Consider the following 59,173-nt stretch of genomic DNA (forward strand, 5'->3'; position numbering starts at 1 on the left):
TTTAACTTCAAGAGAATTATTCTTTATTCATTAAAAGCTGTATCTTTTTTTTTTTTTGATGTAAGATAAAAATGTCTAAAAAAGGTATTTGATAAACTTTATTATTTTTTAAGTTGATAAATCATCTTGATAAAGATATGCTTTAATATATTTAGTAATAATTTAAAATACATACCAACATGAAATACTTGATGTTTTTGTGATCCATGTATATGGTGATTGAATTAAAAGGACTTTATAGATAATGATGCTATTCTTTAAATAAATCCATGATTATAAAATAAATTTATTCATAGATTTTATAATTAATCTTGGCTATTAAAAAAAATTAGGAATAAAAAGCTATTGAATGGAACTTATCATCTATTCTAATTTGTGATAAAATGATATCCATAGTAAAATGTGATGCATCTATTTTCATAAAAAAATACCTTAAAAAAATTGATACAATACAAGATTGGTATAAAAATAAATGTTGTCTTCAAGGCTTCAAAAGATGCTTCAGTTTCTTTGTTCAATTGAAGTTTGTCTTTACGTGTCAAGCATATAAGAGGAGCTACAACTTTAAAAAAGTTCTTAATAAAGATTTGGTAATAGTTGCCAATTTTCAAAACAAATTGCACATCTTTGATTGTTTTTGAGATCTTGCAATCTATGATAGTATGGACCTTCTTAAGATCCATTATAAAGCCATCATTTGAAATGATGTATCCTATGAAATCAACTTGAGTAGTGTAAAATACACATTTTTTCATCTTAGCATATAATCTTACATCTCTTAGATTTCATACTTGAAAGATTATACTTTTTTAACCACAATAACTCTTAAATAATTAGGTTGGAGGAGGATCTAATCACTTAAAATATTACTAAGCTATTATGACCATTAATTGCTATATCTAAAGGAATAATTTGATAGGCAACATCTTTAGAAGAAAATAAACAATCATTTATTAATTTTACATGTAAAGACTTGGTTTTCTTAATTAAAGATGTTTCTTGTTTAATTAAAGAATAGTTTTGAATCTTTTTCTATCAAAAGTGTAATCCAAGATAGCATACTCTCAAAGAAAAGTGCTTTTAAAATCTGACTTAAAAAAATCTATCAAGATATTAAAAAAGATGCAACCTTAGATAGAATTTTACTTGTTGTAGAAATCCTCAATACTTTGATCTTATTCCATCAAACTTCCTAGACATACTTATCCTTGCTTTTCATATACTTCTAATAGTATGATTTCTCACATTTAGTTGTGAATTTGATCTACTTATTTTTCTTCATTGCACAACTTCTTAGAATAGAGTCTGAACTTTATTGTTGACTACTTCCATAGGCATAGGAATAATATCTCCATGATTCACTTTAGATATATCTAAGATATTTACTCTAAATTTAATGACAAGCTTGTGAAAATCTACAATAGTTACAAATCTATTCTTACTTTTGCTACGAGTAGCATCTATAATTTTATCTTCCATAGATAATTCAAAAAAATTCAAAAAATTAAATTAGATGAAGATAATCCATAATCTCTAATATTAAATGGAAATTTCTACAAAAAAAAATAATCTTCTCTTTTTAAAAAAAATCATATTTAGGAAACTAAAATATTAGATTTAAGGTGGATGGTCTATAACCTTCAAAAACACAATAATAAAAGTGAAATAATCTACTCACATTTAAGACAAAACAAAAACAATGAATTAAGATCTTTAATAAACTATCAAAGACATAAATCTTGAAGAACTAAAAGATCAAGACACTCTTGAATCTCTCTAAAAGATCAAGACACTCTTGACTCTCTCAAAAAGATCAAATAATCACTTAAAGCTAATATAATATTAAACTAGAATTGCTATTGTCAAGACAAAAAAAATAAAAAGACTTGAAACAAAACTAAGGACTAAAAATCCATAATTGAAATTCTAATGAACTTTAATCAAAGCTTAGGTCAAATTCTAATTAAAACTCTTATTAAAATCTTAATGCATCTTAATAAAATCTTAAGTTAAATCTTAATAAAATCCATGAAATCTTAAATCTTATACCAATCTTAAGTAAATCTTAGTAAAATTATAATAAAATCTTTGTGAAATTCTAATAAAATCTTAGAAAAATTATAATAAAATTCTAATGAAATCTTAGAAAAATCCTAAAATTTAATTAAATCTTAAAATAATCCTAATCAAATATTATAAAAAAATTATAAAATCCTAAAATCCATAAACTTTTTTTTGTTTCTCAAAATCCAAACCCATCAAATACATTACTAACTTTGAAAATCCCTCAAAATCTTAATATTATTCCAAATGATATAAAACAAACATTCAAAATTTTCACCTTAAAACTAATTTCAAATTTTATTCTTTTATTGATAAAATAATCTTAAAAGTGCCACAGGTGCATGATTTTATACCTCAATGTTTGATTTCAATCCAAATTCACAACTGATCTTCTTCAGGTATCATTTTTTGGTAATTTAAAGTGAGTTTTTTTAAACCTTATATTAGTTATTTTTTAAAGATGATTACAGTATATATTTATCATATTTACTTTAATTTGAGGCTTTTTTGTGCCTATATAAGTAAATAAAAGTTACTTTTATAAAAAATAATATTAAGACTAAAATTTTAATATCTTTTTATCATTTATTCTTGTTTTTCTACTACATCTTTATATTAGGCTCTTCTATAATAACATCCATATTTTTATTCTTTACTATATAGTTGTATTACCACACAACAATATAGTGACATTCTATAGGATCTCAGACACGTGGCCATATTATAAGATACATGTCTTAACTTGCAACGTAAGTTATCTATATGTATGCCATATATCAAGCTTGTTCCACAAGCTATCAACATGTATAATACGTGGTTAAATTATTGATCAAGTGTCTAACCTATCAATCAACTATAAATACGTGTGAAATTAAAGCCACATCTATGAAGCTTTTAGAATGCTTTTCTACCAGATATTATCTTATTATTTTATTTTATCTACTTCTATCTAATCATATAGATAATTATTGGAGTAAATATGTATGTCCATGACACAATGTTACTTTGACAAAAACTCTTTCTAAGAAATAATGGACTTGCAAAAATATTAATTTGATGAATCATTTTATAGTATATTATATAATATTGATTTAATAATGCACCTTAGAAAATTATCAACTTTAATATTGAGGTTATTGTAATTTTTACTTTTAATTAAGTTTCTATTGGATAGAATTCTAGAGTGTTGATTCAAAGTTAGATCAAAGTGATAATGGAAGATTTTAAAGAATTGAATTTGGTTGGAATGGTTTTAGATTTTCATAGGCTTGAAGATTATGAAAAAATAGAATTAATACTAGAATTGATGTTTTTTTATTTTTAACTATTTTTTTTATTACTAATTTATAAAAAGCCATTATTATTTGGCATAACTAACAAAGAAAAAAAAGTTATATGTTGAAAAAGACTTGTTTCTATTGTTGGAGCAATAAAGTCAATAAGTTGTTGGAAGGATCTTTGTCTATTGTTAAAAAAAAAAAAAAATTAATCTAATTTGAGTCTTTTCTAGATCTCGTCAATTCTTTAAAGAATAATTAATTTTTAGGAAAAATAAGATTAAATATATTAGTTCAAAAAATCAATAAATTTAGAATTTTTGTATTAATTTCTAGATTGTAAATCTTAAGTTCAACCTCTTAGCAAGCATTAGAATCCAAAAAAATGCAAAAACATAGTCCTTATGAATTTTTGTTTTTCGGCTCATAATCTAAAATATATCTTAATTTAATTGCAACATGTGAAGCAATTAGAAGGAACTCTTTAAATAAGTCTTTGAGAAGAATTCATATCAATATCTTAAATGATTTTGAATAAGTATAATTATGTAGGTTCTAAAAGGCCTGCAAATTAAAATTTGATTATTTAGATTGGTACTTGCAAAAACTAGTATTAGTTCTGTAAAATAATAAAATTAAAACTTGCTAAATGACTTTATTAAAAGATATTTTTAATCATTATTTTTTCTAAAATAATAATATTCTATATTAGTCATTTAAGGTTTTTTTTTTCTTTAATTTTAATATTTTATATAATAAAATATTTAAATTTGCAACCATAGTAATGCAACATAGTGTATCCACTTTTTTATAAAAAGGTCTAGATCCATGGCAATTTCTTGTGGTTTTCTATGTTTAAACAACTCCATACAACTTGTTAAGAATTTTAATGTTATTTTATATATCTTTATAATTTTGATAAATAATAATAATAATAATAATAATAATCTATATTAAATATAATTTTAAAAAATTAATTATATATATATATTAATATTTTTTGAAGAAATATTTAAAATAATTATATATTTTAGAATTGATGATTTATTTAATTTTATCTCAAAAATATCAAAATAATAATTAATTATTCTATATAAAAATATTTTTATTATATATATATATATATATATATATATATATATATTTGTTATTTATCTTTTGTTGTGTTTTATATCCATCTTCTTCTAAATTTTTGATGTAAAATTACAATAATTAATTAAATAATAATAGATTACACATTTTTCTAATATTTATATTCTTTAATTATATCCTTACCAATTTATTCTTTTAATTTTTTTTAAAAAAAATCATCAAATAAAATACATCTTCATTACATATTTTGTTATAAAGTATACTCTAAAACTAAGTAATTGTAAATCATTTATAATAAAGACATTAAAACTTATAAATAATGTTATAATGATTAAATTCAAATTTAATTTTGATAAGTATATAAATTTATATAAAATATTATCATACATTTTTTATAATGTACTACATACATCTATGGTTTCAAAATAAAGACTTGTAATAAAAAAGATTGTATTTATATTTTATAATCTTAATTTATTAGCTTTAATAAATTATATTTTAGTTCCTATGCTTAAGTAGAAATTTGACTTAAAGAAAAAATATATATACTACTAGAATGTTTTAAAATTAGAAATTTAATTTTTTATTTAATATCATTGTGATAAAAAATAACATATTTAAGTGATATTAAAATCGTATGAATAGTAATGGCAATAATAATTCCATTTATAGATTTTTAATTTTTTAATTATTTAAGTTTCTCTAATCTAATTAAATTTCAATAAAACTAACTTCTATTTTTATTAATAAACTATTAAGTTTGAAATATTTTATAATAAATAAATATATTAAAATTTTATTAATTCTTAAAATAATTTTTACAATAAAATTATTGAGAAATTTTTGGTATTTACATATTTTTCTGAAAATCTAAAAATCTATTTTAAACTATCAAATATAAGATAGAAATGTCCTTCATAATAAAAAAGATTGATCTTATATTCTAAATTGTAAAATTTATAATGAAGATTATTTCCAATTTTAAGAATAAAGAGATTTGTTAATGTATTTCAACAAATTATATCTAGAAAATTAAAACAAATTAGGATTATTCATTTAATACCTTAGAGATGTACCTCTTCTTATTTTTGTAAGAATAGTCATATGTTAATCATACATAATATCTTTTTTTTGTAAGATAAGAATATCTAAATTAGGCATTAGATAAGCATTATTGGTTTTTAAGCCATTATGTAATATTAAACATAAATTATGAAAAATACATGCTTAAGTCAACTAAGTAAAAATTTAAGACATGTATTGACATGAAATATTCAATATTCTTTTGAACAATTTGAATTGAGATTAAATAATAAGTGCCTTCTAAATAGTGACATCAATCTTAAAATAAATCTTCAATAGCAAGACATTATTTATTACAAATCTCAAAATTAATCTTGAATATTGAGATTTTTTTTTTAACAATAGGCAATAAGATAGAGTTTATCATTTACATATATTTGTAATAAAACTACACCTAATGCAAAATCTGGTGTATTTGCTTTTATGAAAAGTGCTTTAGAAAAATCAAGTCAATAAAAAATGAAAATTAAGATAAAAGATACTTTTAAATCTTAAAATATTGCTATTACAACTTGATTTTATTTTAATTTATCTTTTTGCATTAATTTTGTAAATAGAATAAAAACTATAGATAAGCCTTAGATAAATATTCAATGATAGTTTACAAATTTCAAAAAGTATTGAACATCACATATTATTTCTAAAAAATTCCAATTTATGATATTATATAAATTTTTATAATCTATTTATAAACCAAAAAATGAGATAATATATTCCAAATACATTACTTGAGTTGTGTAAAATATATTTTTTTCTATATTTGCATAGAGTCATATACATCTATATTTTTTTATTATAAAAATAGTATTTTTTATCTTTTCAAAATCTTCAAATAAATAAGAATATTTTTTAAATAAAATAAAAAAAATTAACTAAAATTTTAAAAAGGTTATTGGTTATTAAATTTATGTCTAATAGATATAATATTACATTCAAATTTTTCATATGTAATTTAAAATGCAATCTTTCATTCATCATCTTTTATGATACATATAAATTTTAGACTCATTCTAGATAAATTATCCTATAGATATTAGCTTTATCCAAATGATAAAAAATTCTTGATTTTAAAAACAAAGAATGAAAATTCTTGATGGTCAATTTATTGAATCTATAAAAATCCACAAATTTTTTCAAGATTTCATCTCTTTTTTGAACAAAAAGGATTGGAGCACTTGTAGAGAATTCGAATGTTAAATAAATTTCTTTATAAGATTTTTTCAATGTTATATTTCAAAATAAGAAATTTATTTTGCTATAGGTAGTAAATTGGTCTAAAAGTAGATTGAGTTCTTTTTTACAAGTCAATGGCGCAATAATAAGATTGAAGTTTTGATAAGATATCAAGTATAGGTTTTTTTAAATACATCTTCATAATCCTTATAGTGATCTAAGATTCTATTACAACCTCTACTTGAATAGTCTTTAATGTTGCATAAATAAAAAATATTTTTTTTCTTTTATATGTGCATAAATGTTTTGGATTATACAAATAAAGATTTGACATTTGTAGACAAAAACTATAATTTTTTATTTTATTTTTTCTTAAATAAATTAAAAAATAATTTAAGACTACAACATATATATTCTATGTGAGTATTATATTTTTCTTACCCCGATAATGCTAATTTAATAAGTTTAGTTGGATACTTCATAGTATTAAATATAAATAAACACTTATAATCTTACATAGTTACTTCTACTTGTATGGTTTTATAAGTGATATCTTTTAAAGATGAAAGTTATCCATTTGTAATTTCTACAAGTATATGTTTGACTTTTTGTATTGTATTCTATATTCTATATATTTTTTTTAAATTACAATTTTTATTTAAAAAACTCAATTTATTATCACCACAATAATTTAAATATAAAAATAAAGAATATTTTTTATATATTTTTGGTGGATTCAGATATTAATTACAAAAATCTTATATAATCAAAATTTGAACAAAAATTCTACATCTTCAATCATATAAACTTCTTCTATTATTACATCTTTTAAATCAAAATTGGTTACCTAATTTAACAAAAATTATTACAAACCTTTTAAATTTAATTATTATATATTTTTATTAATATTTTATAAATTTAAAAATTGAATTAGATTGATTTGATGAAAATATGAAATTGGTCATCTCTATTAAAATTATAAAAACTAGCATTTATTTTGTATTTTTATAATAAATCAATTTTTTTTTATAAATAGTCTTAGAGTTCTATTTGTAAAATTTATTTTACGCTTTAATTTTTATTAGATAAAAACTTTACTATAATACTTTATGAAATTTTGTCAAAAATAATATCCAATAAATATAAAACAATATAAAGTAGAATTTTATTTTTAATTAAGATAATTATATACTTGTAATGAAGTTTAGAATTATAATTTTTTCCTTTTCTATTAAAAATATAAATAAAAAATATATATATATATATGTTTATTTATTTTATAAATTTTATTGCAAAATTCTTTAGAAATTTACTTGAATCTAAATTAGGTCTTATTGCTCCTATTTTTAAAAGTGTTTTTTTCAAGAAAATTTGAATGGAAAAATTTATTCATGTTCCTTCAGCAAAGATTCTAATTATTTTAATATGTGTTAGAAGGTTATCAAATAATCAAATTTCTAAAGATATGAAAGATTATTTTTTCATGGATTTTAATAAAATACTCAAAAGATCTCATGAGTTGTATATATATATATAATTTTTTTTGAGTAATTGGAATTTAATTATTAATAAACATTCTTAATAACCTCAAGTCATTCTTAACCTCCAAAGAAAAAAGAGGAAAAATAAATAAATGAATAAATAAAAGCTTGTATTGAATGAATTTGTTAAGAGAAGAATGCACACGACCAAACACCAAAAGAGGTCTCGAATGTTTTATTTTATATTATTTTATTTTTTAATTCCATCCACAACCACACCCTTCCCCTTAACCTTGGACCAATGCACAACATGAGAACCAATGTAAGCACGTGAAGACATTAATCATTCATCCATGTATGATAAAGGGCCAAGACTCCCATCAGAGACATAGTGTTCATTCGGTTTTTGAAAACCTCATCCCCCCGCGGAAGTGCCGGGACGTCGAGGTGGGTTGGACAGAGCCCACTATAGAATATTCTCGAAGAATAAGAAAGAGGGTATGAACGAATGATAAACAATATGATACGTCCATCCACTTTCATTCGTCCATCAACATTCATTCCAATGCGAGGAGAGGGCGAGCTCTTTGTTGTTTGTGCTTTGCCACCAATTCGTTTGGGGCTTTATGTTTGTCTTGACCCCCATATCTGTTTCTGCCTTTTGCCTCCCGCTTCCTCCCCTCGTCTTATTCTTCCTCCCTATTCTGTTCTACATTGCGCTCTTGCTCTCTTGCTCGCCGGATTGCTGCTGGTCCTTCTTGCTTCTCCCTGCCGCGCTTCCTCAAGAAAACCATTTCTTCGTGTAGCTTTTTTTTTTTTTTTTTTTTTTTTTCTTTTTTTCTTTTTTCTTTTTTCGTCGTCGAGAAGCCCTGAGGAGATGGAGAGCCGTGCTGTGCGGGGTTGTTAAGGCTATGTTCCTTCGTCATTTCTGAGTCTAGGGTTGTGTGTCTAAGGATTTTCTTTTTTCTTTTTTCTTTTTTTCTTTTTCTTCTGGAAGTGTGTGTATTGGAAGACACAAGCGAGGCGAAGCGAGGGAGAGCTCAGTGTCGGAAATTCCTGGGTGATATTGGAGACGGAGGCAGAGAGGGAAGGAGGAGAGAGAGTGAAAGAGAGAGTGAGAGTCGTGGACTTTTCGTGGCGGAGTTCCGGAGGGAGGTCTGTGTGCCCCGGGTTTTGGTGGTTTCTGGAGCGGACGGAGTGGAAGGCGGGTGAGATTCATGGTCCAGGGCATTCCCCTTGCGGGTTGGGTTGGTGGTTGCAAGGGGTGTTGGATGTGGAGCGCGAGTCTTACCGGTGATTTTATTTGCGAAGACTTGAGGGTGAATCCTTCGACAGTATCCGGTGGAAGATAATGGGGTCATTGTGTGTGGCATGTGTTTGTGGGGTATTGGTTCACAAGACAAAAGAAACGACGACGATGGGAAAGGAAGTCGCTACGCGGGATGTAGGCTTGGTGAATTAGGACATTGGACAGATTTTGGTGGTCGGGATCCTGGTGTGGGTGATAAGTCCGATGCCGCTCGATGAACTTCTCGCGTAGAAGATTTCGGGTTTGCAGAAAGTGGTAGCAGCAGGCGTGACAGACTTTGCATGGTGGCAGGAGTGATTTCCAGCTTCTTGTTTTAAACCCTGAAAACCATCAAGCATATGCAGAAATTCAGGGAGGGGAAGATTTGTGTCGTGGAATGAGGGTGGAGGCATTTGGCGTGTGTATTCATATTCGGACGTGCATGATGAGAGTTGGTTATATTCAGACACTCAGCACAGAATGAATGAAGTCGGAGTGAATAGACTTGCGTTGCCACGTTTTCTCTGCGTTTGCTACCGAGAGGTTTCAACTTTTCTGCTGACCAGGTTTTAGATGGGAGCAAGATCATTATTGTGAGAGTCACTTGCATTTGCCGTACGCCAACCTTGGGTGCATATATAGGATTGTCGAAGTGGAAATCAGGGTCTCTAGGGGTTACAGTGAACCATACAGGATTGTGGACTTGACATTCAGCTGGGGCTTCGCCGACTTTTTGAGTGGGAATTACGGTGTGATTTGGAAGATCTTTGCGAAGGATCTCATGAACATTGAAAGATTTGCGAATTATTTCACTGTTAGCAGCATTGAATCACGTCTTGGAAGAAAAATCGTCATGGAGTGTTGGGATTTATGGTAATGCGATACTCAAGTGATTCTACATGGGTGCTACGGTTTCGTCGGCTACTGAAAGGTGATGGATGGAGGTGAACGCTGGAGTTTGAAGGTTTTCAGGGATTGCGGCACTGATGTAAATAAGCCTCGCATTGTTGTTTGTGAGGTAGAAAGAGGGATAGGGAAAGGGGGCACTATGGATTCTATTAGGGTAGTGCTTGTGTGAAACGACTGACCTCTATGGTGTCTTAATGTGAGAGAGAGGGTTTGTGTTGGTTAGATTGGTAGTAGTATCCAGGAAGTGACGGTAGGGCTCCTGCCGGCAGACCTATCATGGTCTGTGGTAGGGATGGAGAGAAGTGAGCCATCCTTGGTTCCGCAATGGCTCAAAGGGGCCAGCAGTGGTGGGATAGGCGCCGCAAGCCACTATTTGCAGGCATCGTCTAACCATCAAGGTACTTTTGAACTTTTATCTCTATTCCCTCTGTTTTGTGACATTGCTACACCGTGACACATTGCACATGAAGCAGTCGGGGCGAAGGATATTTGCTGCATGTCGGTTAGATTTCGTCCTTTTAATGTGAAAACGTTTTGTCCCGTGGCGCAAAATAATAAAAAAAGTGTTTTTGATGAAGCAAGGGGTCTGTTCAGGTCTAGGGATCTCTGGTTCGTACGAATAAGCTAGGTTTCGGGACAGAAGTTAACGAATCTTAGCATTGCTGGAGATTGTGAGTATGTTTAGCGACTTGTGAATGGATTGGGTGAGATTCCATGTTTGTATTGCAGGTGCAAAGAAGAGGGGGTTGGCTATATGTTGTGACATTGGCACGCCACCGGACTAAGCACTAGCTTCCCGTCAATGCTCAATTACGGTTGACGGCCTACACCCAGTGTTTTCTGCGCATAATCACGACAGGCGAGCGTAGTCGCTTAGGCAAAGTCTAAGTAATTAGTGAGAGTGGTAGTTCTGTACTGCGCGTGGTTCGGGTTTGTCACGGTTATTTCGGTATGTTACAGGGCTGTTGCCGGTCGAGTTTGGTGGATACGGACATCCCTGACATATATTGGTGCTTCGTGACACTAATCTAGAAGTGTGTCGTTATTCAGAGGAGAGTGGAGGAGGCTTTGCGCTGCGGACTCGTGCTGCTTCACCCGGGTTATTAAGTGGAGGCAGGGATGCTGAGTACGATGCTCCACGTTTTCCGCTTTCTTCGTCCTCCGACCGTGCGCATTATTCAGCAGTTAATCGGGGACCAGGGGGAGGAAGTGGCATCAGTGACCGCTCAAAACAAGAGAGGGAAAATTCCCCGCGCTGGTACACCAATTTTGGTCGCAGTAGCACCTATCGCAGTTATGATGGAGGTTTGGATCGGAGTGATAGGGATTCAGGTAGGGAACGGGACTGGGATTGGGACCAAGACAGGAGCAGGGCTTTGGGAGAGTTCGGAGGATCTGATGAGAGAGAAAGAGAGCGGGCCGAACAGTTCGACAGTTTGTCTTCACTTCGGAGGCCCGGATTAGGTCAATTGCCAGGAAGCCCATATGAAGCAGATTTATCTGCACCACTTCGACGAGTTCAGTCGATGGGGTCGGCAGCTCGAGCACTTGAGAATGGAGAGAAGAAAATTCCGGAGTCAGGGAACCTTCCAACAGCCCCTCCCTCGAATAGCGGTAGCCTGACTAGCAGCATGCAGAAAGCAGCGTTTGAGCGTAATTTCCCTTCTCTTGGTGCTCAAGAGAAGGGCGGTGGTGTGAGCGGTACACAGGCGAGCCTGGGGAATTTGGTGATTTCGAGTCCACGACATCTGTGGCAAGGGTCCTCCACACCGAGGATGGATGAAATACGATCAGCAGCTTCTTCACCTGGTCTGCCTACTGGTGCTGGCCCTGGTAGCGGCTTGGTGTCTACGACGACAGGAGGCAGCAATGGAGAAGGGTGGAGCTCCGCATTAGCCGAGGTTCCTTCCGCTGTGAATGGCACACTGATTGGTCCTTTGAGCTCTTCTGGCACTGCAATCACTTCACTGACATCAGCTCTGGCAAGTATTTCAGTGACCGGCAACATGACGAATCCTCCTAAGATGGCAGAGGCGTTGGTCTATGTCCCTCCACGCGTGCGCACCCCTCCACAGGTACGTTATGATTTGTGCGCCGCTGTGGTTGCATGTGTCCCCCATTCTAAGCGTTGATGCGTGAGTGTCGCGTGCTGTTCAAAGAAAGGTACAAGACGTTCTGGACAAATCATTTACATAAAAACTAGGTGTTGCACACTTGAGGAAACTATTGATCAATAATTTTTTTAAAGTTTTGAGTATCTTGTGTTGAATGGGGAGATTTAGAAGGTTTGGCTACACAGTGGGCTAGGTTTTGGTTCATACAGGGTATTTTTTGACAGATATCTTGGAACAAGCAATAGAGTTCAAATTGTGACTGAGCAATTTATGTTGTAAAAATTGCAGTATTCGGCCGAGAAAGAGCGGCTGGAGGAGCGTGCACTGCAGCAGTCTCGGCAGTTGATTCCAATGGTTCCGAAGATTCTGGTGGATATTTCAATTCTAATGTTTCCGGCTTGATGATATATGAATGTTTTGATCGTCCATTGAGCGGGTTGTTGACTTTGAACTATTAGCGTTTTATTTTAAGGGGAGTTTTGTTTATGTCAGCAGTGTATATGTTTGTAGGGCCCTTCCCCGCGTGATAAGAAGGTGGAGCGGACAGTGCATGTAACAGCTCCTCCGAACGCTCTGAAGCCGAGGCAAGCGATGGGCTCCTCCCAGCAGGTTTTAAGCTCGCCTTATCGGCCACCAGCATCTCGTCCCGAGGCTCTAAAATTGGGGCAAGGAACGGGCAAGTTTTTAACCAGAAAGGTTCCTATCAAAGAGGTGGTTCCTGTGTCATCTCCTTCCCCAGTGAATACAGTAATGAAAGCGGAAGCTTCACCACTGGTAGCGACGGGTTTGGGTCTCCCCGGAATGGGTGGAGGAAGCTCACCAAGTGTAGTTGGGGTTTTGAACAGTGCATCCCGGAAGCAGAAGCAACTTCTGGATCGGCGCGCTGTTCCGATTCCACCAGTTTCAATTGTTGTGAATTCTGACGGGAATAGTGCGGGAACACGCTCGAAGGATGGAGATTTATTTGGAGGCGATGAACGTCGGCCTTCCGTGCCAACACAAAATCGTCTCGACTTTTTCAATGCTCTTCGAAGGAAAGCGGGGTTGGATGGTCCACCGAATATTGTAGATAAAATGGATGTTGTAGCGCCGAAAAGCGATGTTCTTGTAAACGATAGTGTGCAGCTTTTGGAGGACGTTAGTGAACATTCCGTAGTTCAATCGTACTCGTTGGATAAAATAGACCGACGAGAGATGGATACTACCGTGGATGGCGAAGTAGCTGCCTCTGACGCTGGGGTTTTTGGTGCGATGGGTGAAGAGAATTGTGAGTTAAGGGAGGGCATGACGGAGGGTGCCCATGAGGACCAGGTTTTAAGGGAGGCTGTTGGATCTCTGGAGCAGAAATTGGCATTAGGGGAAGGACCCTCGGAGGACGAGGAAATGTCATTTCTGATTTCGCTTGGATGGAGTCAAGCGGATGCAGAAGAAACAGACGCATTGACTCAAGATGAGATTGATGCTTTCATTCAGAAGGTACATACTCTCCTTGCTTGTGAAGTATAGGTCGTTGGCTTGTTAGACTTGGGTTTACTGGATGGTTTTCGGTGATGCATATGTATCTGATATGGGGTTTGATGCTGTGAATGCAGCGCAATGAACTGACATCTTTGCCAAGCGCACAAAAGCGCAGCCGGAATCACCACCAAAACCATAACCACAGGCGATTGGGTCTCAAGGGGCGAATGGATGTCCAAGTGGGCAGCATTGAGAGCGAGACATCCTGTGTGACCACCTCTGATAGTGAGTCTGATTGATGACTGTGTGGGCGGTAGATGTTCGGAGCGATGAGGATATGAGGGTAGAGGTGGGAAAGCAATGCGTCACCTCCGATGTGAGAGGTGAATAGATACACACGAATGACGAAACAAATGTTACCGAGGTGGTGATAAGGTGGAAGGCTGGCAGTAGTAATGATGGGTTCCACAGCAGTCTTGAAGGGGCAGTGAGAGTGGGATGGGGCGAAGTTTAATGAAGGAGTCTGAGAGGCGTAAGGACTTGCAGCGGTCAATCCTTGTAGGGAAAACAGAACATATGCACTTGTCGAGCAGTTTTCAATGTAATGGTTACAAAGCATTCAGAGCGAATGCTGGGAACATCGGAACTCCAAGTTTTGACCACAGATACCAGTTGGTGTGGCTGAGAAAAGATGGCCACCGATATCGTGTGTACTGAAACTGTTGTTTTCTCTTACCCTCTCTCAATTTTAATATGGATTTCATTCTAGTTTATCCCATACGTCTGTTAACCAGAGCATCTGCCACTTGGCATACCTTCAGCGCGCTGGGACCTCCTGATACGTTAGTGACATCAAGGAAAGGAAGAATCGAATCGAGATTGAAGGCTCTGAAAAAAGGAAAATGTTTTGGCGAGTGTCTGGTTTATCAACCACTTCTCTGGTGAGTTCGACCGTGCAAGTTTTGCAGGCTTTGGTTCGGCGTGTTTACAGTAAAGGCAGCTGTTCAGTCTGTTCTTCTTGTTCAAGTCGTTTGAATTCGCGTCTGCATGAATTCTGTGGAAACAGCTTGATTTCCCTGGTCACATGGCCGCACTTTACGCATCTGTGTGGCAACCAAATGTAGTCGTTAAATCAGATTTTGCTGTTATTTTAAATCGTGGAAAAAGCTCGCTTGCATTTGGGCGTATGGTTACGATGAAGCAACGAATTGTGCAAGGCTTAGAGGCTAGCGGCCAACTACTTATGTTGCTTACACTCATTCCTAGAAGCGCCATAGTTGGGGGTTTTCTTTCGGAGCTCATTGAAGTGTGATATTACATGTAAAATGTTAAGCTTGTGAGGAGATTGGTAGTGTGCCTGCATCTTCACAGGCAATGCATCCGTTTTCTGACGTCTGAAGTGCAATCTTTTCTTTTCATTTCTTCTTATAGTGCTTGAGGTATACTGAGGAATCTGTTTGTCTGAGTGCTGATACACAACTCAAAATGTTGAGCATGAAATGAGAGTTTCTCCTAGTTCTGGGGGGCTTCGAGTGGCGCCACCTAAAAAATTGCCATATTTCTACAGCCTTCAAAGCTGTGATGCCACTTTATAATTTTGTCCCTAATTGTCTTCATCTTAGTACTTATTGCCCTTACAAATCATGAATTGCTCACCAGGAACTTTGCTACTAAGATTAGAAATTCAGGCACTGGCGTTAAGTGAAGTATCTGTCATTCGTAAACACTGAGTTGTTGTGAGTTGTGTAGCTTCTGATAATTTGATTGATGGTTTCAGGTCTTTTGTTCCTATCTCGAATAGGAAGAAGCGTGTAGTAAACTCACAATCACAGCGTGTTGCAATTGAGTACCTCCACGTCTGAGAACCTGGTGGTGCTTCTCCATGTGTGGGTACATATTGAAAACCTTTTTAGTGGTACTCTTTTGCTGGCTATTTTGTGAGCAGTCTCTGGGAGACTTTGAACCCTAGCTTGCGCATGTGGGTGGTGTAGGGGCCGATTATGATTTGACGTAATCAAGGAGGGGGAATTGCAATCTCTTGACATTGTGGTGGTTTGTAGAAGTCATTTAATGTTTTTGGATAATAATTTAGGATGAGTAATTTTTGTATCAAAGTTGTAGATTGAAGTGAAGTTATTAAAATATGTAAAGAAATTAAGTGTTGGTTTGAGGATTATTTAAGATTAATGGTTTAGTTTTAGAATTATAGATTCAATTTTTAAGATGGAAAATTGTATGGTTTGTGGGACAATGTAGAAAAAAGAGTGTTTGATAAATATTTTTGAAATAGCAAATAAATCTAATGTGTAATTTTCTACATGTGGGTGAGAAGTGAGAAGATGAAATTGGAAATTAGTTTTTTTAATCTATTATGGAATATCTTTTGGAATTATTCAAGCGATATATATTCATAGTTTGGAGCTATTTATATGATTTTGTTATATTGAGATCTTCGAGCACCATAGAATAATAAGACAAAATATCAAATATGCAAGGTATTTTGTTTAGATACTTGGAAAAGAACTGAAGTCTATATTAGAACATTTGAGGATTTATTGAAGAAAAGTAATTTGTTGAATAGAAACCAATGTGCTAATTTGTGCATATTACAAAGATTTCTGACTACTTAATGACTTGTACCAAAATATGCAAGGTATTTTGTTTAGATTGGAGTTAGGATTTTTATTGAGTGAGTTATTTTTTTATTATAAATAGATCTTATTCTCTAGTAGAAAATTGTAGAAAAAAAAATTGATGTAAAGAAGCTATCTTCTAATTGAATAACAAAGAGACTTTTAGAGAATTACTTTTGGATTTAAAATGTTGTTGTGATATAAGAAGTGTAGTTTTGAAGCAGTATCCAAATACAATTGGAAGCAATACCTTTAAAACTTTTAATGTTATAAATAAAAAAAACTTTTAATACATTAAAATATTTTTTATTAATATATAACACATAATTTTTATAAAGTAAAATATGAAATTATATATTATATATTAAATAAATATGGATAATAAATAGAAATATAATTGATATTATTTATCATATAAAAGGCTTCTACTTACTTTCAAGGGCCATATTTACAACAAAATAAATTAGATCAAAAAAATAAAAATAAAACAGAAATATCTTAAAATAGAAGTTAATAATTAATCAAACAAAATTTCCTTTAAAAGTTAGAAATTAATACTTGGTGAAGATTGGTTGTAAATAAGATCTTGATGCTCAAATCCATGCACCTATAACAATTCTAAGGCTCTTTTGTTGATCAAAGAGTGGAATTTCAGAAAAAACTAAAGAGATATTTCAAGCATTGGTTTGAAGTGACAAGAGCTTGTAATGGTTTTGTAAGAGCTTTGCAAAGTGAGGATTGTTTTGAAAAGACTCTAATTTAATTGAAATAAAAAAGGTCAAAATTTTAAACACTTACATAAAAGGTTTTTTAAAATTTAAATAGATTGGAGTTTCAAAAATTGGATTTTAGAAGGCTAATATGATTATCTAAGATTTGCAACAATCCACTCATTGAATTGAGGTGATATTTAATACACTATTATTAAACTTGATTTCATATAATCATGCAAAATTTGAAAGAAATTGGATAATAAAAAGAAGAGATATTGGTGTTGAGATATTGGAATTAAGATTGAAAAAGGAGGTTTATGAGTAGATTATGAGGTTTTTTTTTTTTTTTTTTTTTTTTTTTCTCTATTTGGTAAAATTATTTGATTATAAGATTTTGAGTGGATTATGAGGTTTATAAGTAGATTATATATTTTTTTATTTAGTAAGATTAATCCTCTTTAAATTTTTTATACTTTTTTTCAATCAAAAAATTCAAAAGTATACAAATTTTGAATAAAGATGAATGGTTATATTATTAGTTATGGAGATTTTGAATTTGTTATAGGATTTGGTCAGGATTTTTTTGTGATTGCTTAAGACCTCTTTAAGATTTTTTAGAATTTATTTTAAGTTTTGTTAGAATTTATTTGGTACTATATAAGGTTTTATTAAAATTTATAAAATTTTCTCAGGATTTCATTTGGATTTGATTATGATTTGATTAGGATTTTATTAAAATTTATTTATAGTTTAGTTAAGGTTTTTTTAGAATTAATTAATTTTTTAAAGATTTATTTAATTTTTCTTCTAGACACTTCTTTTAATATTCTTTTAAGATTTATTTATGATTTCTAGAAATAAATAAAAAATAAATGATTTTTTTAAATCTTAATATTCTTTTAAGGTTTATTTATGATTTATAGAAATAAATTAAAGGTTTATTTAATTTGATTAAATTTTAATTAATATTTTTAAGATTCAATTATGGTTTATTTAGGATTCTATTAGGATTATTAGATTCTTTGTTGTTGCAAAATTCTAGTTTACCTTCTACAACCAATTGTTTGGTATAATTTCAAGTAAAACAATACATAATACAATATTATATCTAATTTGCAGAACATGTGTAACTAGCAATACATAATATGACATCATGTCTAACTTGGTGACTTACTTCTACTTACTTCTACTTACTTCTATTTAACTCCTTTAATCTAAGTAAATATCTATGTTTGTAAAAACAATTTGCAAAATCAATCCAAAAATCAAAATGGTCAAATCATCAATATCTATAAAATTATGTGTTTTTAGAAAAAATTGGATAAATATTGATATTTGAAAATTTCCAAATATACACAATGGTGTTTGCAAAAAATTTAAAACTTTTATATACCTAAAGTCGAAATCTTAAAACACAAGTTGAATTTGATATATTTATAAATTAATATCTTGTAGAGAGAATTAATTAGGATACATAGATTATAGATTCTAAAAATGGAAGAATAAGTCAAGTTAAAATTAAAAAATGATGAGGTTAAAAAATTAGACACATCCAAAGAGCTCTAAATCCTAAATCCTAAATCTTAAAATCCTAAATTCTAAATTCATTTGATAAATCAATTCAAATTTTAAAATTGTCAAGTTTTCAATATCTATATATCTACACATTTTTAAAATAATTTAAAGACATATTTGTAATAGGAAATCTCTAAATGTAACTAATATATATATTTTTAAATCTCAAAAATCTTTTCATAACAAGAATCAAAATCCTAAAATCTAAATCAAAGTTGTTATATCTTGCAAATTTAAAATTAATAGAACAAGTTATCTATATCATTAGAATTTTGACACTCAAAAATTGGAAGAGAAAAAAGGTAGGTAAAGTCAAATCAAACAATAATGAAATCAAAAAATTGGAGATATCTAAGTGATTCTAAATCCTAAAAAATCAAAATTTTAAATAGTTTTTAAAATTTTGGTATGTATTTTGCAACCAACAAGATGAAATATAATTATATAAGTTATATAATTTATTTTTATAGTATAAATAAGTCTAAATATTTTTTCAAAATTTCTTTTTTTTTTCCACATAATGCAAAAAAGATTATTTTTGTAATGTTGAAAACCTCATATTTTCTAAACTTTAGACTTATTAAACATTTTAAACATTTCATTAAGATCAAAAGTGTTAAAAATATAAAAGAATGTGAACTCAATATTTCAAAAAGACAAAACAAAAATAAAATTCAATATAAACAAATATCAAGTCTTAAGTCTTATATTTAAAAATTTTAAATTTTGTAGGACATTCTAACTCCACAATTAGATTTGTAGTATCTAAAAATAGGATAATAAGTCAAATCAAAACTTACAAAATCCCACTCATTTACAAAGTCAACTCAAAACAGAAAATGGTCTTATCCTTAATAATTAAAAATTTATATACTATTAGAACAATTAAAAGACATATTTGAAATTAACAATATCAAATGTATTTCACAAAAATCTTCTATAACAAAAGTTAAAACCCAAAAGCCTAAATCAAAGTTGTTATATCTTGCAAACTAAAAACTTGTAGAGCAACTTTTTTATACCATTGAAATTATAGATATTAAAAATAAAAACATAGATCAAGTCAAAATCACAAAATAAAAAATTTATAATATTAGAAAAGCTATGTTATTCAAAAAATTAAATTCTAAATTCTATATTTATAAAATTTAATCCTATATTCTAAAACTCCAAACTCTAAATCAAAAAACTCCTATATCCAAAATCCAAGGCTTTAAACTTTTATCTTTGAAACCTAACACCCTTAACTTACTGCCATTTATAATCTAGTCTAATTCTCTCAAATTTCAAAAAAATCATATATTACTTTTTGATAGTATTTGGCAAAATTTCAAGTGATAGATATTCATTTTATTTATTTATTTGTACATAATTTATTTTTCTTTGAAATTATAGCTATAGTTTTTATACCAACAACTTTCAATAATCCTAGTATAAATACAAAAAATTCAAATTATAATGCTAATTTAAAGACTAATTCAGACATTTATTTTTTTTAGGATTCATTTATAGAGTTTAAAGTACTATAATTCAATAAATATATACTTAGACTTGGTAGTTTTACTTGCCCACATAGAATAAACTTACATTTTAATAATTGTAAAGAGAGAAGATAGTTAATAATTTGAAAATTACCAATATAACAAATATTATCATATTTACTTTCAAATTATGATTTATTTTGAGATTCTATAGATATGAAAATAAACACTTTGGTCTACATGGTTATTTAGGTGTTGAATAGATAAATCCATGCCAAGTTGAGTACATGACATAATGATATACAACTTGGAATCTATAATATTGTACAACTTGGGATATCATTATGTTACAAATATATTTTAAAGTAGAAAAGTTGAGTGAAATAAGGTCCAATATATATTATAGTTTAAATGTATAATTATAGAGTACCAATGAAGTACAAGCTACTAGGTGGAGAGAAGATCAAACATATTGGGTGAAAGATAAGGAATCTAGAGGTTGTCAAAGGCAAAGAAGATGATGGCAACAAATTAAACATTAGAGGTAATATCTATTAAAATAAAACAAACACGTCAAATATTTTTGACACTTGAATTTTCAAGTAAAGAGTAGTACACTCTTGTCACTAACCTCATTACATTCTTCTGACTGTCAGCATTGTAGTAGAAATGTGAACGATTCCCGTGTACATATTTTCGTCCAGCGGGATTGGGTCCCCTAGTAGACGAGAGATCGAATCCCTGCATCATCGTCCAGGCCCGCTCCACTCAGCGAACTGTAACGTGGGCTCTGCGTTATCGCCGACCCCGTTGTCTCTGTCTTGCTCTATCTCTCTGTCGTTCTCAGTCCAGGGAATGGCGTCGTCAGTGGAAGCTTGTGCGAGAGCTTGGCCGTGTAAACATTTCTGCGATGCACAGACATAGAGGGTCACTCCGTTGGAACGCACCTGGAGGAGGAGGAGGAGGAGGAGACGCTTGCTCCGTCGTTATTGCCTCTTAGCCACTCCTTTAATGAAGTCGGCATCGATGCCACTTGTGCACGCTTTACTCGCCCTCTCAGCGGGATTCTGTCCTCCAGGGCTTCTCTCAGCACATTCTTTGTTGCGCAGATTTTGATTAAGAAATGCCTCGTGAGGGTTTGACGATTACGTGGATTTTTGGATGCCTCGAATATTGGTCACCAGAAGGCCACTCATATTCTTTCCTCGTTTCTGTTTGTTACTGATCCAAGTTAGGTGCTCGTGCCTGCGTTTGTGGAAGCACCTGATATCCATAATTACACCTCCCGTTGCTATCACTCCCGCGTTCCGGTGTTGCTGCTTCTGAAATCGACAAAGATTCTATCCTAGTTGTGAGCGTGCACGACCTCTGAATTGTCGTCGTCCGATAATCTGATAATAATTATTGTTGAATCATCAACATGCATGCGTGCAGGGGCTTAATTGTGCTTGCGAAGCCTCACAGTCCAGCTCCAGAAGTGTCGACGTCACTTTCGAGCTCTCAGTTCCACGCAGAGGAATCTCGCGGGTGTGTCATTGTATCGGCTCTTGAATTGAGGCGAAGATGCATCAATTATAAAAGGAGCGAAAGATCTTTGAAAAGCGGGACTTGTAATGACAGTAGACTGAGGCCTGGCTTTGGCTACCCTAGGTTGCTATGGATTTCTTGCGCGGTGAAGCGTGGCGATGTAGATAGTAATGTGGTATCTAGTGTAACGATGAGCGATGAAGTAATTGTGGAATCGGAACAGGGGGGCGTGGTAGGAGAGGCAGACAGAGATAGGGAAAGTAAACAAGAAGCTGGAGAAGAGAATTGGTTTAGCACATGTCAGAAAGCTAGACTATACTTGTTGTTGGTCCCGTTTTTGTGGGGCACTTACGGTCCCGCTCTACGCTTCATCTACTCACAGCCCCTGGCGCCTTCGGCGAGCATCATCACCTTGTCTCGCAAAGGTACATGTGAACTGTATGCTTCTGCCAATGCCTTTTTTTGGGGGGCTATTGATTCGATTTTATTGGAGAGAGCTTATAATTTGGCAAGCTGCTGTAGTTTCCAGCTCGCATTCGCCTTCGACCGCTCTGAGAGTTATACGTTCCGAATTTCTGCTTAAGTCGGTTTGTGCAAACCAGCGGACAATCAGGAAGTTTACAACCCAGACTTTTCTTGAACTCGATGACCTAATTTTTCCTGACACCCGGAATTTCTTTCTACGACCTTCAGTTGCATCGGTAGGATTTTTCCTTCTCCTCCAACCTCTTGAGAAATCAGCAAAGTCAAATGATGAGAATTACTATGGAGCTGCGACGTCGGTGAACGAAGCAATAAGCGGCAGCAGTTGGAGTGCTGCAGCCGAATTAGGATTCTGGACTTTTCTCGGTACAGCTCTTCAGGTTTGTCTGGACGATTATATAACCCGTCCCGTTACAGTAGCTCAGCTCTGTGTAGACCGTGGGAATACATTGATTTATTTGGAATGTACTAACATGTTACGAAACGTGTGGTTGGTGCCACTCTCTCGCTCCCAGACGAGCGCATTGGGAAGCACCACCGCAATCAGGGCAGGATTCATCTTACAAATCATCACTGTTTTAGTTCCTTTGATTTCCGCTGTGAGCGGAAGTCATGTGAGTAAGACCACGTGGGGCTCTGCCATTCTTGCCTTGACGGGAGTCGTACTCATGAGTGTGTTTGGAAACGAAGGTGCCACCAGTGGGAGCATCTCCAGCCTTTTGTGCAGGTGTCCTTCTTGGGCTTTTGTTAAACTTTCATGATCGCCAAGTGTTCTGTTGTACGTCACAAAATTAAAATGATATGTGGCCTCAAGTAGACGCTGCTTGTCCAATGGTAAGAAGGTAACCTGGAATCCGCGCATCTTCGTTGCGATGAGAGTGTCATCCATTTTGTTATACGAAGTCTAGTTTTGCGATAAATATCTGGTGAAATGTTATTAATTACGCGTATTGACGCAGTGAGGGGTCAGTAGGATGCCAATCCGCTCTTATTGGAGACCTCCAGGTTCTTGCGGCTGCGTTTTTCTTCGCCATTAACACCATCAGGCTGGGTGTTCATGCGAAGAAGACGTCAGCGCTGGAGCTCTCTACCCGCGTCATGGTTGTCTCCACCGCGTTCAGTTTTGTATGGGCGGGCTACGATTACGTAACGGTTACACTAGAAGGCATGGAACCACTACTTTCTCTGAGCTTCTCTGGATTTATTTGGATTTTTGAGTTTTAAAGTGGAGTTCTGACTTGATACTTGGAAAGTATTAACACTTTATGAGGTTGTCGTGGATGTGATATGGTCTTCGGTGCAGGAAGAGATGGTGGTTTAGCGTGGCAGGGTCTGGCAAGCCCTGAAGTAGTGAGCGTGACCATATTTGCGGCACTTGTTCCGGGAACTTTAGCCCACCTTGCACAAGCTGTAGGACAAAAAACAATTCCTCCTTCTGAAGCTCAGGTGCGGTGGAGATTTATTTCTGCTTTCTTTTAGTTAGTACTTAAATCGCAGCATCAATATGCGATTACGCATTCTTCGTGTATGAGTACTCTATTGTGTAGATAATCAATCCTCAGATTACAGCTTTCCTTGTTAAAACTCGAATGTTCTGTTGCTGCAGGTGTATTATTCATTGCAACCTGTGTGGGGAGCATTATTTTCTGCCATCTTACTTCACGAGTCTATGACCCCGTTAGCGTGGGGTGCAGGATGCGTAATTGTTTTTGCTGCCTTGTTGGCTGGAAGTCAAGATTCCTGATCACAGATAATTACATGGTAGTGTTGGATACTAACAAGCTTGAACAATCGATTATGGAGAAGTTGCACGGGGATTTAAGCTGCCCACTGGGTTAAAGATGCACAAAGAGAAATCTGGAATGTACAGGCACATCGTAAGCAAAATTGTCAATAGTTATCTGTGGCTGTCATCTATTACTCAGATGTATCCACTTGGTATGGTCATTGATGCGGTTCAAAGTCTCTCTTCAGATTTCAACTTTTATGAAATATGAGCGTTTTTTTTTACAAGGTGCACCATGACATTGTGGCATTGTAGGCGAAGCATACGACAATCCAATTTCCATATGATTGGCATTGTCCTGAGTTTTACTTGCGGTTTGTAACAAGAAGCTTGTCAACATCTGTAGAAAGAGATTCTTTCTTTATAATTCTCATGTCGGAACTTATTGCAAAGAAGGGTGCTGATTGACGCCGTAACGTTTGTGTTTGCGCATCTCTGAGAGACATTCTCAGCTGGAGTCGCCCTTCCGACCGCGGTTGTTTAACATTGGAGAACTGGCATCTTTTAGCGAGTTCCTTCCTAAACTAGGGGTAGATCTGAAGATATGAAGTGAAACATCAGCGCAACATAAGTGCAATATTTAATTATCTGCTCTGCCACAAGACCGGATGAGTTAATTATTGATCGTGTCACATAGCTGAAGCCTAAACACTGAAGTCATACATTGAGGTGTTATTATCGGAGCTGCGCCTGAAGAAGCATGTCGTAGAAGAGCTCTGGAAATCACCTCCCTACTTTATGTTTTAAAATCTGGTTCACACCTCTGTAACAAAATTGGAGTAATTAATTACTATTATCTTGAAAATGAAATGAATTCGCACTCTGATTTCTGTAGCTTTGTACTTCAGAACATGTCCACGAAAAAGGTGCTCGTTGTTACTAAATTGTGGGTAATAAACAAAGAGAATGAGGAAACTAGAACTCGGTACTTTTTGCTCAATAATTGTCTGGGGCACTACTTAGGCAGTCAAACGTCAGAGAGCAGTTGACATGACAAAATTCTCTGTGAAAAGTTCACTTGGGCCCAATACTATTGTCGGCATCCGTAACTAAATCAGTAACTAGCAGAATTGTTACTAGGTCTCAACAATCGTTGGCTTCAGAGCACGACCATCTTCTACCTTGCAGTCCAGCCATCGCTATTTCTCAACGTTTGCCGATTTCGTTTCCCTGTTGAAAATGAGCAAAAGCCATATTGCTGTGACACATCATAGCTCAAAGCCTATCTCGATTAACGGCAAACTGAATGTTTCGCTGTTACATTGTATTGATTGAGGCATTTGCATTGTTTTTCACCATGTGGGAGCTTTTGATAGTTCTGCATGTTGGGGTCAGTCAAACGATGCACAGCGAAAAGGACCATGGAGAACAACCCACTTGTTTCACCAGGATATTCAACCCACTCACTCTTCGTTGAGCTGGAAAACAAAACGATGGGAGGCCTATTGGGTCAGACTCATCAGGTGACCGCGTCGTTCTCGTCAACGGCATGCAGAAGTCATCGTTAATGTCGACCCTGAAGTATCACGTCTGCTCACATTCCTCCCTCATCCCAAATCTGCAAGCTTTAGAGACAGACAGTGATTCATGCACTGGAGGAATCGATAACAGAATGATCGGATGCTTTGTTCTTTTAAATACTCTCGAATGGTGCTAGCCATAGCAGCAGCAGCAGCAAGAACAGGTAAAGATGCACCACCTAAATGGAGGCATTTGGCGTGGGCAATGAAGTGGTTAGGCAACTACTACAGGAACCAACCTGCACTTGGCATTGCAAAGCTCGCAAGGAAGGGGTGATACCAAGCCAGACAAACGAAACGGGACGCTCTCGCTTGAATGTAGGAATTGCACAGTTTGGTGTTGGCATTTACTGCTGCCACCCACACAAGATCCTGCACTGGACACAATGGAGAGGGCTTTGCAAAACTTCGCCAACCTCATGTCCAGTTTTGTTTATAGAATGCCCTTTTGCACACTCTAGAAATGGCATCTCATGCAGAAATAACTAGACAGAGCTTCTGTAATCAATTCATTCTGGACTTAATGTGAGCACCAATGGAAACATGTAATGGCATTTCTTTAAATAGTTATGGCAGTTTAGCGTCCCTTTCTTGTTGCACAATTCACTTTATAATCGAATAGTATGATACAGAAATTCTAGAAATACATTTCCTAGTATGGGTCCTGGTTGAATCTTCTAAAAGAGCTCGATTATGTTCAGGGGTTGAATTTTAATAAGAATACAAAACAAGAGTGGTTTAAGAAGACAAAGATTGAATCTCTTACTTTGTTACAAACAACGTAACAAATGAAATTGTATAGCAATATTTGCACGTAAAACAATATCATCTTTGTTTTGTTTAAAGCTACAACATAGCCAAAATTTGACACTATTTGCATTTACATTAGATAAATTTTATAAGAAATTATGTTGAGATAATAATATATTTTGTCAATTTTTTTTTTTAATTCTTCTATTTAATTTTAACTATCATGATATTTTAGGCATGTGTGGCTGTTGGTAAAAATGTATTTTCTAAACTGTTTGTAGGTTACAAAATTTGGTAGTTAATTTGGCATATAAAACTTCAAAACTAGTTTATAAATACTTTTATTTTTAATATATTAGTTTAAATACCAGTTGTTAAATACAGAATTTCAGAAAACATCTGAAAAGAGTTTAAAGATTTTTACAACATTATTTTATTTTTAAATTAAAAAACAGTTTTTGGCATGAAGATTCCTATTATTATTTGTAAAAGTATGTACTTGTTTGGTTATATGTCATCGAAAAACTTAGGAAGCTTAAATACAAAATTTGGTTCCAATAGTAAAATTTTCTTCATTTAAATAATGTGATAACTAGTAAATGTAACTATATATATATATATATATATATATATATATATATAATGGTAGTATTTTAAACTTTTAAATAATAGTTCATTATTTTGAGCACAACAGAAATTTATAAACAAACAAATAAATGAATGAATAACACATTTAAAATTTAAAATATTGTAATCTGTAAGTTACATCAAAATTCATAATTTTAATGATACTTTTAAAATGAAATTTATAAGAAGATGTTGGCAAGTGTTAGAGGTACACCATAATTAGGTCCTTCAAACTAAATTTATTTATGAATGAATGTTGATGTTACAATTTTGAAATTTTTAATATTTCTTTATCAAAAGAAAAAATGTGTTTTAATATTTTAATGTATTTTTATATCTTCTTATATGTTTATTTTATATTTTTATGTCTTAGAATATGTGAACATTGTATTCCTATCATCAAATTATTTATATGTGTTTTGACCATAAAAGTTATAAATACATACATTGAGGTTGCATGAATATACATCAATATACACTACTCTTTTTAAAAAGAAAAAATAGAATAATATAATCATACATGTTACATCATAGAATTCATAACAATATATCCTTTGTATCTAAGGAATTGTACATACAACCAGTGACAAAGAGATCATTATGAATTCCTAATAATAATAATAATAATAATTTTACATGAAGAGGTTGTGTGTGTGTGTGTGTGTTTTTCTTTTCTTTTCTTTTCTTTTTTTTTTAATCATTCGATTTAATATTTCACTTCTCGTTTTACATTATTTCAATTGGTAAGTAACAGATTTTTTTTTTTTTTTTTCTTTTTTCTTTTTTCTTTTTCATAAACAAAGAACCTTCTACATGATCAAGAATTGGTTTCAAATCCTATAAATAACTTTCATGAATGCTGGCCAAATAAGCAATATTTTTGAATTTGTGTTAAAAGTGCGTAATACAAATACTTTGATGTTGTTAACAACACTGTTGATCATGCAGTATGTGATATAACTGTGTGCTCTTTTTCTTCTTGGGCATTGGGGGGGATGGGTTTACACTAAAGAAAACTGCTGAGTTGAGCGGTAGTAATCAGGGCTAAGGGAGGGCATGATTTGCAAGTCCCTTCATTCATTCATTCATTCATCCTTTCTCTTTCTCCCTACATACAAGAGTGTACATATTAATTGTGATTTTTAATTCTCACTTATGTCCACTCCTATGCTTGAGGTTGAGTGTGTGGGGTGTGGGTGTATATAGCTAAGGTGTGTACTAAGAGAGCCAAATAAGTCCCACACATGTGTTGATGTGAAGAGTACTTTTTTTTCCCCTGGGGAGCAAGGCAGGCTCCCAACCCTCTTTCCTTTCATTCATCTTCTCTCCTCTTCTGAGATCTGTCCATCTGAAACCCACTACACAAGGAGTTAAGACAGGTACAAAGTTTTGAGGAGGCAACAAAGACAATGGAGGATGAAACACAACACAGTTGTAGTGGTAGTAATCACCCATTGGTGTGGCAAAGGGAGTTAGCCCACCATTCTCTCTAATTGTGAATGGAGCTGCACATAGTATTGTGATCATCTACTACTACTACTATTATTATTATTATTATTATTATTATCATTATTATTGTTATTTTTGACAGTGGGGTCAGGAAATAGTATTGCTGTCTGGAATGAGTTTGGCATGCCCCACCCACCAATGCAACAAGAAAGGGTGGTGCAACATATGGGGGAATGTGGTTGTATGTGCCTCCTGTTTCAAATTCCTAGTGATTTGGTGCTAAGCAATACCATGCTCAAACATTGCACACACTGGAGGAGGAGTCTCAACCCTCAATAGAGGAGCCCTTGCTCTCTTTATGTCACACAACTCTCTCACCCCCCCCCCCTCCCTCTTTATCCAATTTGATCATTGCCCACATGGCTCATACCAAAGTGGCAACCTTGACCAAAAGCAAAGGGAAAACTGGGAAAATGAGGATGGATGGATAGATCAACAGGAAAAGGAAAATTGTGACTCATGCAATAAAGAAATCGTGGTCACCCCCCCAGCCCAGTTAGGAAGGAAAGAAGGAATGAAGGAGGTGGTGGTGGTGGTGGTGGCAGCAGCAGGACAGAGCTCTGTCTGTGGGGAAGTGGGGCAGTTGGGGGAGAGGGAGGGAGGGAGACGGGAGGGAGTTGTGATGATTTGTTCCAGTTGCAGGTATTTCAGGTCTGACACAATTCATTCGAATGAGTGACTTGGCATGATGAACACCACCAAGGCCGAGATCGATCCAATTCCCTTCAAACCCAAGCTAGGCCAAGCAGGGTCGCTAGGGAACAACAGTAACAATTGCACAAGTGCAGGGAGGGCACCACTCTGCACACTCTTTACAACAGCACAGTCGTCGACACCACTGCACTGCAACTGCTCACAATGGATACCCTGTAGTAGTTGGCATTCAAACAAGCAACCGTCCTAAGAAAAAAAACAAAAAAAAAAAAAAATCGTTCCCAGTACCAGGAAGCAGGGCCTAGTCGGTCAGGCAGCCTTGACATGAAACCTGAACCCCCCCTCCAACCCAACTGGAATCTTTCCACTACCTCACCTCTCTCCCTAACTAAATATACACTACTCTCCTATACACAACAATACTTGTACTCATACACACATACATGACTGTACACGTACAGCACGGGGGTGCAAATGGGATGGGTCCCACCCAGGCCTGGCCAGGCCGGGCCAGGTTCAGCCACATTTGAGCAGGATGTACGTGATCGCAGTCACCGAATCAGGGCCCCGGGGCTTGCCGTTCCCGCCTTCGTGGACCCCGCTGAATTCCGCCTTGTTCGTTCTGATTTCTGTCGTCCCCTCGGGGTCGTCCTCCCGGGGTGCACTTCGTCCCCACACAGGACGCGGATCGCAAAATTTATCGTTTGGTTATCGTCTAAAGGGCCCACATGTGATAGACCTCAGTGATCACACTACCATTGTCTGTGGAAGTGCGTGGGAGTCTCCTTTACCATTGTCATTTTGCTTTCGTAATGTTAGTGCTGTCCCCCTTCCCCTCCCTCCCCTCCGCATCTGCTCTCCACACTGACTCGAATCAATACTTCGCCTCGGTCCCTCTCGGAGCCGCGGAGAGGCGCGCAGATTGTTTCTCAAGGAACATCATCAAGCCCGGGCATTTTTTTTTTACTTTTATTTTTATTTTTCTCGCCGTGGAAGCGGTCAGATAGACCGTGCGTTGCAATATTTGCTGGATCAGGAGGGAGGAGGCGGGCGAGGGGTGGCTCGTAGGTGATTAGCGGGGGAGTGAGCGCGGAGTTTGTGGATCAGTGCTGTGGAGCGGGGGCTCCGTCTGTGGAGCGTGCGAGTTGTCGTGTTTTAAATCTTGTGCAGGCCACACCAGTGTAGATGAGGTGATCGCAATCAGGAGTTTCGCGTGGCGCCATCGTCAATCATGGTGAGTGTGGAGTTTGAAATGTAGTTAGTTTGTGTGACGTTAAGATGCGATTCTGTGGCAGGTTTTGTTCAGGGTTGAATGCGTGGGATAGAGTGGTAAGGACTCGGGAAGAACGGATCGGGTGCCTTTCGCTGGATTCTCTGGGAGACGAAGTGTTTCGTTGTGGCTCTTAATGTTTACTTTATCGTGGAAGTGTACAACCATTTGTCCTTCCCCTCCCTCTTCCATCTCTTTTCTCCGGATCTGTTTCCATGTCGCTGCTGTGTGGGATTGACCACATACTGTACGATGTTAGAGCTTTGAGAGGCTCAAATTCCGGGTTCACGAGGTGCCCTTGCATCAGGCTTCTGACCTATTGAGAGAATGTCACCGTCTCTGGCTTGAACTAGCTCTGGCATTGTGGACTTGGGGCCAGGGACTTGATCGTTTTTTGAGACCGTAGTCACTGGAATCGCAATGCGGGCGTGGATTTCGGACGATTTGTATTTTCGGAATGGTGTGTCTCAGTAGAATGTTATGGAGGACAGACCTTGCTGTGTGTTGCTTCAGTTTAGCAGCTTTATATTGCATCTTAAGGTTTACCATGCCATACCCACTCCATCTCGAAAGTGGCGGAGGGGTCTACAGGGTGAATCTTTACACCTGAATGTGCTAGGCTTCAACTGTTGGCTGCCCTCTCTCGTTTCCTGGGATATATTTTTTTTGCTTCAATCAACTGACGGCGCATCGATTGAACATAGAAACGCGAGTTCGTGTAACTTGGTTTATGATCGATGAACTCTATACCATTCTGGTTTTGGAGTTGGGACGTCTTGCCTACAGATGCGGAGCTTTCCGTGAGGTTTTTCTATGCCCTGCGCTTAAATCGAAGTCGTGTGTTTAGGGAACCACCTGTCTCGCATTGTAGCCAAGTCAGTGACTGGAATGGCACTGGTGTAGGTCGAGTTTTATCATCAGGGCACGAGTAGTGTTCATTGTTGTGAATTACATGTGTCTTCACACCCTCGCTATCCGAGGATTCTCTTGCGGACAGTCGAGGTTTCAAGACTCGGTGCGGGTTGTCCATCACTGTTCTTGAAGCTTCTAACTGTAAATATTTCATTTTATTGGAACATGTATTACCCTTTTCATGTTTTTATCGTGCCTGAATTTGGAGGTCTTTTCTCTGGTCTCGTGCAGGCATCAGGGAATGTGACGATCGGGGCACAAGTCTGGGTGGAGGACCCAGAGTTGGCTTGGGTGGAAGGAGAAGTCCTAGAGATTAATGGCAAGAACGTCAAAGTACGCTCCGTCAAGGGAAATGAGGTGAATACTTGCAGCCTGCTTCTCGGAACAAGGCTAGTAACCATGCATCTAAGTGGTGATGAAAGATTCATTCTCGTGAGCTATGTTGATTTTTGCAATGTTGTGCCCTGGGGACTTCCACCAGTTCATCTCTTGACCGAGATAGCGGTTGCATTCTAATGCCGAACGTGCCTCTTAATTGGTTCGGGGTTTGGTTTCGCTATCCTGCAAAAGCGATTCCTCTGGAGGTTTTTCAATCGTCTGTTCACAGTTGTTATCTAAGTGATTGATTGTCGATATATGATCTGGGAATACGAATCTATTTGGTAGAATTTCATCTCCACCATTTTCGACGGGGTTGTAGGATTAGTACCTCGCGGAGACCTCCACCGCACTATGCGTTGAATTTATCATTTCACTTGTCAAGGTTTCGCCTGGGCTCATTTCGTGCACTTTGAGTGCTTATGCTGAGTTTTGTCATGCGCACTATGCTTGTCAATTACGGTAGTTTGTAAGATTTGGCTGTGAACCTGATTAAGTGCGCTGTCCCATGTACTCTTGTGGTTCTGAAATAGACTTTGTTATGGATAAGCCATAGAATTTGATCCGCTCCCGGGTGATTCAGAGTGGTCCTCTGACTCGTACTTTTAAAAGAGAACATGGTGCTTGAGACCTAGTAGGCGACGGCGGGGTTGGCGGTTGTGTTAGAGGATGAACCACGTTTGCCATGGGTGGAAAATAAGATCTTAAAAAATTATCGAGTAATGATAAGTTTGACCTTGATTAATCCATTCTACCCCATCCTTTGGTTTAGGAACTCGTAGGGTAGATCTAGGAGTCTCTTCGAGTTTGTCTATTCAATTAGTTTAAAACTTTGCAATGTGCGATATATACCCCAGACCCACAGTCTACGTTTGCACAAATCCTTGGTTAATGGTAACTACGACAATAAAGAAAATATGCTGGATTTTGCATTTTCAAGTTCTTTATGGAATGAAGAATTAATAAGAAGTTTCTTAAGTTCCTCTTCAACAGAGATACTGGGGTGCTGTTCGGTATGTTCAGAACTTTCTTGTGAGTCGAGTAAGCTAGTTCCTGTTATTAGCATTCATGAATCGGATTTTTTGTAGCGATTTGGATGTTCTTATGAATTGCCACTGATGTGACTGGTTCTGATGCAGGTTACCACAGTTCTATCAAATGTTCACGCTAAGGATCCAGACGCACAGCCTGGTGGTGTGGATGACATGACGAAGCTGGCTTATTTACATGAGCCAGGGGTGCTGTACAACCTCGCAAGTAGATATGAATTGGATGAGATTTACGTGAGTATTCCAACATACTTAGGACTGAATTCTGCAGTTTATATCACATCACATGGTGTTATGTGATTTTCGATTGTAGTAGAGGTGACACATACTATTTCTAAGACTATTTGTTGAACGTGAATGACAGACATACACGGGGAATATCTTGATTGCAATTAATCCTTTTGCGAAGCTACCGCATTTGTACAATAGCCACATGATGGAGCAATATAGGGGAGCACCACTTGGAGAGCTAAGTCCCCATGTCTTTGCAGTTGCAGATGCTTCATACAGGTATGTTTACTATGTTCTTCGGGAGAAATGTTGTATAATCCATCTATATGGATGTAATTAGTGCAGTGCAATGTATGACAAAGTACTTGCCCACTCTTTGCTTGGTGGTTTTCATTTATCTAGATAATTCCAATATTGCTGTTAGTACTGGTAGAATGCTTATTAGTTTAAATGACCTTGAACGTGTTGCATGTGTTTAGGTCTGACTGTAAAAATGATTAATTTTGTATTGCATTTTAGAGCAATGGTTACAGAGAAGAAGAGTCAATCTATACTAGTCAGTGGAGAGAGTGGAGCAGGGAAGACAGAGACAACAAAATTGATTATGCAGTATTTGGCCTACATGGGTGGTCGAGCAAACACTGATGGACGAACCGTAGAGCAACAAGTCCTTGAGGTATATTTCTTTCCATGCTGTATAAGCAAAAACATGAATCATAATTTGCATAACAACTTCAAGCATATGTGCTAGATTACGAGGTTGTTCATACTCAAACATGTATTATTTTCAAACATTTGTAAACCGTTATAAAAAGTAATTATGGCATGGATGCAGATTTAACTTAAATGGGAGATTTAAGTAATGAATGGAAAACCATTGCTGGTCACATCTAGTGAAGATCCTTTTGTCTGTGCTTGAAATGAGCTTGAGAAGGTAAAACCCTTATCTCAGCAGATTCAAGAAAGGATATAGATGAACGAAAATCCATGCAAGAGAAAAGGCGTCAAAGATTGTCACACGTCTGGCTGAAAGGTGAACTGATAAAGTCTCCGCAGAAATGCCCGAAGGAAATGCCATTTGTTATCGAGAAAGTACACCTATTATCCTCAGTCGAGGGCTTATCTGTAGCCTTTCCCAATGTTGAACTAACCTAAAAACTACTAGATTATCTCTGTTTTAGCAGTATTATAAAGTGAGTTACATGTCAAACATAAAAAAAACGAAATTTGCAAGGAGGAGATTGGTAGTTTAGGGCTTACTCAATGCTCTGTGGTTTGATTGATGTGTAGTCCAATCCTCTTCTTGAAGCTTTTGGAAATGCCAAGACGGTTCGCAATGATAACTCAAGGTATGCGGAAGCGTATAAGCGTGTATCTTTTGGGCGTACTTTAACATACTTAATGTTATATCGCTGGCATGTCGCTATGTGTATTGTTTGACCTTGTTATCCAATTTTGTACTGACTTTGCTGTCGTGATGACATCAGTCGATTCGGTAAATTCGTGGAGATTCAATTCGACAGGAGCGGTCGGATATCAGGTGCTGCTGTGCGTACATACCTTCTGGAGAGATCTCGTGTTGTTCAGATTGCAGACCCTGAACGGAATTACCACTGCTTTTACCAGTTGTGTGCGTCACCAGAGGTAAAAGTTGTTTCCACACGGAGTTTCGCGTGTGCTTGGTTGTGATGTTTGTAGTGGATTACATAGAAATGATTTCTGCGGAGTGATATAGTGGTTGGTTAATGAAACATATGCGTTTTGAGGTTGGTGCACTCCGAAAGCAAAATGTTTTATTAATTAACAGGCAAAATTAGCTGACCCGATTTTTTTGGGGTTTGTTACAGGATTGTGAAAGATATAAACTCGGGGACGCAAGAAGTTTTCACTATTTGAATCAAAGTGACTGTTTCGAGTTAAACGGTACTACCAATGGTCGGGAATATGTTAAAACACGCAGGGCTATGGATGTTGTGGGTATTAACCTTGAAGAGCAGGTAATCATAGATTTCTAGGACTACTATTTATCTTGTCCTCTGTTTGAGATGTAGCGGTATGGTGAACACTGCTCAAGTTGGTTCAGTTAGTTGATTATGGTTTGGTCACATTTTACCTGTGACTTTGATTCCGATTGGTACAGTGTTCTTATCTTGGTTATTCTGATTGGCTATTATGGTCGATTTACAGGAAGCCATTTTCCGAGTAGTAGCGTCAGTGCTGCATCTAGGAAATATTGAATTTGTCGCAGGATCAGATTCCGACACATCAAAGCTCAAAGATGACCAGTCCAAGTTCCATCTGGAGGCTGCTGCTGAACTTCTTCAGTGAGTCTTGTTTATTGTGTCAGAAGTAATCTGCAGCTTTCCGAGAGCCGCAATGCATTTTCCACTTGTTGTTAGTATCAGTACATCTAAGTGTCATGTTTTCTTGTTGTACCATCTCATATTTGTTACAAACGGGCTGTGGTTTTGTTACTGAATCTCTAATATTGTTTTACTGATTTTGATAGATGTGAAGCGAAAGGACTGTTGGATTCATTATGTACCCGAGTTCTTGTTACCCGTGATGGCAATATCACGATGACCTTGAATCAGGAACAGGCTACCATCAACCGGGATACTTTGGCGAAGACAATTTACTCTCGCCTGTTTGACTGGTACATCTTACACCGAACAATTTACAAATGATTTCAGTTTACTCTTTGAATATTGTTGACTAGTAGCCCTACATACTCCCCAACACTCCAGTCCAGTTTTCAATATGCTAGAGGCAAGTAAATCTTTTATGGTAAATTCTAAGCAGTCCCTTATATCGCATTGTTTTAAGGTTGGTGGACAAAGTAAACAGATCTATTGGTCAAGATCCAGATTCTCCGTACTTGGTTGGTGTGTTGGATATCTACGGATTTGAAAGCTTCAAGTTCAACAGGTAAGTTCGAACTTCATCAATTTTCAGGTGTTCTAATTGCTCCTGATCTGTACATCTTTGTGATAATGACGATCTGATTCCTAAAATTGGGATATTTTTATGTTGAAATATGCGATTTTTCTGCTCAATTTTTAATTGTATATCCCCCCCCCCACCGTTTCTGCATCTAATAGACTGTATTAAATGGTTCAGTTTTGAGCAGTTCTGTATTAATCTGGCCAATGAGAAGCTTCAGCAGCATTTCAATCAGGTTCTGCTTTTACAACTTTTGGTGGATTTCTTTGTTTAGAATCCTAGTCAATATTACATGAACTGTTTCGTAAACTATGTTTACATTGTTTGTGCGTCTAGGTGATGTATTGCAATGCTGCACATCTTTTGGAGGGTTGAAATTAGTCACAACTGCCTGTAGGTGGATATTGAATGCTTACATAATTTTTTGGTTGCATTTCAGCATGTCTTTAAAATGGAGCAAGAAGAGTATACAAAAGAGGCCATCAACTGGAGCTACATTGAGTTTGTTGACAACCAAGATGTTCTGGATCTCATTGAGAAGGTTTGTCCGTGCACACCTATCTCCAATTGAACTAACTAATTTGCGGGTTTGTTCCCGCAAACATTATTTTCGGTTCGAAATAATACTTTCATGTGGAATTAAATGTACGCGTAGTCCTTACATTTCTTACATTTTTTTCATGTCTCTTTGTTGTGCAGAAACCTTCTGGCATTATTGCTCTTCTTGATGAAGCATGGTGTGCATCACAGCCCTTTTAAATCCACTATTCTTTTCTCGAAACTATTGACTGCGTGTGAAAGTCTTCTCTGTAAAGGATGCAAGAGTTATCTAGGGGTTGAGGATTGAAAGTGAGTCTTTACCCTTGCAGCATGTTTCCCAAGTCAACAAACGAGACGTTCGCTACGAAGTTGTTTCAGCAGTATAGAAACCACAAGCGGTTGACTAAGCCTAAGCTTTCTCGCACTGACTTCACAATTAATCATTACGCAGGAGATGTGAGTACCAACTCTTGCGCTCTTCTGTGAAGATTTGCTAACATGATTGATAGCTGGGTGCAAATGCCTCGCAATTTTCTGAAGCTTAACTGATCAAGCTTATCGTGATACTAACTATTTTTTCAAGACTCATCGAAATTCTCCATGGATTCATGAGCAATCGCATACCGCCAATCCACTGAGCAATCATCTGTTCTTATTTGCTAGGTTACTTACCAGACTGACTTGTTCCTGGATAAGAACAAAGATTATGTTGTTGCCGAGCATCAGTTACTATTGGGATCCTCTAGATGCTCCTTTGTCGCAAGCCTTTTTCCCAGCTCTCCCGATCAAGGCTCCAAATCCTCGTACAAGTTCACTTCCATTGGCACTCGTTTCAAGGTCAGTGAGAAAAGAGAACCTTTTTTAGCCCCTTGACATTCGCCCATCTTGCGACCTGTTACAGAGTTGACGCTGTGGTTTACAAGTACGTATTTGTATGGTAGTGGTAAGGCTTCTGTGTTTTTTTACTATTTTTCTAGCCTGAAGATGTTGGATGGGATCGTACATTAGCATCTCATATACTACCTCAATACATATCCTCGGCATGCACAGCTGGCTACATTATACTGAGTTCAAAGCTTTTGTGCAGCAACAATTGGGAGCGTTAATGGAAACTTTGAATACAACCGAACCCCACTATATCCGATGTGTGAAACCTAACATGGTGCACAAGCCTGGTCGCTTTGAGAATTTGAATGTCATCCAGCAGCTGCGATGTGGAGTAAGTGTTTTCTTCCTTGTGGTGGTCTTCCTCGCTTAGCTTTAGTTTTGGTTAATGCTCTTTTTAGCCCGGAAGGCAGTACAGACACATGGATTTTGTTAAATTAGTGTTACTCGGTCCTGTACAGGGAGTGTTGGAGGCCATCCGAATCAGCTGTGCGGGGTACCCATCGCGGAGGACCTTTTATGAGTTTCTCGATCGTTTTGGGATGCTGGCACAAGAGGTTCTTGAGGGAAAGTAAGTATTTACGACATTGCACGCGGTATGCCGTCGTTAGTAGATATGTTCACATGCTTTAGACTCTCCAAATGTGCCCCGTCTTTATTTGTGCCAAGCTTACTTCGCGAGTCTTTAATATGGTTAACACATGAGGTCACTTGGTAGCTTGGAAGAATAATTTGTTCTGGTGCATTTTCAAACAGTTACGATGAGAAGGCGGCAATAGAACAACTTTTAAAAAAAATGAGTCTGGAGAATTATCAGGTACTGTGGCACATTCTCCGTTTTTACACTGAGAAAAGTCCATTGGTGTGGGTTTGGTGAGACTGTTGTCCTGCTTCAATCACTGCGCTGTGCATGGCCCTATGTTACCTTTAATTGAAGAACCCGTGGATGTTAAATTGGGTGGATTCAGCTTGGCCAAACGAAGGTGTTCTTGCGATCTGGGCAAATGGCTGAACTTGATGGCAAAAGAGCTGAGATGTTGAATAATGCAGCAAAAACTATTCAAAGACAAGTGCGAACCTGGTTAGCTAAAAGGCAATTCATTGCCATGCGAAGAGCCGCAGTTACAATCCAAAGATACTGGCGAGGTATGTGTCTTAAGCAGGAGCATTTCTGGACTCCCTGAATTTTTAGGAGTTGGTTAGTTCCATTCTTTGTTAGGCTTTCAGGTATCTAATGAATGTAATGCGTGTGTGCAGGGTACCTTGCTCGTAAGCAATATCAGAAATTGCGTCAAGAAGCTGCTGCAACAATGATTCAAAAGAATGTTCGGATGTGGATCGCTCGAAGAAAATTCCTTCGGATCAAGGAGGCAATTATCAGGGCACAATCTGGATTCCGAGGAATGCAATCCCGCAAGAATGCCAGATTCATAAGACAGACGAAAGCTGCTACTCGTATTCAGGTAAACGAGATTTTTATATGTCCGTACTTTTTTATATGTTTTATTCCGTTCCGTCATCCTTGTGAGGAGCAGCAGGCGTTCAAGATCTGTTTCTTTGATACTTTTATTACTGGATTGGCAAGGTTGTGATCGATCTTTTTCTGTCTTGCAAAGGCTCATTGGCGTGGATACAAGGCTAGATCAGAATACAGGAAGTGCCGAAAAAGTGCTATTACAATTCAGTGTGCTTGGAGGGGCAGGGTTGCCAGAAATGAACTCAAGAAGCTTAAAGTTGTAAGTACCTGATTGGACTGGTTCTTGTTGTTTCTCAGTTTGTTAAGCTGCGAGTCGGTGAAATATTTATAATATTTTGTATATGTCGCTGCAGTAGTCCCCCCCCACTCCCCCCCACTCCGCCCCGTTTAGGTAATTAAGGGTGTGGGTTATTACTTTTAATCAAAGGTGTTGGGGTATAGTATTGAGCGGTTCCTTCCTCCATTTTCCTATTCCTTGTGAAACTCGTGTATATATTCAATGTCACTAGAGAGATTCCTCTAATGATGATCACGAGACAGTATTTTGCCCTTCAGCAAATTTACTTTTTGGTTGGACTGCATTTTTTATTTGTTTTGTGGTTTTCGTAGGCTGCTAAAGAAACGGGTGCTCTGCAAGAAGCAAAGACGAAGCTGGAGAAGAGATGTGAGGAGCTCACATGGCGTCTACAGCTGGAGAAGCGCATGCGGGTATGTTAAGTGAAGCTCTGGTTATGTGGTCTCTTCCTGGTAGACTTCTTTCATAAAGAGTTTAATGTGGATCCTTTTAGATCCTTGTCTTCTTTTTTTGTGTGGTTTCTTCGAAAAGTCGTTGGTGGACCACACTTTTGGCTTGAGCGAAAAAGTATAGACTTAGTATTGTTCATAGATGGTAGCCAAGTTTGCAGCGCCTTAAGTAGTATATTTTCGTGCTCCTTGTGCAGACGGATATGGAGGAAGCCAAGAACCAAGAAATTGGAAAGTTACAAGCAGCATTGAAGGAGGAGCAGATTCAAGCACAGAAAGCCAACTCACAGTTGACCAAGGAACTTGAAGATAATAAGTTGGCTCTTGGTCAAGCTGCACAAGTTATAAAAGAAGTGCCACCGGTGGAAGTATTTGACGCTAAAGTGGAGAAGCTAACGAAAGAAAACCAAGAATTGCAGGTTTCTTGTCCAAGCTTTTCGTCACTTGTCCGTTGTTCCTACCAGTGATGTTAGGTCAGCTCATTTGAATTACAATTAGTATGGATACGAAGTTCTTGTCCTTGCAGATTTACACAGGTGAAGTTCCGATTGGTGCTTTTTGCAGGCCCTATTGGAAGATTTGAAGAAAACAGTATCAGAATCTGAAGAGAAATTCGCCAAAGCTAAAGATGAAAGTGAGCAGAGACTCAAGAGGGCAGAACAAGCAGAAGCCAAGGTCACTGAGTCACAAGAAGCTCTTCAGAGGTTTGTTCTTTTCTGAAAGTTTGGATTTTCGCTTTGCTCTACAACTGGAAGCAGAACTATTGTATGATCTGACTCTTTAGAGTCATTTTTCTTTTTGTGCAGTTCTTGGTCGTAATTTATCTTTCTGCAATGTTTCCGAGTTGAGCATGTCGGAAGCAGTTCTCAACTTCGATGGCAATGCATATTAATAATTAATGAGAGTGTTTAATGTGTCGTAGCTTGCAAGAAAAATTAGCGAACATGGAGTCTGAGAATCAAGTTCTCCGTCAACAAACCCTTGTGCTATCACCGACCAAGGGCTTGTCTAATCGGTTCAAGAGCACTGTGTTTCAGGTAACATGTTATGTCAGGAAGGATATTTACATTTGGCTCTTGTTATTCATATAATCTAAACCATTTGAAGTATTCTATGTCCTGTAATATCCTTTTCTGTTATCTCTTAATCTTTCCTTGCCTGATGACTTCAGCGAAGATGTAGTTTTAGTTTCTGCATTAGTCTGTTACTAATATTCCACTTAATTTTGCTTTTTTGAATTTTCAGAGGACTCCAGATAACGGTTATCTCGCCAACAATGATCACAGAGAATCTCGTTCTGTGCCGGTGAGGATTTATTATCCGGCTGCTTGTTTTGTGTATGGTATACTTTCTCGGACAGTTTTGACTTTCCTTAACACGAATACATGCGTAGTGCTGTACCTTTGAACTAAATGTTGGCTTATTGTGAAACAAAGGATTATGTGGGTGCCAGTGATAGGTTTAGGAGTGGGAACTCGATTAATTGCTCCACTTTGTGTTGCAGGAGTCGCCAAACACAGCACAGATTGAGAAGGAACACAGTGAAGCCGAACAGAGGCGTCAAAAGTTGCTGATCGATAGACAGCAGGTAGTTTTAACTGGCTATTTGTTGGCATGAGTTATATGGTGAAGTCTAAATATTTTAATTTTGTGACTGGCTTGCACAGCATAGCACTGTTCTTGCTGTATTCAGATTTTTCATGACGCGTATGAGGAGCTTACAGATTTTCGATTCAATAATTAAACTGCTTCTTTCCTTGTTCTTTTCGTGAATTTTTACCCTCAGGAAAATCAAGACTCTTTGCTGCAATGTGTCATGCAAGATGTTGGCTTCAACAATGATCGACCTATCGCTGCTTGTATTTTGTATAAGTCCTTGCTTCAGTGGCGCTCTTTTGAAGCTGAGAGAACCAATGTCTTCGACCGAATCATCCAAACAATCGGAACTGCTATTGAAGTAAGCTTGCTTCTTTGAATGACGATTTATTCAAGTTTAGGCAGTATTTTAAGCAGTTCATTAGTTTAGTTGCTGTAATAGCCTTTCTTTAGGCTTAACACTGAATTTACCATTTTATTGGAGCTCATTAGAGTCAGTTTATGCTTGTGGCTTAGAATTGTTGAGTTGCTTCAATGCTGTACATATATCCTCCACCCATTTCATGGGAGTCTCTACTTGGAACGTCGAGCAGTAGGTTTTAACGTTAGATTATGTTCTCTTGCAGAGCCAAGATAACAACGATGTGCTGGCCTACTGGTTATCCAATACCTCTACTCTGCTATTTCTGTTGCAAAAAACACTTAAAGCAAGCGGAGCTGCAGGGGGTGCTCCTCAAAGGCGTCGCTCTAATTCTGTGACATTGTTTGGTAGAATGACGCAAGTAAGTGGTTACATTCCGTGCAATCGAGTGAATTACAATCAGTTTACACTTAAGAGGTTTATAAAGTTTAATTAGACTGCTGAGACTATTCAACATTTCTATTGTGTTGTGTCGCGAGATTCTGACATCTAGTCGGGCTGTCAGGGATTCCGTCAGTCTCCTCAACCAGGTTCCGTCACATTTGGAAATGGAGGCATCATGGGCGGGTTAGATATGTCGCGGCAAGTAGAAGCCAAATACCCTGCTCTGCTTTTTAAGCAGCAACTCACTGCATATGTGGAGAAGATTTATGGCATGGTCCGCGACAATCTGAAGAAAGAGATTTCTCCTTTGCTTGGACTATGCATCCAAGTATGACCCTCTTTCTCCTTACGACATTTTCAACATACGAGCTGGCTGCTGAAATGTCTATATTTTAAAGTGAATTATGCTTTTCTGTAACTCCTAACTATGCAGTTCTTGTAGTGAATTAACCATACCTGCTTAAGTTTTAATGACTGTTTTTCTTAATTCGACAATTGGGTGTCGTGTTGATGGACTTTTTTTAAAACATTCGGCAGGCACCAAGGACCTCAAGGGCTAGTCTAGGCAAGGTTTCAAGGTCACCAAGCTCGAACGTGAATGCACAGCAGACACTCAGCAGCCACTGGCACAGTATTATCTCCAGCCTTAGTTCCTTGCTAAGCACTATGCGTGCCAATCATGTGAGCCTTCTGATCTTCAAATTTTATTGTTTTTGTTTTGTTTTTGTTTTGTTTTTGTTTTGTTTTGTTTTGTTTTGTTCTTTGATGACTTGGGTCTTTGCTTAGATAGACAAGGAGTTGGAACTAAGTCTAACTTGATAACTAGTCATTGAAAAAGTTCGAAGTGTCAATTGTAACCTGTACTTGATCCTTATTTTGATTACAGGCTCCTCCTTTCCTTGTTCGCAAACTCTTCACCCAGATCTTTTCGTTCATCAATGTTCAGCTGTTTAACAGGTGAGGTCTGAGTTGCTTTGCATGTTTCTGCGAGTATAGTGGGAAATTTGTGTCAATCTCATACCTCGTAACACCATTACTGGTGTGTTCTAGTCCCTGACGCTTGCAATTACCGTGCATGTCTTAGCTTTCATATTGTGACTCTAAATATTGTGATCCAACGCAGTTTGCTGCTGAGACGTGAGTGTTGCTCATTTAGCAACGGAGAGTATGTGAAAGCTGGGTTAGCAGAACTTGAACATTGGATATATGAGGCCGGAGTGGAGGTATATCCTCATCATTTTGAACACTTTTTTTTTTTAATGATTTTTTATTTTTTCACACGTCGTTATTGTTGTCTAGTTGGAACTCAGGTCGTTCTTTCAGTTTTTGCTTCTGCACCTTTTGCCTGTTTTTGAAACGCGTTCTTTTTTGTAGTACGCTGGAGCATCTTGGGATGAGCTCAAGTACATCCGACAGGCGGTTGGATTTTTGGTACGTGCTTTCTGTCTTTCAAGATGTTGCTTAAGCCTCTTATTCGTAATTAAATTGAATAATCTGGTGCATTTTATTTTCATTACTTTTTTCGATATGGCGGATTCGATGTTATCAGTTTTTACCTTTTATATTTAAAATTTATTATTTCGATTTTAAAATTTCCTTTCGCTTTCAGAATTTAAATGCTTCTAATGGTTTAAGACGCAAATACTCATAGCTGAAAATATTACACCGCAGGTCATTCATCAAAAGCCGAAGAAGTCACTTGATGAGATCACTCATGATCTCTGCCCGGTAAGTTGATTCACTGGATGGCCAGTTTCGTGTGTAACCATCCAATACCTATTGAATGTCCTTAAATGGAGATTTCAGGTGGTCGAGGGCAAAAATATTGACTCATGTTAAAATTTAATATTTCGAGTTTAATTTAAAATTTCAAGGGCAAAAATATTGACTATGAGCCTTCCTTGTCTGAACAGGTGTTAAGTGTTCAGCAGCTATATCGTATCAGTACTATGTACTGGGACGACAAGTATGGCACCCACAGTGTCTCGCCAGAGGTAATTCTTCTTGTATTTTGTACAGCTTTGCTAAGATCGAATATCAATTTTATCTTTCGAATTCTTCAACTTTTAACCCTCTGCTGATCGTTTTCTTTCCCCTTTGTTTCATTACAGGTTATAGCGAATATGAGAGTTCTAATGACAGAGGATTCAAACAGTGCTGTCAGCAACTCTTTCTTGTTAGATGACGATTCTAGGTATGAGCACACCCTACTGCTAGTGCGCAATCTGAACCTGAATTGTTGACCGGTGTAGTGTCAAGAACGTACCATTATAGTTTGTTTGGACATTCATTAATGCTGTAGTGCCGCGTATTTGGCTTTTCCACCCAATGTGGGATACTAACTTTCAACTATTGATGTGGTGCAGTATCCCGTTCTCCGTGGACGATATATCTAAGTCAATGCCTGAGGTTGACATTGCTGAGGTTGAACCGCCACCATTGTTGAAGGATAATCCTGCCTTCCACTTTCTATTGCCACAACCAGATTCCTAGTTTAAGCTCAATTTTACTGATTATAGGCTGTATTTAGAGAGATTTTTAGTGCATAAGTTGCATGGACCGGGACTGTCCACCATCTGTAATTTCCACTCTGGTATCTTTTTCCCAGTGACCCTGGAGCAGTTATTTGCTCTACCCTGGGTTTACTCGACAGTTATTGAAATTACGTGCTGAGTGAGCAAAATTTTACATTTTTGTCCGCCAATTTCCCCCTGGTTTGATTATCTTAGTGATAACTCCGTCCATTAGGAACAGAGTGGTCACTGAGTTGTAACCTATTGATTACTTTTTAACCCCTGATTGAAATCAAGTTTTATGTATTTATCTCCCGCTTTGACTATTATGCTTCCTGATATCCTCTTCGCATAGTAATAATGAAAATAGAAGATCTGAGGTCATCAATCTTAACCACGTCAATTTCTTTGGCTCTCCGTCTGAGGTTCATATGCTTTACCTCAGCCATCTCAGATCTAAAATCGTATTACATGTCACTGAGATAGAACTGCAAGAATGGCACTGGTTTATGCAGAGTGTAACTATCATTTCACTCTAATGAATTAAGTGTGTAATTTGGGGTTTATGTCCGAAAGGAGAGATACCAGATTTTTGTCAACCTCTGATAACCAAATAAATAACTAACTAAAACACCATAAACTTGAGCTTATCTCCATAACATGACGTTTAATAATATGACAACTTTGATATTGCAATTCTTTTCTTGATATTTCAGTTCATAACGTCTTTGTACCTCATTTGTGACATTCCACAATGTAGCACTAAAGAATTCTCATTTAGTGAACCAAAAAAAGTTATGGATTACTTCAAATAATGGGATCCATTTTTACATTCATGCAATGAATGTTTGCATGTAGTTGGGTGTGGTTTGTTAGAAGTGTGAAATTTGAATGTAGAACATAGGTACCTATACATATATTTTTAAGGTCAAAGATTAAAGTATGATATGCTTGAAATTTAGTGATAAAATACTAGGACTTGTAAGTGTGAAAGAAAGGACAACTTAGAGTTGTGCATTATTATTATATAATTAGGATTTTGTTTTTTATTTTTTACAAACCAATGACATTATTATATTAGTTGGAATATTCATTTATTAATATGAACTTTGTTTTAATATATTATCATAATGATTTTCTTTTATATAATTAAATCTTATCAAAGAATATACCATCAAAATATAGATATAAAAGAAGAGCATCTTTAAATTTCTATGTAATTTTGGAATTAGAGATTGCATAATGTGAGATAAGAATGGTATATTCAACCTCAATTAGAATGATTCTTAACTCTTTATACTAGATCCAAGATACCTTCTTGAATCTTATGAGTGTTGTAATAGCCAAGCAAGCAAGGTGGAAGCACTAATTTATCTTTGGAGAAGTTTAGATTGGATGTGGAGTCCCACAAATACAAGAGTATTAAATCATAAGCATGCAAAGAATCTTTTATTAATTATTTGAAGTCCAATTAAATTTATTTTTTGGTTTTGAAATCCTTTGTTTTTTAAAACTTGCTTCTCTTACATTTCAACATGCACACTTGAGTATTGGAACAAGAAAGAACTAATTTCTTTAAATGAGATTGTTATATATCAAGTTTTTTAGATTTTTCATTGATTTTCTTTGATATGTAGAATTATGTAGTATAAGGCCACTTTACAAAATTGTGATAGTATCTAATTTAATGCAAATAACATTGTGGATATATTAGATGATACTTGTACAAGTAGAATATCCTATAATTAATAGGAACTTTCTATGATACATGAATCTTTCTATCATTATGTAGATTATATTATTATGAATGAATTGGACCTAAAATTACAATTTTTTCTAATCAAGACATATGTGATTTTAATATGATGTAGAGTACTTTAAATGATAAACTTGTCAAGTAAAGTTATACCATTATTATTAATAAGAACTACAAAATCTATTCAATTCATTGCATTTTGACAAAGTATTTTGCATATTTTAGTGATTTTAGCATTAAAATTTATATTTTAATGTTTTTTTTTTCACTAATTTATACAAACAACATTGTTTAGATGTGGTAGTCTTTATAATCTGCTATATTTTGCTATATTATTTCTTGATACACAACTTTTTTTTGTAGATAATTTCTTCAAGTATTAAACAATAACATCTACAACATCTTTCTTGATTTAGAAAATTACTATAATTTTTGTAACTATAAAATAGATATTACAATAAAATTCTAAAATCAAGTCCTAAAAATTAAAATAAATTAAACTATATTACTTAATCAAAAGGCTTAAATTTGATATGACCTCTTTGATAGTTTTATTTTATTTTATTTTATTTTATTTTTAATTTCAAATAGATTTTAAAATTTTATTTCTATTATTAATATTTATTTTAAGTATCTTTTGAATTTGGTTATTTATTTTGGATTTTTTTAATCAAAAATGTTTTTTTTAATTTCTAACTATTTGCCATATTTAAAATCTATCAAAAAATTATTTTTAAAAATTTTATATAATATATATATATATATATATATAAATATATATATATATATAAATATATATATATATATATAAATATATATATATATATATAAATATATATATATATATATAAATATATATATATATAAATATATATATATATATAAATATATATATATATATAAATATATATATATAAATATATATATAAATATATATATAAATATATATATAAATATATATATAAATATATATATATATATTTATGTAATTTTATTAATTATACATTATTATTCTCTCAAAATAAATGTATCTTAGTCATGTATTTTTTTATTTTTTATAAAAAGTTGTGATATTATGTTTACTTTTCTTAAGATTGGATATACTATTTAGGTACTATCAATCTAATAAAGAGGAAATATTAAATTAATGGATTTTTTACTTTATAAAAAGTTATTGGGAGTTTATAATATCATATAACGTGTATAAGGTATGACTTAACCTTGTCTATCAATCATATGGTATAATTTATGGCAAAATCAAGTCCATCACATTAGATGGCTTTAAAAATAATTTATTGATATTTAAAAGAAATTAGATATTAAGATCTATAGTTTTTAAATACTTATATAACTACAATTTTACTACAATTGTTTAGATAAAATAATGCACACTATGAAAGATATTTTTTATTAATAAGAAAGTCAATATCTAAGTATTTTTTATACTTTAACTATTTTATTTTAAGCTGGAAATGTAATAAATAAGCCATAGTGGCTCAATCAAGTATTAAAGCCAAATACATGGTTGTAGTTACAACATTACAAGAAATAATGTGGCTACAAACATTATTGAACAAGCTTGGATATGGTATATTATTATTAAACACAATTGATTATGACAATATATTTTGTAATATTATAACTAGAAATCTATCATTTTATGATTGAAAAAATTATATTGATATAAAATATTATTATATTTAAAATTTTAAATATAATTGAATTATAATATATACAATCAAATAGAATGAAAGTTAACAATACAAAAAATCTTTATCACATCCACATATTTTATCTTTATAAATGATTTAATTCCCATGAATTAAGTTTGAGTAAGTTTAGTTTCTAATAATTAAAAAAACATGTTTGAATACCAATTATTATTACTAATTTATAATTATTATAATACACTGATAGCTAGGTAGGTAGTTACAATTATCTCTATCTTCTCTTTTTCATTAAGAAATACAGATTATTAATCATAATCTTTGACTCTATCTTTAGTAAGAAATTTGGTACAAATAAAATGATCTATTCTTTCTATAATAACTATCTTTTGATCATGAATAAAGATTTAATAAATTAATGTGAGATAAATCTTCTTCTTGGCATTTATCTGTTAAGCTGAACCCAATCACATCAATAAGCCATGCATTTTGTATAATCCTTTAAGGAAAAACATTACTTTTATATTGAATATATGTGCAACCAAATTTAATTAGTTGACTAAAGTTTGGCCCTTCAATAGTTTGCTAGTTATCTTAGGCTATTATATATTATATTTTTCATAAAAAAAATAAAAATCAATCATTCTCTTTGATCAAATAATTATCTTGACATCTTAATACATTTTTTGTACAAATTAAGTTGAGTTTTAAATATTTGTAAAAAAAAGAAATCTAATGATTAATTTATATAAAAATAAAATTTAAGTCAATAGCCACAATATATGCCAATTCATTGTAGAATTCAAATCTAAACTTATTTTGGTTCAAAACTACAAAATTGATGTTATTTTGCTTAGTCTTAGTAGCTATATTGACAATGTTTTGTTAAAAGAAATGACCACCCCTATAAATATTAAATTATTATGGATAAATATGTATTTAATATACATTAAAAATATCCATTGATACTTGATAATATACAACAACTTACTAATTGTTGTCATTCTATTTATTATCACTCTTCAAAAATAAAAGAAGATATTGAAAGAGATTATATGAAAGAGCTAGAGTATTTATAATTTAAATAATATATGTCAGATTGCACTTAAAAATTATATCATGATTACATACTTTGGCCACCTTGCCAAGAAGAATCATTGCAATTTCACTCATCATTGGCACATTATACCTATACATGTTGCATTGTGCTATTGTGTCATGTGAAAATCAACCTTAGAATGCATTGAACCCATAGAATACATTAAATGGTTATAGAAGGATTTGAAATTACCTTAAAGTTAGATTTACAATCCAAAAGCAATACATTTGCTTTAGGATTGTAACATCTTTTTGGTAATCTTGAATAACCTAAGTAATCTTCCAATTATACTAAATATATCTAATCAACCTCATAAAAATCTTTAAAAAATCTTAAGAGCTGAAGTATAATATTTATAAATATATTAATATAAATATTTAGATTTCAATAATAGCATTGTTTACTAAATAGTTTTTTTTCCTGTGTTAATTAAAATATATCAAAATATAATTGATTAATGATGTGGAATAAGGTCCTATCAAGACATAATTTTATTATTCTATCTTTAATTGGTGTAACTATTGTTGTCTTCTTATTTCATGTTACACATATTATCAAACCATTGAATAAATTTAATATTCCAACATCCAAAAATATAAGTAAAAAAAAGTTATTGGAATAGATTTCATGCCAAATTTTTTTCAATTTGAGAATTAGAAAAACTTTCTTTTAAATATTAATCAATTTTTCATCTATTTAATAAAGTGTTGAATGAAATAAAAGCCTAAATAATATCCAATTCATTGTAGACTTCTAGTATTTTACCACTACAAAGAATGCATATTTTTTCAACAAAGATTTTAGAAAAAATAAAAAAAAAGTTTAATTGGTTTAGTATCTTCTATACATAGATATGTGATTGGTTTTTTTTAATAATCTATTATTAATATTTATAAAATAATTTTAAAAAAAGAAAAGAAAAGAAAATAAAAGTGAATTTTATGTATTAAATGTAAGTTCTTACTTCTTAAGATTAAATTAAGATTATAATGTATAAGTTGATTCAACAAATGACCAAGTTGATGATATGTAGTATTAGTCATTGTATATAATCTCAATATATTATATTATGAATATTATTCCATTTCAATATAAGAATAATTTTTTGTTTGATTTTTATAGATATATAGTTATTCTACTTATTTTATAATTTTAGTTATATAAATAATAAAATAAAGTGAAATAATATCATTCTAAAAAAATATATCATTTTTTAAAGTATAGAAATAAATATAAAAGTAGAATAAATAACATTGTAAAGGATATTACTTTAGATAAGTTGCTATTGGTTAAAGGATTGACTCTTGATATGTAAGAAGGCCAAAACATAAATGCAATATATATAAGGAATAGGTACCTAACAAGTGCACTCACATCAATAACTATACAAGAAGAATAGAGTAGCAAGAAACCTTTTATTTTATATGAGGATTTTTGGATGCATTGCTTATGCAAAGATATCAGATTATACAGGTCCAAACTTGATGCAAAAGGTATAAAATATATGTTTATTGGATATTGTGAAGGTACCAAGGCATATAGGCTTATATATTTAGAAACCAAGAAGATCATCAAGAGTAGCAATGTAGAATTTTTAGAGCATATGAGTACTCAAAGATGTATTCAAGTAATGGTGTCTTTGTAGATACATCTTTAATTTCAGCAAAGGAAGAAGAAGATGATGATGACATTGATGATGGTAGAAATTCAAATCAAGATAAGAGCCAAAGGAGGTAGACCATAGTGTGCCTATAATTGCTTAAACCAACAATGAAGACAATGAAGATATTGAAAATAGTAATGATGATGAAGAGTATCAACCTTTGAATGTGAAGAAACATATTTTAAGAGAGAAGAAGCTTACAAGAAACCTTGGAATGAAAGAAGGTGAAGCTTTATCAAGTAAAAGAAGATATCCTTTGAGAGATAAAAAATAACTTGATGCATGGTGGAAGAATCACATCTTTCCTCAAGTAAGTAAAAAACATGCCAATGTTGCACTTTTCCTTGATCCATTGAGTTTGTGTGATGCAATGAAGTCTCCAAATACTATGAAGTGAGAAAATGCTTTGGAAGAAGAGTACAAATCATTTATGGACAATGGAACATAGAAATTGATTCAACTTCTATAAAATCAATCTTCAATTGATTGTAAGTAGGTGTTTAGAATAAAAAGAGATGCAATAGGCAATGTTGTAACATACAAGTCTAAATTGGTTGCCAAATAATATTCACAAATTGTTAGTATGGATTTCAATGAGACATTTGTTTTCGTGACCAAATTCACCACTATTAGAACCATTATTGCAATTGGAGCATCAATGGACTTGGAGATGCATCAAATGGATGTTAAGACAACTTTTTTAAATAGAAATCTAAAAGAAGATATTTATATAGAATAACCTCAAGGATTTATAGAAGATGGCAAATAAAATCTTGTTTGTAAGTTGAAAAAAGCCTTGTATAGACTCAAGCAATCTCCAATGACATGTTACCAACGTATTGATACATTCTTTGTAAATAAAGGATTATTAAAGAATGAATCTCATCATTCTTTGTATATAATGCAATCAAGTAAGTTCATATCGATTGTCATCCTCTATATTGATGATTTGATCATCTTAACCAATACTATAAAGATGATGGATTAGTTGAAGCAAAGTTAGAAAAAGAGTATAGGATGAGTGATTTGAAAGAGCTTCACTATTGTTTAGGAGTGGAATTTATGAGAAATCATGCTAAAAAGACCATTACAATGAGCCAAGGCAAGTACATTGAAGAAGTATTGAAACAATTTAATATACGAGAGTATAAGCCTATTGGAACACCTTTGGAAGCCAATTTGAAGTTGATGATGCTCATGGATGAAGAATTTGCTAAAATTGAAGGTAAAATGTAAGGTGTTCTATACAAAGTAGTAGTAGATTTATTTATATATGTAATTATTGGTACAATTGTGGATCTTGCATATGTGGTGAGTTTTGTAGCCAATACATGTCAAAGGTTTGACTAATCCATTGGACAACCATCAAAAGGATCATGACGTACTTAAAAAAAAAATTGTATTTCAAATTGTGCCTTAGAAGTGTTAACATTAATTTGTATGATTATTGTGATGCAAATTGAGCTAGAGATATAAATGATAGAAGATCAAGAATGGGATATGTGTTCTTTGTTGGAGTAGGAGCTATTTCATGGAATTGTAAGAGACAACCAACAATTACAAGATCAATAATGGAGGTGGAGTATATGGCCATAAGCCATCGTGCAATGGAAGAAATATGACTAAGACAACTTTTAGAGGACATTGGAGTATTGCAAATGAAAGCAATTTCAATGGATTGTAACAATTAAGGATGTCTTACATTTGTAAAGAATTCAAAGCATCTTTCAAGGACTAAGCACATTAAAATTTAATATCACTTCATAAAAAAAAAGATTAAAATAGGAGGATTAATATGAAATATTGTGCAATACAAGATATACTTGCTGATTTGTTAATAAAGGCATTAGTAAAGAATAGACATGACATATTGATAAAGTTATTAGGATTGAAAGCCTTTGACCAATAGCAAAGTAGAAGTGTTCAAGTATAGAAGTATAGAATGGGTAAAAATTTGTTTTTGTAAGATATTAGTAAAGTAGATTAATCATTCCTAGGATAGTCAATTCAGTAGGTTAGATGATTGAATTAATTGTATAAATTAGTTAAGTTGGGAATGATGGTTAGAATGTGGAATTTCAGGGATAAGTATATAGCAGTTGAAGTAGATTTTGATAGGGCCAGACTGTGATAGTCATAAGCTGAGATAAGCTTGGTACTATCTCTTGTTTATTTTGTTGTTTTAGGTTTTGATTACTGTAAAGTGAATTTGTGGAATAAATCTCAGATTGATTTATAAGATATTAAGTATGTATTGGAAATATTGTGTGATTGCATTATTATGAGAAGATATTAAAAGATTATTACCAGATTTTGTAAAGATTGATTATAGATGGAAGATTATGATCCATTGTTTGTTGAGAGTTGCATGTTTCGATAGAAGAAGTTTGTGATTATAGAAATTGTAAGAAAGCCAGATTGGTTGGAGTAGAAGTTTTTTATTTCTAGTATTGAAGGGAATATATGTGTGTTTTGAGTGGTCTTTAGAGAAAGTGTAGAGTTGCACTTTGTTATTATCAGTTGATGAATGAGTATTGTTAGTAGGAAAAAGCATTGTAGTGTTCTTTGGTATTTTAGTGGTTTGGAATATGGTTAATTGTATGACCTTAACATGTAAGTTCATGCGGTTAGTCTTTCCCTATGTTTGAATCTCCTTCTACATGTTTATTTTAAAAAGAATTTTTAGAATAAGTAAAACGACAATCATATTTTGGCACTATTATTGGGGATCAATAATAATATTGAGTGATAGGAATTAATTGCCAAACAAGTAAGTTTTGGATGTTATATAAAGAGGTTATAAAATCGAAATTGGTTTGAAAGTGAAGAAAAATATGTAGTTAGATGGGAGATAGGAAGCAAATTTAGCAGTATATAATGAAAGATTATGGTTATTAAAAATGAGAACATTGCAGTAAAAAAAACATGTCAGTCGAAAGAAAGACAAGAGAGAGCACAAGCAAGAAATATGTTGCAAAATAATCAAGAATGCAAGTTAAAAAAGAAGCATTGACAAAGTTGGATTAAGCCATGGTTGCATGCCTGTTGGCATATCCGAGCATACCTAGAAGTTGATCGATCTCTAATATTCCAGACATATATAGCGTTGAGAAAATTACCAAGAGCACTTGTAAGAAATTTTGTCAATAGCCCAGCATATCTCTTGAGCCCATTAATTGTAAGTAGAGGAAATACAAAGGAATTGGATACTCCATTGGATACCTTCTCAATTGTAAAAATTATTGAGTTTGTCAAAACTGGTTCCGTAGAATAGCATAAATTACTTATCGATAAAGGCCAATTCAATACATTTAAAAATTTGTCGTTTTTACCTCCAATTCAATCAAATAATTTATTCAAGGATAATAATAGTAAATTGAGGAGGTTAAAAAGTTTAAAAAATATATTTGGAAAAGGCAATGGTTATTTTAATAAGAAATTAAGTGACACATTATCATCTGCAATGATGATAAGTAGTCTAGCAGTTCTAATAGCAGTCCAAATGGATGATGTGGGCAATCGCACAACTGTTAGGGACATAGTCCTTAGAACCTTCTAGAGACAAGTTTCTAGAACCTTCTAGAAACAAGTCTCTGGAACCTTCTAGAAGCTTCTTAGTTGATAGAAGATGTTAGGGATATAGTCCTTAGAACCTTCTAGAGATAAGTTTCTAGAACCTTCTAGAAGCAAGTCTCTGGAATCTTCTAGAAGCTTCCTAGTTGATAGAAGTTGCTTGAAAAGCTTCCTAAATAGGAGTATATATTGGAATCGAGGCTGAAGAGTTCTTCAGCCTCGACAATACATCTCTTGGAGCTCTAGCTCACCTGTCTAGTGTTGTTCTTGTATTCATCTAATTAATCTAGTTCTTGCCAGTTCTTCTTGAACTTCTTGTTAGATCTCGAGTCTATATTTCTGTATCCGTGATAGTTTGTCGAGACTATACTCACCTCAAATATTAGAGTTAGTTTCTTCCTCGTTAGAGTGCAGATTATCCCTCTGCTTGGAAGTGTACTAGCATTTTAGAGGTTGCGGATTACCCTCCTCTAAATTGATACTTCTTTTGTTACAATATTGGAGTCTTATTCTTCTTGGAGAGAGTGGATTATCCCTTTTTTTGAAGCTCTTAAGGCATTTTAGAGGTTGCGGAGTACCCTCCTCTAAACCAATATTGTCTTCTTGTAGAGTCATTTCTGTCTTTCTCTTAGAATGGCCGGAGGCCAAGACATTAGTATGACGGAAAGTTCGGAGTCCAAGTTGGATACTATCATGAATGCCCTCGCTATGTTATCGCAAAGAACTGCAGAGATTGAAGGAGTCGTGGCAAGGCTTCATAATGATGGAGCATCTGGGATGGCACAATCTAGGTTGTACCAGCCTCAAACTTCTGCACTTGGAGAAGTAATTTTGCCTCAGATTCGACAAGCACCGCTGCTTCTACAACATAAGGAGCCCCGAGTTAGCCTTTCGAACAAGTTCGATGGTACGCGTTCCAAGTTTCGAGGATTTGTCAATCAAATTAGGTTGATAACAGTTTTACAGCCCGAACGCTATCAAATGGAGGAGTCACGTGTTGAGCTTGTTGGAACCTTACTTACAGGGGAAGCTCTATCATGGTTTGCTCTTTTGTTTGAGAAACGATCATCCATACTAAACAACTTTGAAACCTTTTTGGAGGCGTTTGCAGAAGCATTTGGTGAATATGACAAGGTTCGATGGGCTACAACAAAGATCCGGTCACTACGACAAGGGATGCGCTCTACATCAATCTATGCATCGAACTTCAGGCAATTAGCATGCGACATCAATTGGGACAAAGAAGCGTTGATGAGTCAATTCTATTGGAGTTTAAGGGATGATGTGAAGGATTTGCTGTTAACTCTTCCTGATCCACAAATGCTCAAAGAAGCTATTAGCCAAGCTGTGAAGTGCGATAATTGCCTATTCCAACGCCGCCAAGACCAACGTTCAAGACAACATATGGTTTGCCACGCCCCAACTATGTCGAAAAGCAGCGTGAATTCACATTCAGAGGTAAAAGACATGCAAATTGATGCGATATATGTCAAATCCCTTATCCTAGAAGAAAAAAAGCGGCGTATAGAGGAAGGTCTATGCTTGTATTACGGTGAAGAAGGTAACAAAGTTGGAAACTATCCCAAGAAGTAAAATTGACGTATTGTTAGGACTAGAGGTGCGTTTGTTCAGAAAAACGAGGATGCCCAGCCACAATAGGAACCGTGCGGCTAGACAGTGAAATATCGCAACAACAACTAGGTTCCTTTCTTTCCGCTCAACCTGCCCTTTGCTTTACAATCCCTTTGCTTATTGGCCCTCAGAAATTGAGAACCTTAGCATTATTAGATTCAAGAGCATCTGCTTGTTTCTTAGACGAAGAATTTGCGAAGTGTCATAAGATCCCTTTAGTACAAAAATTCAAACCTCTTCACATTGAGGTCATAGATGGGCAACCTTTATTGTCTGGTAGTGTCACCCATGAATCAAAACCTATAGAAGTAACGTTTAAGGGCCATAGTAGTCATATTATTTTCAATATTATTAGAACCCCATCAAATCCTATTATTCTTGGTCTTTCCTGGTTAGAAAAGCATAACCCATCCATAGATTGGAGGTTGCGGAAGATGACCTTTCCCACAAAACCACCCAAGAGCAAGCCTAGTAGAAAACCCTGAATAGAGAAATCCTTATTCATTGGAGCAAGAGCGTTTATAAGATCGTCCAAAGAAGGCACACCGTTTGTCATTTATGCGGCTCCAACTACCAGGGAGAAGATCTCGACAATAAGTATACCGGAGCAATATAAGGATTTTAAAGACGTGTTTCAAAAGAAGAATGCCGACATGCTACCGGAACACCGACCATATGATTGCGCTATAGACTTGCAGGAAGGAGCACAAGCGCCTTTTGGCCCAATCTACAATCTATTGCAGATAGAGTTGGTGAAGTTGCGGAAGTACATCGACGAGAATCTAGCCAAGAACTTCATCCGTCATTCAAAATCGTCAGCTGGAGTACCCATCTTATTTGTGAAGAAGAAAGATGGCTCGTTGCGGATGTGCATGGACTATCGAGGCCTCAACAAGGTAACAAAGAAGAATCGTCATCCATTATCCTTGATTTCTGGTCTCTTAGAACAACTTGGACGTGCAAAGAACTTTACAAAAATTGATCTAAGGGGAGCTTACAACCTCGTACGAATCAAAGAAGGAGATGAGTGGAAGACAGCGTTTCGTAGAAGGTATGGCCATTTTGAGTATAATGTCATGCCCTTTGGTCTTACCAATGCTCCAGGGGTCTTTCAACATATAATGAATGACATTTTCCGAGAGCACCTTGACAATTTTGTTGTCATCTATTTGGATAATATTTTGATATTCTCCGAAAACAAGGAAGAGCATAAAAAGCACGTTTGTTTGGTCTTGGAAAAACTACGTGAGCGAGGACTATATGTTAAGTTGGAGAAGTGTTTATTTCACCAAATAGAGATGGAGTTTCTGGAATTCATTGCGACTACGGAAGGCTTGAAGATGGACCCCAAGAAGGTGGAAGCAATCGTGTCTAGGGAGGTTCCAAAGACGGTTAGAGACGTATAATGCTTTCTTGGTTTTATCAACTTCTATCGGATCTTCATCAAGAATTACTCTCAAGTTGCTGCTCCTCTCACTCGGTTGACATGCAAGCATAAGCTAGAATGGGGACCTCTAGCAGAGAAGGCGTTTCAAGACTTGAAGACCGCATTTACTACGGCTCTAATCTTAGTACATCCAGACTTTACAAAGGCCTTTTATTTAGAAACTGATGCTTCGGATTTTTCTTTGGGAGTTGTACTTTCACAAATGGGAGAAGACAAGAAGCTCCATCCGGTTGCATTCTATTCTCGAAAGTTCTCTGCTGCTGAAATCAATTATGAGATCCACGATAAGGAACTTCTTGCTATAGTGGATTCTTTCCAAGAATGGCATCACTTTCTTGAAGGGGCTGCACACCCAGTGACCATATACACAGATCACAAGAATTTGGAGTATTTCATGTCCACTCGAGTTCTAAATCGACATCAAGCTCGGTAGACTATGTTGCTATTTAGGTTCGATTTTGTTATCACTTATCGACCTGGAAAGCAGCAAGGACTATCTGATGCCTTATCGAGGAGATCGTATCTTGTACCAAAGTTTGGAGAAGCAGCGTTTGATCAACAATGTATGACATTGTTGAAGCCAGAGCAATTTCAACTTTGCGCTACTATTGTGCCAATTGATACTGACTTCCTGAATCAGGTACGTGCCGTGACCATTGAAGATTTAGTAGCCATTGATATTAAGCAGCATGCCAATGACGACAAGTTCAAGGTGGAAGGAGATCTTTTATACTTTGAGGAGCGGTTATATATCCCAAAAGGACCAACATGACTCCGAGTTCTTCAATCTCGCCACGATTTTCCAGCTGCGGGACATTTTGGATTCAACAAGACCTTGGAGCTTATTTCTCGAGATTTTTGGTGGCCCCAAATGTGGAAGGATGTGAAAGATTTTGTCCTCTCCTGCGACATCTGTTCAAGATTCAAGAATCTTTGGCATCCCTCTTATGAACTCTTACAACCATTGCCGATTCCACGTCGACCATGGTCTTCAATTTCCATGGACTTCATCATGGACCTGCCATCATCGAACTCATTTGACAGCATCTTTGTCGTGGTAGATCGGCTTACAAAGATGGTGCACTTTGTCCCTTGCAAGAAGACATCATCCAGTGAAGTCACAACAATACTCTTTCTTGATAATGTGTATCGATATCATGGACTACCAGATGATATCGTATCAGATCGAGGAACCCAGTTCGTATCAAAGTTTTGGAGATCTCTCTTTGAGATACTGAAGGTGGATATCAAGCTTTCTTCGGCTTTTCATCCTCAAACTGACGGCCAAACAAAATGGGTGAACCAAGTCTTGAATAATACTTACGATGCAGCATCAACTATTAGCAAGATAATTGGACCACATATCTGTCGCTAACCGAGTTTGCATATAACAACACCCTCCATGCATCGACTCAATACACACCATTCTTTTCCAACTATGGATATCATCCGAAGCTTGATTTATTGAGTCCGTCAACAAATAACAATCCAGTAGCTGAAGGATTTGCGAAACAACTATCAGAGCTTCAAAATATGTTGAAGCTTCAATTACAATCCGCTCAAGAATCCTACAAGGCATCTGCAGATAGATTTCAGAATCAAGCACCTACTTTCAAAATTGGAGATAAAGCATGGCTTCTTTGACGGAATATAAAGACTAAGCGACCATGTGATAAGTTGGACTATCAAAGATTGGGACCATTTATCATCCAGAAGCAAATCAATCTAGTGGCGTACCGTCTGGAATTACCGACTTCTATGAAGGTACATCCAGTCTTTCATGTTTCTCTGTTGGA

General features: G+C 35.0%; 3 protein-coding genes across 6 annotated transcripts; all 3 read left to right on the forward strand.

Annotated features, from left to right (window-relative positions):
• The first annotated feature begins 8,827 nt into the window (after positions 1 to 8,827).
• On the forward strand, positions 8,828 to 14,603 carry LOC112292414 (uncharacterized). Of its 2 annotated transcripts, XM_024540872.3 has the most exons (6): positions 10,627 to 10,765; positions 11,097 to 11,182; positions 11,418 to 12,442; positions 12,770 to 12,850; positions 12,992 to 13,957; positions 14,074 to 14,603. In XM_024540872.3, exons 2-6 carry the CDS (start codon positions 11,170 to 11,172, stop codon positions 14,236 to 14,238), a joined length of 2,250 nt encoding a protein of 749 aa, XP_024396640.2. In that variant the 5' UTR covers positions 10,627 to 10,765; positions 11,097 to 11,169; the 3' UTR covers positions 14,239 to 14,603. The 2 variants fall into 2 exon arrangements, with proteins under 2 accessions (XP_024396638.2, XP_024396640.2); XM_024540870.3 differs by lacking the exon at positions 11,097 to 11,182 and having other exon boundaries at positions 8,828 to 10,765.
• A 6,571-nt stretch (positions 14,604 to 21,174) lies between these two features.
• On the forward strand, positions 21,175 to 24,251 carry LOC112291974 (uncharacterized). The gene is made up of 6 exons (XM_024540001.3): positions 21,175 to 22,293; positions 22,562 to 22,731; positions 22,867 to 23,078; positions 23,311 to 23,516; positions 23,655 to 23,797; positions 23,958 to 24,251. The coding sequence occupies exons 1-6, from the start codon at positions 21,762 to 21,764 to the stop codon at positions 24,093 to 24,095; spliced, it is 1,401 nt and encodes a 466-aa protein (XP_024395769.1). The 5' UTR covers positions 21,175 to 21,761; the 3' UTR covers positions 24,096 to 24,251.
• A 5,737-nt stretch (positions 24,252 to 29,988) lies between these two features.
• On the forward strand, positions 29,989 to 44,717 carry LOC112292677 (myosin-11). 3 transcript variants are annotated; one of them, XM_024541413.3, is made up of 39 exons: positions 29,989 to 30,431; positions 31,611 to 31,736; positions 32,897 to 33,040; positions 33,171 to 33,316; positions 33,557 to 33,713; positions 34,328 to 34,386; positions 34,525 to 34,681; positions 34,885 to 35,034; positions 35,225 to 35,361; positions 35,547 to 35,693; positions 35,864 to 35,965; positions 36,158 to 36,215; positions 36,420 to 36,521; positions 36,680 to 36,717; positions 36,850 to 36,976; positions 37,184 to 37,357; positions 37,608 to 37,739; positions 37,867 to 37,976; positions 38,162 to 38,222; positions 38,374 to 38,551; positions 38,663 to 38,868; positions 39,022 to 39,141; positions 39,492 to 39,590; positions 39,824 to 40,045; positions 40,191 to 40,330; positions 40,549 to 40,663; positions 40,872 to 40,931; positions 41,131 to 41,214; positions 41,413 to 41,583; positions 41,849 to 42,004; positions 42,149 to 42,355; positions 42,565 to 42,708; positions 42,914 to 42,984; positions 43,151 to 43,250; positions 43,402 to 43,458; positions 43,699 to 43,755; positions 43,941 to 44,021; positions 44,139 to 44,221; positions 44,394 to 44,717. In XM_024541413.3, exons 1-39 carry the CDS (start codon positions 30,429 to 30,431, stop codon positions 44,518 to 44,520), a joined length of 4,608 nt encoding a protein of 1,535 aa, XP_024397181.1. In that variant the 5' UTR covers positions 29,989 to 30,428; the 3' UTR covers positions 44,521 to 44,717. The 3 variants fall into 3 exon arrangements, with proteins under 3 accessions (XP_024397181.1, XP_090112736.1, XP_090112735.1); XM_090256610.1 differs by lacking the exons at positions 29,989 to 30,431; positions 31,611 to 31,736; positions 32,897 to 33,040; positions 33,171 to 33,316; positions 33,557 to 33,713 and adding an exon at positions 33,884 to 33,971; XM_090256609.1 differs by lacking the exons at positions 29,989 to 30,431; positions 31,611 to 31,736; positions 32,897 to 33,040; positions 33,171 to 33,316; positions 33,557 to 33,713 and adding an exon at positions 33,989 to 34,070.
• The last annotated feature ends 14,456 nt before the right edge of the window (positions 44,718 to 59,173 follow it).

The sequence above is a fragment of the Physcomitrium patens genome, chromosome 15 (genome assembly GCF_059467195.1).
Source record: "Physcomitrium patens ecotype Gransden chromosome 15, ASM5946719v1, whole genome shotgun sequence".
Taxonomy (NCBI): Eukaryota; Viridiplantae; Streptophyta; class Bryopsida; order Funariales; family Funariaceae; genus Physcomitrium; species Physcomitrium patens.

Coding starts and splice junctions, on each gene's coding strand:
- LOC112292414 (XM_024540870.3), top strand. CDS start 10,660: ATGGAGAGAAGTGAGCCATCCTTGGTTCCGCAATGGCTCAAAGGGGCC. Junction 12,443..12,769: donor GCGTGCGCACCCCTCCACAG/GTACGTTATGAT, acceptor TAAAAATTGCAG/TATTCGGCCGAGAAAGAGCG. Junction 13,958..14,073: donor TTGATGCTTTCATTCAGAAG/GTACATACTCTC, acceptor CTGTGAATGCAG/CGCAATGAACTGACATCTTT.
- LOC112291974 (XM_024540001.3), top strand. CDS start 21,762: ATGCATGCGTGCAGGGGCTTAATTGTGCTTGCGAAGCCTCACAGTCCA. Junction 22,294..22,561: donor CATCACCTTGTCTCGCAAAG/GTACATGTGAAC, acceptor TACGACCTTCAG/TTGCATCGGTAGGATTTTTC. Junction 23,517..23,654: donor CGTAACGGTTACACTAGAAG/GCATGGAACCAC, acceptor TCTTCGGTGCAG/GAAGAGATGGTGGTTTAGCG.
- LOC112292677 (XM_024541413.3), top strand. Junction 34,387..34,524: donor GTTCGCAATGATAACTCAAG/GTATGCGGAAGC, acceptor TGATGACATCAG/TCGATTCGGTAAATTCGTGG. Junction 38,552..38,662: donor AATCCAAAGATACTGGCGAG/GTATGTGTCTTA, acceptor GCGTGTGTGCAG/GGTACCTTGCTCGTAAGCAA.